At 33.7% G+C, this 57,527-nt stretch overlaps 1 protein-coding gene, 1 long non-coding RNA gene and 1 pseudogene across 2 annotated transcripts; 1 reads left to right on the top strand and 2 right to left on the bottom strand.

Annotated features, from left to right (window-relative positions):
• Positions 1-14,220: 14,220 nt before the first annotated feature.
• LOC133172230 (uncharacterized) lies at positions 14,221-18,301 on the top strand. The gene is made up of 3 exons (XR_009718918.1): positions 14,221-14,325; positions 17,709-17,824; positions 17,975-18,301. It is a non-coding gene; the product is annotated as an uncharacterized LOC133172230 (long non-coding RNA).
• A 7,078-nt stretch (positions 18,302-25,379) lies between these two features.
• Positions 25,380-26,556, bottom strand: LOC133172103 (FMRFamide receptor-like; annotated as a pseudogene).
• A 12,593-nt stretch (positions 26,557-39,149) lies between these two features.
• On the bottom strand, positions 39,150-40,317 carry LOC133206408 (FMRFamide receptor-like). The gene has a single exon (XM_061342378.1). The coding sequence runs from the start codon at positions 40,131-40,133 to the stop codon at positions 39,240-39,242; it is 894 nt and encodes a 297-aa protein (XP_061198362.1). The 5' UTR covers positions 40,134-40,317; the 3' UTR covers positions 39,150-39,239.
• Between the last annotated feature and the right edge of the window lie 17,210 nt (positions 40,318-57,527).

The following is a 57,527-nucleotide window of genomic DNA, read 5'->3' as shown; positions in this document are numbered from 1 at the left end:
TTGCACTTTCACAAAGTAAATTTAATCCATAATACTTAAGAAAAGTAGAAATTTTGTTGTGTATTAATGAAAAATATAAAAACTGTAATCCAGAAAGTTAAGAGTAGAAGTGCCAGAAAGCAAATCCAACTCACCAGTATTGTCAGTCTGTGCTCATTAATGTGTGCAGACAAAACGAATTGAACTTTAGTTATAATGGCCATTATCGTCTATTGTCGGTTAAACATCCAAATATGAAACTGGTGTGGCAGACTCTGTACATAGTGTCTTTGAGTTCACTGGGATATATCGAGTTGAAATATGAATGAATGTAACTATTGTTAATTGATGATTTGTTTGTTGTTTAACGTCCCTCTCGAGAATTTTTCACTCATATGGAGACGCCACCATTTGCCGATGGAGAGCTACATATTTTGACATATACTCGGCACTCAGGGCCATTGAGCAGTGAGGGATCTTTTTCATGCCAGCATCTACTGAGACACGGGACCTCGATTTATACGGTCTCATTTGAAGGACCGGTCTCCACGTCCCACAGTGGGATTCGAACCTTACTCCGCTACTCTGAAGCAGACGCTCTACCACTGCGCCACGCGGGAGACTGTTAATTGATGCAATGCATACAAATCTATTTGTGCTGTAGTAACTAAGAAATGATATTATTTGTAAATAATTTTGACAATAGTACGTACTGACTTTTCGTATAAAATGAAAATCTACATGTAGACTTGATACAGAATACTCTTAACCTGTTTCTGATTTTAGTGACTGGTGTTACTGCACTTATTCAAAGTAGAATTTAATGTTTTATTACATTTTCAATAGTGAAGTACTGTGATTTATTTCTTGAATAAAAATTATATTCCATATCCAAAAACAAAACATTGAATATCCTCTACCTCTGCTACTTCGCGGTTCAAATGAATTTTCAAGAAACAATCATCACCGTCTAAGAATCTTGATTTCATTCTTGTTGCCGAAGAGATTGTAAGTCAGTTTAAAAGAGATATCGTTTGTCCCAAGGTGCCAACGTTATCAATTTTGGCATTATATCTCAAAATACATAAATACCTTTACTTTCAAACTAAGTTCAATCAATAGATCATTTTACCAATACTGCTTTAAAATGATCCCTGAATTAAACTAGTGTATGGACATAGCGGCAATTTTAAAGTATACGGGAATTTAACATGGCTAAAGGTGTTATAACGTATTTCGGTTGTGGTTCACCACCGAATTTTTCCCTCCCAATTCGAGCATTTGTACATGACACTGGAGTTAATTTTCTTTATGAGATGAAAAACTATATGTAAACTTCCAGTTCTTTTTCAGATTCATTCAAAATTTAGGGCTTGCTAATTTTTTTGTGTAATGTAGTTGATCGGGGAGTGATTTAGCCCTAAAACTTGATTTTCATGCACCTTGCGTGCCTTGCTGGATGGTTATGTGTGTTTGTGTGTGTGTGTGTGTGTGGTACTAAAATGTTTATAATGAAATATGAAAAAAAACGAACAAAATTCAATCTCGAAAGTCCAATGAAACGATACAAATTTGGACCAGACAAACACGGACCTCACAATTTAGAGGTGGGATCAGGTGCCATGGAGGAGTGAGCTTCCCCTGCCGACCGGTTACACCCGCCGTGAGCTCCTTGTCATGATCGGAAAAAAAATCCGTAGACAATTCAGTGTATAAATAATGACCTAACGATTAGTATGAAAAACGTCAGTCAGCATTTGACTCAATGATAGGTTGTATGTGCTGACAAGGTCATTGTATCGACCGTAAAACTTGCGAAAAGATGACTTCAAACGAGACTGTTGATATCCCTGCTTCATCAACTTGTTTGTCAGTAACTTGCCTCGTTTTAGAAATTGTTCATACGTAGAGCGTGCTCTTGTGTATCGAATCAACTGAGAGACATAAACCCCATATGCAGGTGATAAGGGTATATTGCTACATAAGTAAGGGAATTTGGCGATTGAAAAGCCGAAGTCTTCACGTTTATCATAAAGCTTGGTTGTTAGATTACCATCAACGTCATTTTCTATTAAAATGTCTAAATATGAAACAGATGTGTCTGAATCTGTGGTATCTTTTATTTCAAGCTCACTGGGATATATCGAGTCGACATATGAATGAAAGTAACTATTGTTAATTGATAATACGTCGTCGATATATCGAAATGTCGAGTTGAAGGCCACAGTCGGATTTTCTTCTTCTCATATAGAAATTTTTGAATAAATTCTGTTTCATATGAATACAAAAATAGGCCTGCTAATGAGGGGCGCAATTGGTACCCATGGGAATTCCAAGAGATTGTTGGAAGACATGATCTCCCAAAACTACATAGATATTGTCAATCAGAAACTCACGCATCTTTTTAATATCAACCTCAGAGTACCTGTGTGTACAATCAGAGTCCTTTTTAATAAAATAATTTTGTAAATGACCAATGACAAGGGAAGTATATTTACGAGTTCCATTTTTATTAAAAAAAACAGCTGTCTATGATGTCAAAAAGCCTGGACTTCAATTTATCGTGGGGAATGGTTGAATAAGTGTTGAAAAGTCATACGTTTTGATGCTATAGATTTTAGTAAAATTTTGGGATTTCAAATTTTCCAAAAGTTCTTTGGAGTTTTTAAGTATCCACATCTGATTTACACCACTTCTCGAATATACTATTGTACAGTGCTCCTGAAGTTTCTCCTTCACTACAGTGAATATTTTAGTGATGAGTAAAGAAAGAGGCTTGGTAGAACATTTACTGAAACCCACTATGTTTCTTTGTAAGGATTTTAATGAAGTTTAGGAATCCAGTAAAGGTATGGTAATTCAAATTCATTTTGATTGTTGGGAATATTAAGAATATCTAATATGGACATATGATTTTGAAGAATTTCCTCCTTAGAAAGGGGACTATGAGTCCACCCGTTGAATTAAATCCTAGTTCCTCTAAAATACAATTCAAATAACGAGCCTTACAAAAAAAGACAATGTTGTTAACAGCTTTGTCAGCTGGAACCAGTACATACTGATCGTGTATCTATCTAATTCTTTTTTTTCACTTCTGAATTATTAAAGACAGAAGGATAAATAGTTTTCATACAGCCCCTCAATCGCTTAATGCGAGATTTCAACATCCATCTGATGCTCTTAATCCATTCTGACAAAGTGTCAAGGTCATCTTTTTCGTGTTTGGCCCATCGCCTTGCGTAATCTTCCACAGAATTCATAATATTTATAAAATTATGACGCCAGTTGAAAGAATGAGGTTCCATAAATTTTGGTCCTTTTAAAATAAGGGATTTAAGGTCCTCATTATTAACTATGTTTACATCACCAGTAATGACGTGTCCAGCAGGACTATAGTTATAGGGTGAAGAAGAATATGGACACGTAGGAGGATTATGTATAAGATGTTCGAATCTGGGCATCGTATAGTGTTTTTTTGTAATTAAAAAGTTTGGAAGCAATAGTCGATGTATATTTAAAAGAAATACAAGGTGTGGACTTCAACTTGAAATATGGTGGAATACAAGACTGGACCCTTTTGTGATTAAGAATATTACTAATATCAATTGCATCGATTCCTTTGTTTGCAAATTGAAGTTTAAGGAACAAACGGGTTGTTTGGGTAGTATTATCTTCCGTAAAACGTGGAGATTTAAAAAGCCTTTGATTTGCAATATCCATAATAACAGATCCAAGCCTGTATTCTGGTGTCGAAGAATCCAAATGGACTTTCCTTGACCTTTTCAAATAAACCATATAGAACTTTCAAAGGGACAGAGTAAAGTTTTGTCCGAATGTGATGGAGACCTAACTGTTTATTTACATAAGGTAGTAGTGAATCAAATGAGACATCGTGTATAATAAGTTCATTGTATGACCAATGACTACGCTTACGTCTCTGAGTATTGTTAAAAAGTCCCATCACATTCACATTGCTACACTGTGGACTTGAAAGATTCCCAATACTATCCAATGGCCAATGCTTCCATATGGAAAGGCTGTGCCTAGTTTCCTAATCTAGTATTCATCTCGTTGTCTACGGAAAGGTGTACTTAATGATGGACTATTAGTATGGTGGTAAATCTTTCTAGAATTGTAACTTTCATTGATAAAATAGAATATGATAAAGTAAATTAAAGTGCTTGAAGAGAAGCTGCTGGCCCCCGTTGTTTATTTGAAATCTTTGACCCGATATTCTTTTATGAAGTGAACCCTTGGTTTCACCTACATAAATAAGCCCACAAAGGTTACATTCTATTCCGTAGACAAGATTTGCAGTTCAGATTTTCCCAAGTTTTGGTATAGAAGCTATGTCTTGTCAAATTGCTCGTAAAAGAACAGTTTGTAATCAAAACATCACATGTTTTACAGTTTTTAGCAGAACATTTGGAAATAGATGCCATTGGATTGGAAAAGGATTCATCAAATATATCATTAAGAGAAACTTTACATTCCTTTTTCAATTCTGTGTACGAACTGTTGTTTTTATACCAAAACTGGGAGTCCGAAGATTGAATATAGTTCAAATGTTTAATATCCCTGAGGATTATCCGAGGGACACCAACTGAACTCTTTGAGTCTGTGTCTGGGCGACGCGTCTGCCAGTATCTTTCCCTTATACTTTGTACTACTCATGAGTGAATAAGTACCGAACGACAGATATCCTCGGGGACAGACTGTCCACCAACAGAGATGCATGTTCGGTGGTTAAAATGAAATATGAAGATAACAAACAGTATTCAATCTCGAAAGTCTAAGGAAACGATACAAATTTATAAAGAATTTCTTTAAAAGAATTGAAAACAAACTTCTCCAAAGATTGTTTTAAATTGAAACTGCCTTCTCAAAGTTGTGCATAGTTTAATACTGTAGCGCAAGCTGCAAATGGCCGGCCTTGGGGAATGGATCGGTCATTATATACAATTTTCCATTGCTTGCCGTAACAGTTTTATTGTGCCTAATTTCGGTTAGTGATGGATGAGCTTTGCGAGAAGTCGGTCATATGATTGTAAACATCTGTATATGGATATACCAAATGGACGGCCGAATGACTACAGTAGGGTCTAGTGGTTATTTAACAAGCATTCAAGCCTTACATTTACAAATACGATGCATACTCCTCCTAGTCACCTGATCCCTGTGCACGATTTTAACTTCGAAATAAACATACTGTCACTCTGCACGTAATATGGTGGCCTTGGTAATTAAATCCTATTAGAAATACGAATGCATACAACGTAGGCGTTTTTAATTATTTTCTATCTACAAAGTGTTTTTACGGTAATTTCAGTCAGAGTCAACTAGTGTTGACAATTTACGTCTACAAACAAGACGTCGTACGTGTTCACTAAATACGATCGTGATCCTTTTTTTCTTTTTTTTTTTTTAAAGTTTTATTTGTTATGGTTTCTTTAAAAGCTGTATTTTTGTGCAAAATAAAATAACATTGAGGAATTTCATTTGGAAATCATATTTCTTATCATATTTCTTTACAATTTAGTATCTATAAAACTTTTATCATGATGCTCTAATGTAAAACTAGTATGTAGCATCGCCTAATCGCATCCTATCCTAATCGAATCCTATAAAATTTACAAACTTTGGACAGGGCGAAAGCATCGTCCCCTGAAAACAGCCAAGACAAGGAGGAATATGCAACCCTTGTCGATTGGTCACTTTTGACATGACCTCTACATTGATCAGGTTCAAGGAGTAATCCTGTATGTATCAGGCGCAGTGGTGTCTTGTATAAGCTCACCTGAGCTAAAAGCTCAAGTGAGCTTTTCTGATCACATTTTGTCTGTAGTCCGACTGTCCGTCTAGCTGTCTGTCTGTCTGTCCGTCTGTAACCTTTTCACAATTTCGACTTCTTCTCAAGAACCACTGGGCCAATTTCAACCAAACTTGCCGCAAAGCAATCTAGGGTTAAAGGAATTCAACTGTGTTCAAATGAAGGGTCACGCTCTTTTCCAAGGGGAGATAATTCAGAAATAGTGAAAATTTGGTGGTATCTTTTAAAAAACTTCTCAAGAACCACTGGGCCAAAAAAGCTGAAACTTAAAGGAAATCTTTATTACATAGTGTAGATTCAAGTTTGTTCAAATGATGACCCCCGGGGTTTGAGTGGGGCCACAATTGGGGATCAAAGGTTTCCATAGGAATAAATCTTGAAAAATCTTCTCAAGAACAGCGAAGCCATGATTAATCATATTAATGTGGACGTATCATCAGGTAGGGTAGATTCAAATTTGTTCAAATGTTGACCCCAGGGGGTAGAGTGGGGCCACAATGGGAGATTGAATTTTTACATAGGATTATATAGGAAAAATCTTTAAAAAGGAATTAATAGGAAAAAATCTTCTCAAGAACAGCAAAGCCATGATTAGTCATATTAACATGGAAGCATCCTCAGGTAGTGTAGATTCAGGTTTGTTTAAATCATGACCCCCAGGGGAAGGGAGGGGCCACAACGGGGGATCAATTTTTTTAACAAAGGAATATATAGGGGAAAAACTTTTAACTTTTAAGAACAGCAAATCCATTACTGATATTGATATGGAAGCATCCTCAAAGTGTTAAATTTAAGTTTGCACCCCTTGCCCCTCAATGTAAACTTTTCAATGTTGAATTGATCTATGCTTTTTCTTAGCCAGTGCGCTCAGGTGAGCGATGTGTGCCCGTGGGCCTCTTGTTTCGAGTTCAAAGGGATTTTCGAATCAACGTTGGAATGAGAATGAATATTGTTAATTGATATAACGTCGTCGATATATCTTAATGTCGAATTGAAGGCCACAGCAAGTTATTTCTTTTCATGTGAAAGGTTTTGAATAAATTCTGTTTTATATGAATAAAAAATAGGTCTGCTTATCAAGGGACGCAATTAGTACTCATGGGAATTCCAACAGATTGTTGCAAAGCTCGATCTTCAAAAACTACATGTACCTAGATATTGTCAATCAGAAACTCAAGCACTTCTTTTAATTTCAACATGTTCCATTTTTGTTGAAAAAGCAGCTATCTATGATGTCTAAAACCTGGACTTTAATTTATGATTGGTAATGGACATTAATATTACTAAGATAAAAAAATTTGAGGAATGAAATATGAAGATAAGAACAGTAATCAAGCTCAAAAGTCCATTGAAACAATACAAATCGGGAGCAGAGAAAACACGGACCTATAATAACATCAGAGGTGGGATCAGGTGACATGGAGACGTAAGCATACCCTGTCTACCACTAACACCCTCCGTGTGCTCCTTGTCATGATCGGGCAAACGGAAAAATCCGTAGACAATTCAGTGTGAGAATAATGGCCTAAAAATTAGTATGAAAGACGTCATTCAGCATTCTACTTAATGATAGATTGCATTTACTGACAAGGACATTGTATCGACCATGGAACTTGCGAAAATGATGACTTTTAATGAAGCTGTTGATATCCCTGTTTCATCAACTTGTTTGTCAATAACTTGCCTCGTTTTAGAAATTTTTCGTACGTAGAGCATAATCTTGCGTATCGAATCAACTGGGAGACATAAACTCCATATGCATGTGATAAGGGCATATTATTACATAAGGACGTACATGTATGTGAAATACTATTGTGAATGTCAAAATATTTTTTTACTCAAGCTACACGCTGAAAAACAGAAAACATGAATGAATGTAAGACAATGGATAAGATTAGTTAAATTAAAATTTAGGATGGAAAGATTTCTTTTTAGTTTTATGCAGACTCTTTCTATTACTATATGTCTTTTCAATGGCTTGATATCATTCATTTAAAATAATATTTAGAAGCTTTTTAGAGTGCAATTAGGAAAATGTTTGAGGATTGTATTCAGATGGGTTATGAATAAAAAATATGTACATAAAACAGAATTGCTAACTACCACCAAAGAAAATTCACTTTTTCCTTTAAAAAATTGTTTCTGATCATATGTGTAAAAATGTTACTAAAGTGCAAAGTTAGTCATTTTAATGTCTAAACTGATAAATAAAAACACTGTCTTCTGAGGCGTAACTATTTCATAGAAAATATGAAGATTTTGCTCACGGTTTTTTGGGGAAATAATTAACTGCTTATAGTAGTATGAGACTCAGGAGAAAAAAAAATTAACAATATTTGCGGGTTTGACCCGAGAAGAACCTGTTAAAGTAGTCAATATCGTATTTGCAGAGTGTTTCATTGGAAAGGTTTATAAAAATTTTAAAAATACAAAGATTTTTTCTTTCCTCTTGTGAAAAACTGCTGCAGATATATTAACAAACATTAAAATGTTTTCTATAGATTGCACAGCATTCAGTTGTCACAACACACCAATGGCAAGATTGTTCCGTAAAACTGGGGCAACTGGATGTGAGGTGGTCGGGATATGGATATCAGGACACTGTGTTATTGTTTATGTGATGTGATAGACAAACCGCCCTATATCATTTGATTTTTGACTTGGAAACTGCTCATGTTGCAACGTCACTAACAATCATTTGTAACCACCAACTTTTTATCAATGCAGAAACAGTGTGCAGTGGACTTCAGGAAATTGGTTTTCGAGTACGAAGGTCATTTGAGGGTCTTGTCATGAAACCAAGGCATCTGCCAATAAGACTACATTGGCCAAAAGAGCATATGAAAATACAAGAGCTGATTAAGCAAGTATTCAATAATAAAATAGAATACTGAATGAAGCGTTAGCAATTTTGTCTAGTGCTTAAAATGGCCTCTTGTCTTCCAAGTTTACCTTAATATCATCTTGACCGCTAGTAAACCATAATTTAGGAGAATTAGAAAAATGTACATGTATATATTTTAGTGTTTTGGTGAGATGTTTGTAGAGATGCATTAAATCAGAATTTGAAGTATTGTAGAAAATCAAGGAAGTCTGAAACAGAGGCAAAAAATAATTCATTTCCTATTAATTCAGAAATGATAATTACACATCGCCGCCATCATGAATTTCTAATATATTCATTTAGATATTTTTGCTGTCAAGGTATCTGACATATTGCGTTCCTTGGAATCACTTAATTTTTGGAATTTTTTAAGCTACTTTCTGATCTTGTTTAGATATACCAATTATGTGCCGAGACTCATAGTCTCAACCATCTAGCATGGTTTTACAAGTAGCTCTTATGCAGTGGTTGGTGTAAACACATGAAAGACCTGCATTTTTGCTGATCCTCTGTATCAGACTTCCTTGTGTGTTCTTCCCATCAACCATGTTGTAATATCATACAGGAAAATGATCAGTTGCGCTTGTCAACGGTCGTTGCCATAGAGAGTCATAATCCCAAGCTTATGACTGGGCAATTTGCATGGCCTATAGGATACCATTATAAACAAATTACAACAATATAAATTTCATATATATGTACTTGAAAAATACATTTTCACTCTGCATTTTTGTAACTTAGTACAGGTTAGATTTAGGATAGAAAATTAAATAAATTTTACAAGAAAATATATCTTTGAATTTTTTTAAATAGGCATGACATATATGTAAAGTATAAAAATATACATAATCTTTGCAAATTAAGAGGCTTATGTTATGTGCTTTCCAGGTTACATCCTTCCACCATCTATGGAATTGAGAATTTAAATGCCCCAGTAGGTGAAGCATCTGAAACAAAGTATTTATATTTGTAGTGTAAGTTGTTGTTAGACTTACATCGATTTTGGAACTGACCTGCTTCGCCGCTTCGGGAAATAGTTTCCTCCTTTAAATTCCTAAATAAATTTGCTTTTTCTAGAGTACCCATTCCATAACTGTATTATTCTTGACCGATGACGTCAGATTACGCTTTAATGAGTTATCTTTCCTGTCGTTTGGTTGAACAAATATGGTTGATGTACGCTTTGGAAAAGTCTCAGAAGAAGAAATTCAGGCTATTTTGGAAAGTAGAAACAGTAAAAACACAAAAATGTAGTTGAAAGTTTAGAAAACATACTAAACGATTATCTTCTGACCTTTGGCCTATCCCTACATCTTCTGAAAGAAAAATCATGCAATTTTCAGAAGTTCTACTTTGCCGCTAGGAAGAAAGACGGTAGCATATGAACTGACCTGCTCTTAGAGCTTATACTTGATCATTCACTTGGTGCATAAATGTCCGATGCTGCGTCTAAAGCATATTTAAGCTTACCTAAGTTGCGTTCTCGTATCTTTGAACTGAAGGTTCTTTAAGAGTGAAGTACATTTGAAACTTATTCTTCTTATCCAGAACAAATAAGGTGCTATGCTGAAAAATGACTTGTTGGGTCCATTTTAAGATTTAAGACTTACGGGTTGTGAGGTGCACTCTTGGGATAACTTGCAACGAGATATTATGCAGCATTTGACTAAAGTTGAAAACGTGATTATGAAAGTTAAATGTTGGGTATTGTTTTTATAGATGTGCTACCTATTTTACGCATGAAATCTCATATAAGAAATGTGGTTTCGAAGTATTTATTTAACTATCATAGTTATGTATCAAATGTTAAAAACATTGATCGACTTTTGCTTGTGATTGAATAAAAATTGACTTGTTATTAATAAAATAGATTCTAAATTAACAGAAAATAAAGACAAATTAATACAAGTACATATTCATTAATCATACATATGAGTAGTCAGTATATTAAACTCAGAACGGTTGTATTAAAACTATATGAAGTAAAATGAAATAACATCGTAAGAATTGTTTAGATTTCATTTCATTTTGAATGTATTACAATATATTTAATTTAAATTGATATGTAAAATATAAAACACAAATGTATATATAAAAGTCAAGTCCCTGCCCCCTTTTAACGGCACTCCGTAAAAACGAGGGAGATTTTAAACAGCTCCTTCCCATATGCATATCAAAATTTTAGTATATGTATAGACTAACATCCCCGGTACAAAATGGGCCCTAAGAGTTTGTCGCTCGCTTTGAACTCTTTATGCCCAAGGGTTCAATACTCGTTCCCAGTGCCGCGTCAAACTCTAAGGCATTTCATTCCGCAAACCTCGGCTGATTCCGTCACCTTCATCAAACCTCGGCTGTACGAGGAAACTTGATATGCGTCTCCGCTTAACGTTTGTGATAAGGCTGCCTGTTTACCACATAGGGAAAACGTAACGCTTTGAAAACGATAAAAAACATGCTTCTGATATACGTTAAAAATTTTCAAAAGCATTTAGGTAACACTAAGAATAACACTTACCAAGAAATATGCACTAAGTATCTTCACATAATTACATATTTGTTAACAGATCGAATTCAGCACACTGTGCACGTGTAATTATTGGGCGCAGCCATACTGCGTATAAAGTAGCTCCGGTTCAATGGAGGTTTACATGATACAGCCGAGGTTAGATGAGGTACGAATCGGCCGAGGTGTGCCGAATGTAAGGCATTTAACGCGGCTAGTGACTGTTCCTTTGCTAAGTCTTCGGCGTTAAAAGTAAAAGTCATGAATCTTTCACCTTAAAAAAAGGAGTTCCCGCTAGTAATGAAACCATGCATAAATCAACATTGTGACACTTCATCTAAAGCGGATAATCTTTTTATCTGGGTGAAAAATTCTGAAATGGCGTAAAGCAACATTCCATTATCAATCACATGTTACCTTAGGTAACTCCTTTCCCCCATGGCATTTACTTTTTTTAAAGACAGAACTACTTTTCTTGTGGCTAATAATGCTACCAAAGATGCGTGCTGCTTCCTGAAATCCAAATAGATTGAGTCCTCTCTCAACACCCAGGTAACAAATTCAAAATACTTGGATCCTATTTCACTCGTACGGAAAAATATGAGGGTCCCTCTGAAAGGTTGAGCCAGAACTCCAATTATGAAACCATCCCATCAGTAATTCCCTATCTTTAAAAGTTAAATGTGTACCTATAGAAAAATATGTCAATAACACAAATAACAAATCTGTATCTGCCCACTACAACAAAGATAGCTTTTGCCATTTCTAGTACTAACAGACATGCGGTACTCCTAAGGAATAAGTACAACAAATATTGCATAAATAAACTAAACTAAAATAATTAAAATTAATTGTAATGAATGTCTGATATCAACACCTTAGTATGTAAAAGGTATTTTCCTCCTTTCTTTCTAGCAGACGGTTCAATGAGAATTGTCTTTACATGTAATTTCATAGATTCAAATCTTTCCAGTCCTTTGATTTAATATTGTTTCGTAAAAAATTGACATTTTTCGAGTAAAAATGCATGGCTTATATAAGTTTTGCTTATCTAACAGAACTAAGTGCTCTAACTGAAAGTTAATAATAAAATTATCTACATAATAAGCTAATAGCCTTTTATTTTCATTTATTATATTTTCCTGCAAATATAGTAAAAATGAAGCGAATAGTTTTTATTTACATGTCATAACCACCTTTAACCAAGTTCATAATTTGGTAGTCACCTTTAATGTTTATAAGAAGTTTACAAGTAAATTTTAGTGTTGGTTAAAGGTGGTTATGACACGAGTCGGAGTTACCAAACACACCCACTCTCTTGAGTTTTTCCATTACTCTAATGCTAAAACGGACCGATAGTACATTTCTTTGTCACCTTATATCATAACAAATACTACTGGTATATCATCGTTAACCAATCAGCATTTGTCATTAAATTGGATCATTAGCCTACTGATTCATGCAGTTTTTGAAGGAAAAAATACTACTTGAAAATTTGAAGTCGTTGTAGGCCAAAAAACTGCCTTATAGAGAATGGTCCTTTGTAATTTTCAAGGTTGTCATAACGTGGCAAAAGGTAAAAAAACATTTAGATGTTTTTTTAATACATAAATACATTAATAAATCTATTTAGAATACGCGATATTACTTTAGAATGCAAACCAGTATGTATAAAAATGAAACACACAAATGTCATGTAGAATTATTACTTTAACTTGAAATATGTCACATCTTTACTAGCCTGTGTTAGGAAGGAACTTGAGTTAGCAACCATAATATCCCGAGATAAAATTATATATGTCTCCAGATTATTTTTAATTAATTAATTTCCTGAAAGCAAGTAAGATATAATATCATCGATTCGAACGTTACATAGATGAATGCAAGAGCCTTGAAACGGTTTACCTTGAATACCATTTCCTTGGTTAGAGTTACAATGGCTATAGAAATCGAATCTAATTAGTTTAGAAGTAAAGTAAATTTAGTCATTTTATTATATTTGAAGCATCCCCTGGCCCATGGTTTAAAGTTTTGATAAGTATGGTTAGTCATGATCCTTTGCAGCTAGGAAGGAGCCTTATATGGGTTCAATTTTTTTTTTCATCGGATTGAAGAGGGAAACAATTCTTAAGTCTATTTCTGAAGAACAGTAGGGCTAAGGTTACACAGGTGAGTGCTGTAATCAATGAGGCTCTAGTTTTACATGAAAAATTATCACAATAAAAAAGTTCATTAAAAAAAAAAAGAAGTAAAAGGTTCTTCTAAGGAGTACATTTCCAATCTTTTATGCTACTTCGTACATGTTGTTTAATTGACCTTATGATGTAAAGAAAAAGTTAAGAAAGTATGGCAAGCCCTTTTACTATTTATTCGTAAAATAAATTTTCACTCAAAATTACAGAGATATCTCTTATTTTAGAGAGATATCTCTTAAAAAACAGAGATATCTCTCAACTTAAAGAGATATCTCTCAATTTAAAGAGATATCTCTCTAAGAAAGAGATATCTCTTTCACTTAGAGAGATATCTCTTACACTAAGAGAGATATCTCTTTCACTTAAAGAGATATCTCTTTCACTTAAAGAGATATCTCTTCCACTTAAAGAGATATCTCTTTTCCTTTGAGAGATATCTCTTTCATTAAGAGAGATATCTCTTAGCGTTAAAGAGATATCTCTTTCACCTAGAGAGATATCTCTTTTACTTTGAGAGATATCTTTCCAAGTTAAAGAGATATCTCTCAATGTAAAAGAGATATCTCTCTTAGTTTATCTTAAAAGATATCTCTCTAAGTGAAAGAGATATCTTTCAAAAGTGTCCAAAAGAGATATCTCTCAAGCAAAAAGAGATATCTCTTTACTGTAAAGAGATATCCCTTTACATTATTTTTATTTAAAAAAGCATTTTAATGACTTGTCCCTTTACCGGAAGTAAGCTTTATATTCACGGAAATGCATTAAATCAAAACGAAAGTAGAGACGAAAAAGTAGAACATGTGGTGTTTTATGGTATTTGTGAGCAAATTACTGACTTGCAGGTGTAACAATGACCCCAAGATACGACACAAAAAGGGAACTGTCCTTCTACAAGTGCTTGATCAACTGATTTAATGGAAATAAGTTCAGAGTAAGAAACTTAGCCGATCATGAAACTTCGTAAACGTATCACAGGCACTTGGGGTCTGGACTCCCCCCCCCCCCCCCTTTCCATTTTTTTTCTTTTTAAATATGGGGTCAAGTCACCTTTTTCCTATTTTTGTATTCTAATATGCACTATATGTTATCAGTAATGTAACTCTTTTGTCTGTATATGCTGTTTTTAAATATACCGTTTTCGACTGATACATAAAAAGAGAGAAGGCTTGCAACTCTTTTCTCGTCGTCTGCCTCACCTCGCTTAAACTTCGCCTGATTATTTATCTAAAGCATAAGAACACATGGAATATGCATACATCAATAAATTTGTTACACATTCTTCTTCCTTTTCGTATTTCCATTTAATTTTTATGTGCCCCCGATTTGTAAATATTTCGATTAAATCAACCGCATCTAGGGTAAATTTTGTTGATGTGCACTAGCTGGGACGGAAGTGCAATAACGGTAACTCTAATTTTACAAATGTTCTGTATTAAATAAAAATTCCAAGCTTTGAAATAAAATATTGAGAAATTTGGTTGTCTAAGTCGTATGCTGAATGTGAATCTTCATCCATTAGAATCTGCTAGTTAGAGCTATCTTATACACAAAACTTACCGTTACATATATTATGAAGAGAAAATTCGGGATATTTTTCCCTCTTTCATTTAATGTTCCGAATGACATTACATTTAATGATGACGCCCGAAAATACCGGACACTTCCGTCCCAGCTAGTGCACATCAACAAAATTTACCCTAGATGCGGTTGATTTAATCGAAATATTTACAAATCGGGGGCACATAAAAATTAAATGGAAATACGAAAAGGAAGAAGAATGTGTAACAAATTTATTGATGTATGCATATTCCATGTGTTCTTATGCTTTAGATAAATAATCAGGCGAAGTTTAAGCGAGGTGAGGCAGACGACGAGAAAAGAGTTGCAAGCCTTCTCTCTTTTTATGTATCAGTCGAAAACGGTATATTTAAAAACAGCATACACAGACAAAAGAGTTACATTACTGATAACATATAGTGCATATTAGAATACAAAAATAGGAAAAAGGTGACTTGACCCCATATTTAAAAAGAAAAAAAATGGAAAAGGGGGGGGGGGGTCCAGACCCCAAGTGCCTGTGGCACTATCAACCAAAAATTCCTTGACAAGCAAAAAAAAAAAAGGTCATTAGACGTTTTTATTGAGGGGGCACAAGCATGTAGTAGCTCTGTTTTCTACAGTAATCTATATATCGGCAAAATTATTGGGGGGCACAGCCCCCCCCCCCCCCCGCTTCCTACGGCCATGACCCGAAAATATAATTAAAAACTTATTTTATCTGGAAATTATTGGAACTACGAATTCCTGGACGCATTTGATTTACACATCCTTGCTCTTTCAAAAATTTTATCTTTATCCCTAACATTTAAGAAAAGAAGCAATTTTGTTGTGTATTAATGAAAAACATTACATCTATAATCCAGAAAATTCAGAGTAGAAATGTGCAAAAGCAAACCCCCTCACTAATATCGTCAGCCCGTGCTCAGTGTTGTGTACAGAGCTTAACAAATTGAATACACCCGTGAAACGTAAACTGTTTTTGTAAACAGGGCACGAGCTCTGTTATTGTTAATGTTTACGATTCACCGGGTGTGTTCAATTGTTAAAGTCTGCACACACCACTGAGCACGGACTGACAATACTGTGAGTGGGTTTTGCTTTCGAACATTTCTACTCTGAATTTTCTGGATTATAGTTTTAATATTTTTCATTAATGCACAACAAAATTGCCACTTTTCTTAAGTATTAAGAATAAAATTAAAATTTGTGAAAGTGCAAGGATGTGTCAATCAAACGCGTTCAGAAATTTGAAGTTTCAATAACTATGAGATGAAATAAGATTTTTATTATATTTTAGTATGAAATGCTATAGCAACATATAAGTCATGAAATTTTACAGAAAATTTGAGAAAATATTAACTTCAAATCTGTGTCCAACCACCTTTAATATACTATCATACTATGGGTTGAAAAAAGTATTACAGAAACAAGTGCCTGTGGAAAGCGAGTAGACCATTTGATTCTGAAAGGGGGAAGTGACTTGCAGATTTTGGAAATAAATAATCTGAACCTCAAAATGTTGAAAACAAATAATTTGTCCTTCTCCCCCCCCCACCCCCCTTTGTTTGTGTGTAGGGGGGGGGGATCTAAAAATGTTATAAGTGAAGAAAAAATATATATTATTTTCTGTATTTATCATCTTGAAAATAGTTAGTTTGTCCTTCACTGGTAGTGGTATGGAAAGAAATAAGCTGACTTGAAAAATAGCCCTCTATCCCCCCTTCTTAGAATGAAATGATTGTCCTCTTAATTTTGAAACATATTTAGCTTTCCTGTGCTAAAGGCTCAATTGAGCTTTGAATTCTGATCTAAATTTGTGGATCAAATGAAGAATATTCAAATTAAAGGTCCCGCTCTCTTTCAATAGGAGATAATAGATAATTAGCTGAAAATTTTATGACATATTTGATAAAATATAAATCTTTCTCAAGAACCACTGGGCCAGGTGAGTTGAAACTTATGTGCAAGCTTTATTTTATAGTGTAGATTCAAGTGTAGATTCACGATCATTCATAGCTTAATTGACCCTCTAGGGTAGTATGGGGCAACAATGGGTGATCAAGTTTTACATTAGAATATGTAGGAATTTTTCATAGAATCTTCTCAATCAAGCTAAGGCATAATTGTTCATACAGTAAAATCTCATTATCTTGAAATCGATTGGACCAAGAAAAAACTCTGAGATATCTGAGGATTCGAGATATCAAGGGTATATTACTTAAACAATAAGCGATTGGGACTTCGACATATCCATGGTATTCGAGATATCAGTGTTCTCGATACTGAAGTTCAACTGTATTTACATGGAAGCATTAGGTTGTGTATTATACGTTCAATCAAATTTGTTCAAATTATGACCCGGGGGGTATGGTGGGGCCATTATGAGCAATTAAAGTTTTACAAAGGAATATATATGGAAACAAATCTTTAAAAATCTCTTCTCAAGAACAATAAAAAGATAAGTAATATTTCTAGGGAAGCTGGGATCCTCATGTCTCAAGGGGCTAGGGTTGAGCCAGAACAGGCAAAACAAGTTTTACTTTGGAAGATATGGGCCGGGGGGGGGGGGGGGGGAGAATCTGCTTATAAAGAACAACATGGCCATAGTGACTAAGGTGATCATTGTAGCCATGGGCCTTTTGATTTCATGTTTTTCTAGTGCAGTTGCAGACCACTGTATTTAATTTAAAAAGATCAGTTACATGTAATGATTAATGAAACATCCCCTACAAATTTTTGGTGTCATTGTTTCAGATATGAAGTGCAACAAGGGTATGTCTAACACACCTTCTGTGACACTTGTCTTTGAATGCGATGGATGTCCAAGATTCCAGTGATTGTAACAAGTCAATATGATTACCTGAAAAAATGTGAGTCAATTTTTACATGTGTATGTATCATTTTATTATAACTTAGAAATATGCTGTTAACAACATTGAAACATGAAATAGATCAATTCAAAAAGACACTATGTTCTCTTAAAGTCTTAAAAGATTTTTCCTTGTGTATGTGTACTATAGGTCACAAGTACAGTCTGCAGAGACAAGCACTTCTATCATTGAGGGAAAGTCTGCATTGTCAAGTTCTTTGCATAGACAAAAAAAGAGATAAGCAATGGGGTGTATGGACCAGACCAGGATTCAAGTCAGGGCCCCCTGAATCAGTAGTCATTTGCTCTACCAATTTAACTATCTGGCCACCAGAAATTGAACCCACCTGAATGCCCTACATGTATATGGATCTGTGGAACTCTGAAATATCCAAGTTTTATCATTAAGAGAGGTTTTACTCCACCTATGTCAAGTGACCATAATCTAACAATTCACTGTATACACTTCAACAAAACTGCAACCCAAGAAGAAATTATTGTTCTATTATTAATCTTCTGGCTACAGAAAAAAAAATTACATGTGATGTTAGTATAGTTTTTTATTATGTTAACTGATACTGTGGACCTTATTTAAACTTGTAGAATGTCAATCTCCTATGCAGAGTTGTCGTTTGTTCCTCTCTCAGACATGTATGGGCCAATGGTAGAAAGTGGTAGAATATTTCACATGTATAATATTTTTACACAATACATTCAAATTAACGGCAGTCAAGTTTATAACTTAGATTTTTGTTTTTTTTTCAAATCTAGCTCCAAATACACAAGTATAAGATTCATTTTTCATTCATCTTTAAGTAATATAAAATTTTTGTCTTTTCTTTCATTTTCTTTTCTTTATGTTGTTCATATTTACCTTACACTTTTTTGAATGAGGGCTAATGAAAAGGCTGACTGTAGCCCAAACCCTGATATCCTATTGAAGAAGCATTGAAAGTTTGTGTGTCATGCATAAATTGAATATATGTGTGATGGCCTTGACCCAAGGTTATTTGATGAAGTTTGAGGTGATTTTTATAAAATAAAAATTTATAAAAATCTATAATTCCTGTTTGACTATATCTTGTAATTGAGAACGTTTAGAGGCTCATACTTATCACAAGTATTGAGCATGACCTGAGGTTATGACTGATCTTAAATCAAGGTCATTTTTAAGCAAGTTCAAGGTAACTGGCAGAAAAAGTGTATTACCTTTGTCAAATGCATAATTTGCAAATGATACTTGACACAAAGATTGCTTATGACTAAATGGTGTTTCATGACCTTATCCAATGTCAAGATTACTGGCAGTAAATGTGTGAAATTTGTTTTCATTTCATTACTCCCTCATGGATAAGTATTGAAACTGGAAACTTCAAAGATTATTTGTAAGCTGAAAGTACATCATAACCTTTACCCATGATATTGTGGCAAGTTCAAGGTCACTGGCAAAAAAAATTGCTCATGTCAGGTCCATAATGTTGTAATGGAGAAAAAGTAAATATCTCCCTTTTATTTAAAGATTTATGATGAATAGAAGATGCATCTTTTCTTTCTTAACCAGTATCATTTTGGCAAGTTCAAGGTCACATTTAGAAAACTGATATTGGCATTTTCAGAAAAAAAAATGTATAGGGGGTATAATGTTGGAGTTTGTTCACAGTTATTGAATTATATAGGCATAGTTCAATTATAGTATACATGCAGGTAGAATCCATGACAATTCAGCCATAACTGGAAGGTATTTTTGAATCCTTAATGATAGAATTTTTGCAGATTTAGATTTTACTGACTTAACTTGGGAAGACCTCTTAAATAAAAAAAGTCACATAAGTATAAGCATCAGGGTGACTACACTTTATGATATTACAATTTTTCGTAGCATGTATTACCAGTACACAAAAAAACAAGAATTGGTATGTACATGTAATAACCTTTTTATCTTGAATTCAAATAAAGATATTGAAAACATTGATACATTGTTTTATTGACTTGGGAATAAATTGCTTTGTCAAACAAGTAAATGTGCAGAGAGTGTAGAAGTCTGCGCATCACTTTTCTTGGCCTGGAATTCTTCAAACAGGACAGGATAGGTATGGTAGGACACCCTCAGATTCTCAACTTTGTTTAGGTAGTTGCTTCTTGTGATTCACCTGTGAAATTATTATTTCAAAAATAAATATAACAAAATGTAGTAATGTAACTGATCATTCAATGTCAAGCTAAGCAAATAAAGGAATAGATAATATAAAATTAAAAACAAGAGGCCCAGGGGCCACATTGCTCACCTGAGCACTATGGCTAGGAAAAAGCAGAAATCAGTTTAGTCTTGAACGGTTTAAAAGTTTAAATACAAGAGGCCCATGGGCCACAATGCTCACCTGAGCACATTGGGTAGGCAAACGTACAAATCATTTCAGTATTGAAAAGATTACCGGGAGGGGGGGGGGGATTTTAAACTATCTGATGATGCTTACATATCAATATAACAAATCAAATGGCTTTCTTGTGCTTGAGAAGATTTTAAAAAAATTTCCCATATATTCCTTTGTAAAAATTTGATCCCCGATTGTGGGGTCCCAGGGGTCATCATTTGAACAAACTTGAATCTACACTTTCTGAGGATACTTCCATATCAATATGACTAAACATAGCTTTTCTTGAGAAGAAATCTTTTTTCCTAATGTTCTTATGTAAAACTTTCGATCCCCCATTGGACCCCATCCTACCCCCGGGGGTTATCATTTGAACAAAATTGAATCTACACGAGCTGAAGATGCTTCCATATCAAAATGACTAATCATGGCTTTGCAGTTCTTCAGAAGAAGAAATTTTCCTATATATTTCTATTTAAGACTTTGATCCTTCATTGTGGCCCCACCCTACCCCCGGGGGTCATGATTTGAACAAACTTGAACGTACACTACCTGAGGATGCTTCCACATAAATATAATCAATAAGGGCTTTGCTGTTCCTGAGAAGAAGATTTTTAAAGATTTTTTCTATATATTTCTATGTAAAACTTTGATCCTCTATTGTGGCCCCGCCCTACCCCCGAATGTCATGATTTGAACAAACTTGAATCTACACTACCTGAGGATGCTTCCACATGAGTTTCATCTTTCCTGGCCCTGTGGTTCTTGAGAAGAAGATTTTTAAAAGATGCTATTAATTTTTCACTAATTCTTCACTATCTCCCCTTGAAAGAGGGTGTGGCCCTTCATTTGAACAATCTTGAATCCCCTTCACCCAAGGATACCTTGTGGCAAGATTGGTTGAAATTGGCCCAGTGGTTCTGGAGAAGTTGAAAATGTTAAAAGTTTACAGACAGACAGACAGCTAGACAGACGGACGGACAGACAGCTAGACAGACAGACAGACGCTGGACAAAAAGTGATCAGAAAAGCTCACTTGAGCCTTTGGCTCAGGTGAGCTAATAAAAGTGGTTCGGGGGGGGGGGGGGGTTGAATTGAACAAATTTGGATCTACATTACCTGAGGATGCTTCCATTTAAATATGACCAATCATGGCTTTGCTGTTCTTGAGTAGAAGATCTTTAAAAAATTTTCCTATGTATTCCTATGTAAAACTTTGATCACCCATTGTGGCCACACCCGACCCCCAGGGGTCATGTTTGAACAAACTTGATTCTACACTAATCTAAGAATGCTTCCATATAAATGTGACCAATCATGGCTTTGCTGTTCTTGAGAAGAAGATCTTTAAAGATTTTTCCTATATATTCCTATGTAAAACTATGATCGTCCATTGCGGCCCCACCCGACCCCGGGGGGTCATGATTTGAACAAACTTGAATGTACACTATCTGAGGATGCTTCCACATAAGTTTCATATTTTCAAGCACAGTGGTTCTTGAGAAGAAGATTTTTTAATGATGCCATTAATTTTTCACGATTTCATAATTATCTCACCTTGGAAGAAAGCGTGGCCCTTCATTTGAACAAATTTGAATCCCCTTTACCCAAGGATATGTTGTGGCAAGTTTGGTTGAAATTGGCCCAGTGGTTCTGGAGAAGAAGTCGAAAATGTGAAAAGTTTACAGACGGACAGACAGACAGACGGATGGACTACAGATAAAATGTGATCAGAAAAGCTCACTTGAGCCTTTGGCTCAGGTGAGCTAAAAATATGAAAGTGAGAGAGGGCCAAACTAAGGGTTTAATTATTAATTCATAATGGAAGTAAACAAGCTTGAAAGACACACAATTCAATCTTAGAACATGTACCTGGTATTTCTTAAATTTTAGGTTCATTTACATTGTATGTAGGTGTCAAGCTTTCATCAACTATTTCTGCATATAATATTGAAGGGTTTTAATTTGTAAGACAGAGTGAATTAAAGTTATACATGTACAGGGTATTTATTTATGTGTATTTAACACATCACCATAAATGTGATGATGCAGAATGGTCTACAAACAAACAAACTTATTTTGTGTGATCTCATAAACTACATGTGTCTTCCTTCTGTGACCAAACATGTATAAAATTTGAAAGCTAAGGACATTATAAAGAAAACTAATATTGTTGATTGAGTTATATCCCATTCCCATATGAATGTTCAATGAAATCGATTCATAGTGATTGGACCCTTACAACTATAGTTGTCCTTCTGTAATGGACAATTCCTATGTGTAACATTTTTTTAAGTAATGAGGTAAATCAAAGATTGTTGAACAGATGGAATTCATTAAGATATGATTAATATATTTTATTAATATTTAGTCGTGCAATCAGTAAGAATAAATACCTGTTGGCTCTCTATTCCCTTAGGAATACACCAGGTCTAGAGCACTGTCCTAAGTTAGCTTAGAGTACATTGATCAATCTCAGCTTTACACTAGCTGGCATTATGACAAAGGAGGGGACACAACTCAGATGTCTCAGCCTGCAACACACAAATTATTTGAAGTGACCTGTTTTACACTATATCAGAGATAAAAAAAAATCTCCCAGTCATGGTTACTTTATGGAAGGTATACTCAATGAATTGTGCCATAGTTACTGAAACTGCTTTCTGTCAATACCAAACAGCCAATTTCTGGCATAAAATTATTGACACCTTTTGCATTTAAATAAAATTAAATAAAAAGTGATTTGGAATATTACTGGTATGTACCCTAAATGACTGCACTGAACCGTAAACTTTGCTTAATTTCAGAAATATTTGATTTCAAAAATATAAAAAAAAAATTCTGAGGAATTGTCAGAGAATGTACAATTGTACCATGATAGATTAATTTTGTTGGGAAATGAAAACAAAGACCAAAGGGCAAGGATTTTATTTTACAAACTATATGTGTGTGATAACACCACAAATGCCCCCGCAGACAGTCAAAATTTCAAATTGCAAATTGCACATTTGTAGCCAAGATAATGATTAGAAATTGAGAATTTTTAAATCTTTTCTAAGTTCAAGGGGGATAACTGTCAATACCATGACCAAATTCAAACTTGACCTGCATATTCCTATGACGTATCCATATATCAAATTTGAGTTGAATGTGTGCAACTGTTGCTGAGATAATAAACGGAAATTCAATGATGACGGAATGACAGAATGACGGAACAGGGTAACACTATATCCCCCCCCCCCCCGTCCATTTTATGGCGGGGGCATAAATAAAAATTCTGAAGATTAAGGGGTACCTATATTCTCCTACATTTCAGATGTTAAGGAAAGTATTTCTATTCTGCTAAGGCAAATTTTCAAACTTCTAAAAAAAAAAAAAACCAAGTTCAAGCTATAGATTTCCATAAAAGAAGTGTTGCAATTATGAGTTGGCAATCCATTATTATCATTTTTATTTCCATTTTACACAATAGAATTTGCATCAAAATCAAAGAATGTCTTGATCCCTTTCCTTTAGTGAGAGCAGAAAAAATTAAAATTAGACCCAACTAGATCGCAATGTGTAGCAATCTTGTTGGAGCGGAATAAAGATCTAATTTTAGTTAGACTGAATTTATTTAAATTTGTTAATTTTTTGTGCGATTTATTGAAGGATAATGACTAGCGCATATTATTGATCTTTGCAATCAATCAGAGTTCAGCTTATTGTATAAAAGACAAGAGACAAAATGTACATAATTAAACCACAGGTGCTTCTAGGGAACAGGAACACAACCCACCCCAACCCTCTAAAATTTTGGGCTTCCCGAGTTATTTTTTGATTAATTTTTTTAAGCATATATGTTGATGTATAATGCACTATAAAAATTCACAATTAATGCATTCATAATATATGCACAGGTGCTTGGGGACAAGAACCCCCCCCCCCCCCGTTGCATATATATCTCTGGATACATATACATGTATAGCTTATTGCATCAACTGTGAATTTTTATAGTGCATTATACATCAACAAATGCTTTAAAAAATCATGAAAAAATAATTCAGAGAGCCATTAATGTTGTTTGGAGAAGTTGCTACCCCCCCCCCCCCACTTTCGCCTTTTGAAATCGTTGCAACGGGGGGGGGGGGGGGTCCTGTCCCCAAGCACCTGTGCATTAAACCATGAGTATCAAAACCTAATGGGGCTAATTGTAGAATTGCTGGTGGTTGGCTGGGAGCAAATCTCCCCACTTTCTTTTTCCACAAAACAACATTAATTACGCCCAATAAAAATATTCAGCAAAAGTTCACTGTTCAACGGAATAGACCCCCACCCGATTTCTCCAACTTGATTTCGACGAGGATGTTAATTAAAGTAGTCTTTAAATTTGACCTATTTTACAATATAACTTAAATGAATATGTCAAGTAATTCAGTGTTGTCTAAATTTAAAATTAGAAACAGCTGATTATTTCAAAAGTTGAGAAAATTCGGTCCATCGCAGTTGAGATTATTGCTAGCCTAGCTACTTTCGTTTTCCTGAATATAAAGACTTCAGCATGTTTATCAACAAAGTAGTCATTATCCTTTTGTTGTTTCAAACAAGGGATTTAGCATTTCTTTCTACATACTTCATTCTGGGATTGGGCATGCTGAATCTATTCCAGAGGCAGAGATCTACCTTATATATGATCATCAAACATTACACTTCCTGCCATGTGGTGTCTAGCCTCGCTTTCGTATTATAAGGGAGGAATAATTATTTCATTTTAAGGATCACTTGAAAAGAGATATCTCTTTCATTAAGAGAGATATCTCTTTAACTTAGAAAGATATCTCTTTTTGAAAATCTAAAGAGATATCTCTCTAACTTAGAAAGATATCTCTTTTAACGTTGTTAAAGAGATATCTCTCTAACTTTAAGAGATATCTCTCTAGCTTAAAAAGATATCTCTCTAAGTAAAAAGATATCTCTCTTACAAAAAGAGATATCTCTTTTGTTTATAGAGATATCTCTGTAGGTTATAAAGATATCTCTCTTAGTCAAAGAGATATCTCTTTTAGTTAAAGAGATATCTCTATAAGCTAAAGAGATATCTCTCTTATTGAAAGAAAAATTATTTTACGAATAAATAGTAAAAGGGCGTGCCATAAGAAAGAGTTTTACAACTTTTATTACTGAAACTCCTCCCTACATCAAAATCTATGTAATATATGCATGAGATAAAAGTCTGATCCCAGCTGTTTCCTTACGGATCAATGGATTAGCAGACTCCTTTCTTTGTTTAAACATAATTCTAACAATCTTGAATATTGCTCGGCGAAATTTCTCACCAAGTGCACAGTAAAACAGAAAGTTAATGGAGTGATTTATATACATTAGCATTTCAGCTATAGTTTTAACTAAATGTAGCTTGGCAAATCCTTCAAAGGTCCGATCAACGGAATTGTTCCAAAAACTGCTAATGATAATTGCTACATTCATTGGCAATGTAGTAAGGAGAAAGGCACACGATAATGCCAACAACATCGCTGTTGTCTTTTTGTTTTCTTTGGAAAATTTTGAAATGGTAGGAGATTCTTCTGGTCGGCGGTTAAAGGACATCATACGTATTCGTCTTTTCTTTGCTTTACAAATAGAATAAACAATAACACTATTTAGCACCACTAAAATTGAGAATGGTAGAAAAGAATACACTACTGCGTCAATCCATGGCCAAATGTCATGCATAATGGCTGAGGAGGAGGGTTTTATTGCGCATTTCGGAACTCCATTTTTGACTTGAATTTCTGCAAGCACTAAAAAGTGTACATTTACGATACAAATGACAGTAAATATAAGGGCACATGTAATTTTTGCTTTGCGAACTCTACATTTCGATAGGTTACGAAATGGATATTTGACTACAATAAATCTCAACTGTCACTGATATAATGATCCAAACCGACTCGTAGCTAAACAAGAGACCAAAGAAGATGGACAACTTGCAAGTTAAGTCCGAAAAATCCTGTATATCTTTCCCTGTTAACTGTTCTCCCCAGATTCTTGTCAGTCCGGTTAGCAAGACACCCAAATCTACGATAGACAAAATGCTTAAGTAAAAGTAGGTCGAAACCTTTTTCCACTGGTTTTGCAAGACAATGAAGGACAAAAGGTTTCCAAAGACTCCAAAGAATAGAATGAAAGGTGAGACATACAGAAGGATGAATTTACTAATGCGGAATGTCGTATACAGCTGTGTATATTGGTCAGATATATTTTGTTGTCCACATGGACTGGTAGCGTCTAACGTTGAAATAAGTAGATCGGTTTCAGTTTTGTTATCTCTTTCGGTGTTTATCCCGTACAGTAACTGTTCATAGAACTTACTGCAGTTCATCTTCCCCCTTTGAGTTGTCCTCCAAAGATTTGTTTTTGATGAGGTAGCGAGAAGATTCTTTAAACAATATTCTATTAGGACTTATTTTTATAAATGAGAAGCATGCGTTTCATTGGCTGTTTAATATTGTGTGAATGAGCTTAAACCTGAAAAGAGCTACATTCAAACAGTTAACCTGTAATGAGAGTCTGTACGTGGTGACAGACATAAAATTAATGGTTTTATCACGATCTCTCGAGATCTTATTATCAAGTGAAAGAAAGAACAGACAGTGGAAATATTCTTAGTTCAGCAAACCTACTAACATTTAAATGTAGAAGTCTCTTACACTGTTGTATAAAGAACATTGAAAAACAAGGGGATGATTCGTTGAAAGAAAGATTTCTTTCCCGATAGAAAAGGGGAAATCTGTGTCAAAAGACTAAACGCTAATCTTGTCTTCGTCAAAAGACTAGAAGTTAACCTTGTCTTCAATGGTTTTATGAACTCGTGTCAGTTGCCTGCGTGGCGCAGTGGTTACAGCGTCTGCTCTAGAGTGGCGAAGTAAGGGGCTGATCCTTACGTTGCGGGTTCGAGTCCACTGTAACCTTTCACGGTAGCCTAGTGGTAGGGCGTTCGTTTCGTGATAGGGAGGCCCGGGTTCGATTCTCGTTCTCCGCGCCGCGTCAAACCTAAGACGTAAACATTGGTAGTGACTGTTCCTTCGCCAAGCGCCCGGCATTAGAAGTGGAAGTCACGGGTGTCTCGGATATGACCTTAAAAACATAGGTCCCGTGCCACGATGGGCGTTGGCACGTTGAAGAACCCTCACTGCTTGCTCAATGGCCCTGAGTGCCGAGTATAGGTCTAAATTTGAAGCCCTTCACCGGCATGCTGTGACGTCTCTATATGAGTGAAAATTCTCGAATGGGACGTTAACCAATAAAAATAAACATGAACTCGTGTCAGATATACCCTGTGACATACTGGTCAACACAATATTGTCACACAGAATTGACATCTCCGTTGACACTTATGCCATGTATATTACATTATTTTATGAAAAATGCAAACATGATTATCATAGTTACAGTTACAATGATAGTTAGTTATCGTGCAGTGCATTTAATTATGCATTTTGAAAATTCACGATTTTCCACCGTTGCATTTCTCTGTTCAAACATACGTAATTCAAAATCATTTACCTTTAACAAAAGCAGTTAAATTGATATAAATACATCGAAATTGATACAGTATATGATTTACATGTATATATAAGTTAAAAGATATGAATATCGTATTAAACGGTTGAAGGGCAATATGCGAACCATCTACCTTTTGTCTTTTGTAATTCAGAAATGACCAATGAATTAGATAGATAACATTATCAATATGTACTGATTACAACTGACAAAGCAGGGAACAACATAGTCTGTGTTAGTGAGGCTCATTATTAGAGGAACTTGGATTTTATTCCAATATTCCTATAAATGGCAGCCCAACTTATAGTACTCTTTCTAGGGAAGATATTCTTCAAAATCATGCCAGTTTTAAATATTTTCAATAGTTCCAAGAACTCAATTGAATTTAAATTACGACACCCATGCTGGATTTCAGAAAACTTCATTAAAAATTTTCATAAACTAAGATACATATCGGGATCTAGTGAAATGTTCTACCAAGCTTCTTTCTTTTCTCCTCTTGAAAACATTAACAGCAGTGAAGGAGAATGCAACGTGCAATACCATATTAAAGAAATGGTGTTAGTCAAATATGGATTCTAAATACTCCAAAGAACTTTTAGAAAATTTGAAATAACAAAGCATTCAAAATCAATTGCCTCAAAACGTACAGAATGACTTTTCAGACTCGCTTATTTCTCGTTTTCCAACAATCTATTGGAATTCTCATGGGTATTAATTTTGCATCTTCATAAGCAGACTTGTTTGTGTATTGTTATGACGCAAAATATTCCCAATAGTTTCTATAAGAAAAGGAGACCCTTACCTTAGCCTTCAATTCGACATTTAGATATATAGATAAACAATATTCATCTTCGTTAGTATAACATGCTTTCGTGTATCGAATTAACCCAGAAGACATTATTAGTCCAGGTCCAATCAGTGCACTGTGATGTCACTTTTTTCAACACATGGCTGAAGTTTTGTGTACGAAAATTTACACCTGGCATCCTAACCAATCAAATCTCGTTTTTAAGTTACATAGGAAATAAAAACACCATATGCAGTGATATTGGTTATTGAATGAGGCACCGTTTTCGTATTTAGTGAAATCACCTATTTGAATAGGTGATATTACTCATTCAAATTGAATAGGTGATAACACCTATTCGAAAAGGTGATATCACTTATTTGAATAGGTGATATCACCTATTTGAATAGGTGATATCACCTTTTCAAATTGGTGATATCACAATTGGAAAAAATAAGTGATGTCATTTATTCGAATTGGTGATATCACATATTCGAATTGGTGATATCACCTATTCGAATTTAATTGATGATATCACCTATTCGAATTGCTGATAATACCTTTTCCTTTTGAATTGGTGATATTACCTTTGGCATTTCTTACAACATTAAATAGTGAATGCTCTCTTCCTCAAGACAATTTAGCTTCAATGCAAAGTAAAGGATGAAATTTTATGAGGCTTTCAAAGAGCAATTTCATTTCCTTAACATTGATTCAAAATTGATGAAATTGATTTCATTACTATTAAACAAACTTTTTAAAAAGACTATAAAAGTGTCTATGGAATTTTTGAACTTAATTTGAGCCATAATCTCTACTATTTCAAATAATTGATCATTTTTTCAGTGTTTCGGGAGGGGCACTGTTACAAAGTTACAATGTATATGCACGCTAAAAAGGTCCTTAGAACAAACAGATCTGCATGTGAAAAACTAGATTTCCATTGACCCTAAGCAAATTCGCGCTGCCCTTTCCCCCCTGTGTTATAGTCATTTTAAAACATCATATGTTATCGATCACTGCTAAGTTATATAGATTTTCCTTGAAGTCTAGTTTGCTATATTTCTTTAAATTTTCTTGTTATTATATTATTTATGTACAAAGAGACTGAAATGATAACTTCCTGTATAGAGAAAATGTATGCAGTGCATGTATAATCTTAAGATCAGTTGTTATTTCATTAAATTTTATAATTTGAAAGGTGATACCACCTGTTCGAATATATATCACATATTCAAAATGAAATCACCTAGCACTGGACTAGTACACATTTGTATTTTATATATAAGTTCTATAATGCATTGCTTCTACCAAATCATTGATAGCAAACCTAAAAAATGAAATTTTCACAGAAATACTAATAACATGTGAAAAAAACCTCCCATATTTAACATATATATCACATGCAAGTACACTTCTGAGATTACATACGATTTTGCCCCCTTGCTGTTCAAAATATGGCACGCTTAGAAATTTAGTCAATATTAGAAGGCATACCGGTATTTTACACATCCCAAGAGATAAACCTAGATCATAATTTATCTAGTCCGTACAAGTATTTACAAACTCAACACTGAAAAATCTGTCAAAAGTTCAGAATGGGAGGGCAAGTTTCGTGGAACTAGAATTGCTATATACAGGCAGTGAATTTTAAATATCCCGAGTTATGAGTTCGATGAATCCCGAAATTGAATTTACTTCAACAAGTCGATCACGAATATATTGAAAACGAATCACGAAAAATCACGAAAACTTGTCATACACGGTTGTAAAACAATTTGAAAACAATGTAGGTAAAACTGGAAATTATTGAATATTCTTGTAAACACGGGAAAAATATAGGGGAAATGTTACATACATTACCTTTATACTTATTTCCTAAGAAAAGTTGAACTAGTCTGTGACACATTTTTGGTGTTGTGTACATTCCTCAGTAGTAAATTCTCATCGCCAGATTGTGACTTTAAAATAAGACAAGAGTTATTTACAATTATCAAAGAATTGCCTAATTACGAGATTTAAATGCCAGAGTTGGAACATTGAAGGAATACATTTCTAATGTATTTATAGCAAGTGTATGAGAATGCTATCTGCAAATAAAAAAAAATATAACTCTATTAAAAAGTTCATACTCCCTTTGACAGAACTGTACAAAATACTACAAACAATAAGTTTGGATATAATTGGATAGAAATTTTTCACAACCTTGACCAATCCTACAAATCCTATTCAAAGACATTAAAGATCCTGAAAAGGGCAAAAACAGGAAACCTCGAACACACTAGAGGTGAGATCAGGTGTCTACCAGAAATGAACATCCCCTGTCGACACCGGTCACACCCACCTTAACACCTTATTTTGTATGATGGCTAGAAAAGAAACTAGAGATCTACACAGTAAAGAGACAGTAGAAGGTTGCTGTCCCTTTTTACCAAACCGAAGCCTGAACAATGCTAATTTTAAATAAAGAACGTTTAATCTGTTATTTATCTGCAATATTCTTTAAATCAAGGTGAGTTTATTTTTTGTTGTTGAATTTTTGTTGTTACCACGAGAACGTAGTTTGCGGCGAGATCCAATTCGCGTTGCATTGTGGGCCAGAGATTACTGCGGAAAAAATCGTTTGTCCGAATTATCTTTTCGCCCAAACGTTGTTGTTAGAGGTCGCTGTGTTCGCTATTATGCAACAAAAGTTGTTTTTATTTTTGGTTTGATATTTTGTAACAAAGGCAACAATCCTATTTATTTTCAGAGGAGTGAAACGAGGGAGAAAATAAATAAAACAAATAATCTTATATTAAAGCCCACCAGTAAATTTTACCTTAAGTGCCATCATAATAATATATTTCTAGGTGTAATGAATATCCATTCAAGTATTCAGCCTACATATTTTGTGCAAATTATTCTCTCAGCGAAAAAAAAAACCCACAAACAATAAAACTAGTAGACTAATTGTTCATAGAACAAATAGAGGTCTTTCCACCTTCTTTGACTCGCTCGCTCCGGGAGGTCGTGAGTTCGAATCTCGGCCGCGACTGACCTAAGTCGATAAAAAATGGGTAGCAATTGTTCCTTCGCCATGAAGTGAAAGTTGTGGGTCCTTCGGATGAGACCTTAAAAATCGAGGCCCCGTGTCACGGCAGGCGTTGGCACGATAAAGATCCCTCACTGCTCAATGGCCCTGAGTGCCGAGTAAAGGTCAAAATTTGAAGCCCTTCACCGGTATATGGTGAGGTCTCTATATGAGTGAAAAGTTCTCCAATAGGACTTAAACAACATACAATCAATCAATCATATTTTAACTCTTTACAATTAAATTGCATGAAAAAGAGACCAGAAATTGCTTTAAAGATTGGAAAAATAAAAAAAATGAAATGACCTTGACCTTTGACCTTGAGCAAATATTCAAGGTCAAAGATCAAGGGTCTTTTTGCAGTTGTCCCAAGTTTCTACGACATTTAGTTTTAAAGTTATAGGATTTAATAGTAAGCGCAAAGACAAAGGGCAGTAACTCATTTAAGGGGTCATCAGATCCTTTCACACAAAAAAGATTGAAGTTGTGTTTAAAGACCCTGAAGACAATAGAAATTTAAATGTTTGGTATCTCTATGGTTTGCGGTTTCCGAGGAGTAGCGATAATAAGGTTTATAGTGAAAGGGGCAATAACTTTTAAAAGGGTCAAGCTTAGGGGACAAGAATGAAATCTTTGAATTAGTTCTAAGAGGCCATACTAAAGCTGAAAAGATATATAGCATATGTTGAATGACAAAAAAGCTATAAAAAGAGCTAAATTTTTTTTATATTTTGAATGACCTTGACCTTTGACCTTGGCCATAATTTCAAGATCTAAGGTCAAAGAATCTAGTGCAGTTGATCCCATGTCCTTGCAACTTGTTATTTAGAAAAATTTTATTTGTAAAAATCAAAAACTTTCAGGGGCAATAACAAATTTTTTTCTCACTGAATAGGTCAGAGCCTTTAGGAAGCTAGTCGAAGGCATTGATGATGGTTTGGTTTCTCTACGGTTTACCATTTTGGAGGAGTAGCGATAACAAGCTTTTATTGCAAAAAAGGGTAATAACTCCTCAAGGGGTCAAAGTTCATATATGCAGGGTCAACCGCAAAATTATTTTAAGGAGTACATTCTCATGAAGTATGAATCTTTTCGATAAATCTTGAAACTCAAAACACACTCGGCGGAAAAATATTAATAATAAATAGAATAATTTCAATAGATCTTTCCACAGAAAGGTGGAAAGACCTAATAATTGAAGGTATAACTGAGTGCAGTTGAGTGAACGTTCTCCTATGATATTATTTTTGCAATCAGTTAATAGGATATTGTTTTTTTAATCAGTTAATGAAATACATCATACCAAGTCATCCTCCCACTAAAGAAATTATCTGATCGCTTGAGAGTGTTTGAAATGAAAAAGGCGAAGATAATGAATACTCAATCTCGTAAATGCTGTAAACGTGAGCAGGGCAAAAACGCAAACCCCTAGAAAACAGGAGGAGTAAACTCCCGTCGACGGTTCACATGCACCCGCCGTAGCTCTCCGTATTGAGCGGGTAAATCGAGTAATCTGTATTCAAAATTAGTATTAAAACATGATCTTCAATTTTTTTTTAAATATATGTAAAAATAAAGCTTGTACGTCATAAACCATTACAAAGATCATTGTATTTGAGAAAAGGTACCCTGTTACTTGCCTACCTTGGTAAAAAAAATTATCGTACTCAGAACATGTTCTTTCAACCGAATCATTTCGGAGACATAAACACCATATGTGGAATATTTCTATATAATTTAATTTTGGTTGTAAAGCGTCACTCGATTGGATAAAAAAATTAGAATGTAGAGTATAACCTGGATTGCCTACGTCACAATGACTTACGTCAAAAACGCATCAATCCGCTTGACGTTACATTTAAAATACGAACTATTTAAAGGCATTTTTGAAGGAGAAATTGTTTTATTTTTTACACTTAATGATGGGAAATTAAATTATAAGGAATGACTTTAATAGCTACCCAAGTTATACTGGAATAACCTGGGTTGGAACAGTTTACGCTTTTTATAAACCGCTTCGCGGTTTATAAAGCTTAAACTGCCCCAACCCAGGTTATACCAGTATAACTTTGGTAGCTATTAGTCATTCCTTAAATAAAAAGGGGAATTTGGCGAACGAAAATCTGAAATCGTCCTGCATATCATATTGTTTAGTTGTTAATTGGCCATTTACATCTACAGCCATATATAAATATATATGAAACATATGTGACATCTTCTGTGGTGTCTTTTATTTTGAGTTCACTAGGATATATCGAATCGATATATGAATAACTATGAAAGGATAAGATAAAGATCAATCTCAAAATTCTTGAAAAATAATGCATGCATGTATTTGTGAATTCCAGAGATGGGATCCGGAGCCTAAAAGGAACAAGCCACCCCTGTCGACCGGCCACACTGAACCCTATGTATTGATTAGGTACACGGATTAATCTGTAGTCAAATTAAGTATAAAATCAATGCCCTAACAATAGGTATGAAACATGTCAGTCAATATACGACCCAACGATATTCTGTATTTGCAAACAAGGTCATAATAACGACCATGGAATTTTCCAAATGCCGAACGAGGTTGTTGAAATCCCCGTAATATCCTTGTTTGTCAGTAGCCTGCCTCTGTTAAATATTCAGATATTTGTTTACAACTTTCTGAACTAACATTATCTCCAGTAGTGAGTGATTTATTGTTCTCCGACCAAGATGTCGTTAATTGTACATCATGGCTCATGGTCCTCTTATCGGTACAGAATCCAAATCCTTCTGTGTAGTTGGTAGTTATTTTTCTCATGATATGGCTAAGATTATTCTCGTATGGCAATATAAATGGATAAGAATGCATTGTGATATCCTTACCCAAACTCTACCCAAGTAAGCTTTGCAGACAAACCTCTTTTCCAGATACTCACTTACTTTATGGTTGTTGTTTCAAAAGTTATTGCATTTTGTTTTAGGAGAATTGGATTCTGTGGTAGTGTAACTAACACTGTTCGAAGTGTTCTGTATGGGATTCAATCAACAGAAATTCAGCAGATTTCCTCGATTATGCTAAGGTTTTTAATATACGCATAGTTTGAATCTCATGTGCAATTGTAACTCTGAATACATGTACATTCAACATTCCACATTCATTCATCAATATATTCACTGCTTTCGGATTTATTTGCACCCGTAGATCATTGAGATTCTTTGTTACTGACTACAAACGATCAGAAAAGTATTATATAATGATCATGGATAATCAAAACATACCTGTTCGGAACGGGGGGGGGGGTGGCTAAGAGGGATCCCCCCACTTTTTTATGCAAAGATAGACATAATATATGCAATGAAGATTGGGGCTTAGTTCCTTAAAATTTTTTTTGTTGGTTTAGCCCCCCTTTCAATTTGCTTCCGACGTCTATGAAATTTTAACAGATTTTTTTTGCAGTATCATTGCACCCTCTATGGTCATCTTCAGAGGAGAAAGAAGAGAATATTTACAAAAGTTCTATTTATGTGAAGTCTTCTCATTAATAACAAGGTAATTAATGTAACTGACCTCTTATATTTGTTATCATATGTTGTTATATTCTCGTACTTTACTTTATATCCAAGGTAAACTTTAATTAGCATCTGCTTTCTCCCATATCGTATAACGAAGGTAATTTCTAACTTTCATCTTTAGCACCGTTTTTTTCTTTAGCTTTGCCAATATCCATCGTTAGGCGTATAAATGTACATTTCATTACGTTTTGATTGTGGCCTAAATTTATGATGAAATTTTCTTTTGTCGTTCATTGTATATATTCACTGCATTTACCCCAATTTTAACTCTTTTCTTCATTTTGATGCATTGTGGAACATCACCATAATTTCAAAGGTCATTGATATATCCATAAACAAAAATTTGTTATTGTAGTGTTAGATAAACATAATAGAGTATCCCTATGATGACTAATATTTTGAGATGCATTTGCGAAGGAAGTGGAATTGCAATAAGAATCCAATCTTCATGAGTAAACAAATAATCTAAAAATGACTTTTATTTTTGAAGAGTTTATACCCCCCCCCATCAATTTTTCATTCCCACATTAAATGATTAAAATCTACTTCACGAACAAATAAATTAAAAATATGTGGGAAGTTCCTTTCCTCAGTTTGGGATACTTTGAAAATATGAATTATTTATTAGTAACAGCGGTGTAACTGTTTAGATGGGGATTGTTTGTGTGACTGTGATATCATACCTGTAGAACACTAAGATAGAAAATCACACTTTTGCCCATAGGCTGCAATTTATGAACTCTACATTTGTTACAAAAAATCTGACACACAGAGAGAGAGAATACTTTTAAATAAAGTGTAAGGAATTTACTTTCTTATTAAAAAAACTTTAAAAAGAAAAACTAAAACAAAAGGCACCTGGACTAAAACGCTTACCCAAGCCACCTTGACTTTGATAATCTCAGAAGATAAAAAAAATATATTTTCTCTCTTTATTCACATGAAAAATCATACCCCATCCTAGCCCCAAGAGGTCATAACGAAACCTAACTTGAATCCACACACCCGGGGATGCTTCAAAATGACTGGTAGAGCCTTGTTATTCTGCAGAAAAGGTAAATATAATTTGGGGAAATTGCTTCCTGATTCAAGTCCTACTCTAACCAACTGATCAATAATTTGAAAATAAAACGTGAATCCAAAGAACTTTGGAATATTTTCATATAAATGGGATAATGTGTGATCCTAGCTGGCGCATAATTATTTTTTGTTTCAAATAATTTGAACAATTAACTTGAATCGGCATTATCTGAGGATGATTTTGTCTTAATATCAGTAATCAAGACCCTACTGCTCTTGAAAAATCAATATATAATCCCCTCTACCCAACTCATGGATGAATTACGGCAAGTTTGATTGAATTTGGCCCTGATTCTGTAGAAGGTGAAAATGTGCAAAGCGACGCACGAAAGACAGACACTCTTTGATAGAAAAGAAACTCACTTGAGCCTTAGGTGAGCTAATAACTCCCTAAAGGGAACACATCCAATTTACATCTCATTCTTCATCGCTGCTTTTTCAGGGTTTTGCCAGTATCCTAGTCTATTTTTATTTATTTTTTTATTTTTTACATCTTCTCTTCGAGTACCAATATTCTTTTGATTAAATTTTTGATTGGTAACAGAGGTAAAAATCCTTTGATATTGTTATCTTGCATCTTTACCTATAGTGGATAAAGTAACGTAAATATGTTCGATAATTGTTTTAATCCATGGCCAGGTAAAATTGGTTTATTTCCACCCTCAGAATTTTTGGCTAAGTGGGAAGACAACGTAAAATTTGCCCTCTGCTGTGGTCAAGGGGAGAGAAAGATTAGGGTGACTCCGACTTTTTTAGTTGATAAAGCATACATGTACAAACATGCAAGAAAACAAGCTAAACGTGTCTTTTTATTATTTTATCTGGTTTATTGAGTTAATGAAATATATATGCCCTCTCGTTTTTTTAAAAAATCTTTTCACTACCCCATCCTTTCATGTTTTGATACCCCATTCCTTTATCTTCTAACACTCTAGCTAAACCATTTCTATTGTTTTCATCTAAGTCCATGTTTTTTTTTTGTTTGTTTTCAATGGAGACAATCAAGGTAAGAGTTCTTTTATTCGTAGCTTTGAAAAAGTCTACTCCTTAGTCCTACAATAATTATCCAAGCATTTTGCGCTTTTGTGTTTTAAATTACATTAGATTCAAATCATGTGACTTTCATACACCGATTTTCATTGTAATCAGTCGACACAGTCCTGAAAAAAGTTTATTTTAAAGCACAATTATCAATTTTTGATTTAATATTAATAGGTATATATCTATAATAAAGCTTATCATTATATTTTTTATCTATACTTCGAAAAAATGGTGTTCAAATGAAACGAAGTATGTGATACTATTTAAACGAACACAAATCTCAATTTTATTAAGAAAGCAAAATAAACATGTCAGGGTTTACTTTAATATTTCAATTGCCTAAATGATAAATTGTTTAGTTATGATAAAAATACATAGCTTCACAAGCAGGCTAAAAATATCAAAGATGCAGAATATGAAGGAAAAAGCTGCACAAAAAGTAAATTTTTAGCATATATTTTCATCCAGAGACATGTACATCATATTCAAGTAAAGAGATTGGAATTCAAAATTCTTCGGGGACCTTTAAGAATTAAAAGTTGATTTCAAAATAAAGAACTCAAATTTAATACATAATGCATATGTATATAATAATTTGATATGGAAAAGTCCCATTTAATTGAATCTTTATTATCATGAAATATGGAGATAACGAACAGTATTCAAGCTCAAAAGTCCATTCAAACAATACAAAGCAGGAGCAGGGCAAACACGAACCTCTAATACATCGGAGGTGGGATCAGGTACCATGGAGGAGTGAGCATCCCCCCGACTGGTCACACCTGGCATGATGAGGAAAAACGAAAAAATCCGTAGAAAAATTCGGCGTGTTGATAATGGCCTAACAATTAGTATGAAAAAGGTCAGTCAGCATTTGACTTAATGATAGACTGTATTTGCTGACAAGATCATTGTATCGATCATAGAACTTGCAAAATGATGACTTTACACGAGACTTTCGATATTCCTCTTTCATCAACTCGTTTGTCAATAGCTTGTCTTGTTTTATAAATTGTTCATGCTCTTGCGTGTCTAATCAACTAAGAGACATTAACCCCATATGCAGGTGATAGGGGTAAATTGCTATATAAGTAAGGGAAGTTGACGTTAGATAAGATGAAGTCATCACTTTTATCATAAAGCTTGGATGTTAGGTTACCATTAACGTCTTTTTCTAGTAAAATATCCAAATATGAAACAACTGTGTCCGACCTAGTGGTATCTTTTAATTCTAGTTCACTGGGATATGTCGTGTCGACATATGAATGGAAGTAACTATTGTTAATAGATAATAAGTCGTCGATATATCTAAATGTCTATTTGAAGACCACAGCTAGTGTTTACTTCTCGTGCATAAATTTTACTTCATATGAATACAAAAAATAGGTCTGCTAATAACGGGGCGCTATTGGTACCCATTGTAATTCCGACAGATTGTTGGAAAACACAAACATCTTGGAAAAATGTGAATATGTAATTGTTCCTATAGTAATGACCGTTCTTCTTTGCGAAGGATTTCAATTTCATAAACATATGAAGACAAAATCACAAAGTCAGTCGGCGAAAAAGAAAAATTCCTCAACCTATCATAGGAAAATTTCATTTTCATTACATGTTGTCCAAATGTCCATTGCTATGTCCAATACTACATATATTTACATGTCTAATCCTATTTCATAACTTCGCATAAAATCCAATTTATTCTTAAATGCAACACTCTGCATATTTTGCTTCTTGATTCCTATGTTCAAGAAAACTCATTCATTCCATAAGTAAAAGGTAATTTAATTTATATACCCGATAACTTGAGCTTTTACAGGGAATATGAAAATGATTGATTTTCTTTAATAATTAAATCAAACTATTCTTTTTCTTTCCTGACATAGGTTCTATTACATGTATATAGAATAAGGATCATCCAAAAAGTGCTTTTATGAAACTGATATGGTAGGAAGTGTTCTTTATATTTTTATCATGGACTATGTGCTTGTTCAATTGATGTAAAAAATGTTCTTTCGTTACCGAAGTTGGCAAAACGTTTTTTGCAGAATAATTTCACGAGTGATCTTCGGAATTTTTGTCCTGTGGCACAGTAAAGGAAAAAGTTAATAGAATGGTTGACATACATGAGCAGTTCCGTGATAGTTTTGATCAGATGAAAAATGGCCGCTCCTTCAACGTCATTATCCGGCTGCTTATTCCAAAACGCTGTGAAAATCAAAGCAATGTTCATGGGAATAGTTGTCAAAAGGAATGTAAAGGAAACCGACAACAGCATGGTCGTCAATTTCTTATTATTATCAGAGGATTTGTAGCGTCTTATAACACGCGCACTTTGATGTTTGACCTGAAGAAAACGTTTTCGTTCTTTCTCTGCTTGTGATATTTTCCGGATTATGAAGCCGTTAAGAACTCCTATAATTACAAAGGGGAGAAAAGAATAAATGACGGCATCGACCCAAGGCCAAACATTGTTAACAAGTAATTCATATGAGGGTCCTGCCGCGCATTCAGCTTTACCCAGCTTTTGTTGGATAGACACAGTGAAGAAGAAATGACAGTTTATGGCACAAATCACTACAATAGGCAAAAGGGACATTTTCCATGCTCTTTCAATTTTACAAAATACCTGCGTTTTCAAAGGATAACAAACTGCTATGTAGCGCTCAGTTGTCACTGTTATTATCAACCATACAGAAGAATCACTACAGACGTAACCAAAAAACTGGACAAGCTTACAGGTCACATCCGAAACGTGTTGTACGTCACTTCCGGTAATCTTGGCAACCCATAAACGTAATAATCCGACTAATAGAACAGATATATCCATTATTGCTAACGCACTTAGATAGGAATATGTTGACATTTTCTTTGACTGTTGATTGAGCACAGCGAAGGAAAGTAGATTACCAATAACTCCAAACACGAGAAGGACAGGAGAGATATATAAAAGCAGCCCTTCCTTTAGTTTATATGCAGTCTGGGAAGTAAGAAGATCCCCCTTCTCTCCTGGTGAGATACACTGCTCATTTATTGCTAGAAGAACCTCGTAGCTACAATTGTTGTTTTGCCCCAAACAGTATTCTATCTGGAGGGAACAGTTCATTCTGATCTGGAAAAAGAAAACAGAAAATAATAGTCAAAAGTAGAATAGAATAATGAAATTCTTCTATAAGACAGTATTACATTACGTTTGTTATATACGCTTCAAGAAGGTGTAGATTTATTCTGCAGAGAATATCATGAATATTTATGTTGATGTAAAAAGAGAACCCAAATCGAGTATTCTTTTATTAATGAATATGGAAGAGTTCCAATTACAGAAATATAATTGATTCCTACGCACTTTGCTATAAATGATGCATCTGCCACGTAATTTCTGAAGTAGGGTCTGATTTTTTACTATGTGAATGTACATCATTGTGTACATCATTTTGAAAGTGAAAAAAGAAAAATAAAAAATATGGTATTTTAATTCTATATTCAATTTATTGCCTCTTTTTCGTATCTGAAAATAATTAATACTCAACAGTTTATGGCGTTTTCAAATATATCAATCAATCTTTTATCATTTAAAAGACAAAATATCTTGCACAAATGCAACAAGTACCGTTTGTTTAAAACTAAACGTATGGTGATTATAATTTTTCATTATTTAGTTTACAGAGACGTGTGAAGAAGGAAATTCTACATTCTAAGTCGTTGAACAGTATTAGATGTAACAGTATTATGTTAAAATCACGCATTAAAAGATTGAGAGGCAATATGAAAACGATCTATCCTTCTGTATTCAATAATCCAGAAGTGAAAAAAAGAATTAGATAGATTACATGATCAGTACGTGCTGGTCCCTGCTGACAAAGCAGGTAACAACATTGTCTTTGTTTGTAAGGCTCATTATATTAAATGTATTTTAGAGGAACTTGGATTTAATTCTACAAGTGGTAATCCAACTTATACTCATAGTTCCCTTTCTAAGGAAGAAATTCTTCAAAATCATATGTCAGTTTTGAATATTTTTAATATTCCAAACAACCAAAATGAATTCGAATTACCATATTTATATTGGATTCCGAAACTTCATAAAAATCCTTACAAACAAAGATACATAGCGGGTTCCAGTAAATGTTCAACCAAGCCTCTATCTTTACTCCTCACTAAGATATTAACAGTGGTGAAGGAGAAACTTCAAGAGTACTGTACAACAATATATTCGAAAAGTGGTGTAAATCAGATGTGGATACTTAAAAATTCCAAGGAACTTTTGGAAAATTTGAAATCACAAGATTTTTCCAAAATCAACAGCTTATAAACTTACGACTTTTCAACTTTATACACAACCATTCCCCACGATAAATTAAAGTCCAGGCTTTTTGATATCATTGACAGCTGCTTTTTCAATAAAAATGGAACTCATAAATATACTTACCTTGTCATTGGTCATTTACAAAATTATTTTGTTAAAAAACATTCTGATTGTACACACAAGTACTCTGAAGTTGACATAAAAAAGATGCTTGAGTTTCTGATTGACAATATCTATGTGGTTTTTGGAGACCAGGTCTTCCAACAATCTATTGGAATTTCTATGGGTACCAATTGCGCCCCGTTATTAGCAGACCTTTTTTTGTATTCATATGAAGCAGAAATTGTCCAAAATCTTGTACGTGAAAAGAAGAAAACACTTGCTGTGGCCTTCAACTCGACATTTAGATATATCGACGACGTACTGTCAATTAACAATGGCTATTTTCATTCTTATGTCGATACGATATATCCTGGTGAACTTGAGATAAAAGATACCACAGAGTCTGACACATCTGTTTCATATTTGGATATTTTACTTGAAAAGACGTTAATGGTAATCGAACAACCAAGCTTTATGATAAACTTGAGGACTTTAACTTTTCAATCGTCAACTTCCCTTACTTATGCAGCAATATACCTTCATCACCTGCATACGGGGTATATATCTCTCAGTTGATTCGATACGCAAGAGCATGCTCCTACGTATGTACAATTTCTAAAACGAGGTAAATTATTGACAAATAAGTTGATGAAACAAGAATATCAGCTGTCTCGTTTAAAGTCATCATTTCGTAAGTTCTATGGTCGATACAATGACCTTGTCAGCAAATATAATTTATCATTAAGTCAAATGCTGACTGACATTTTTCATACTAATTGTTAGGCCATTATTTACACACTGAATTGTCGACGGATTTTTCCGTTATTTCCAGATCATGACAAGGAGCACACGGCGGGTGTGACCGGTCGGCAGGGGATGCTCACTCCTCCATGGCACCTGATCCCACCTCTGATGTTTGGAGGTCCGTGTTTGCTCTGCTCCTATTTTGTATTGTATAATGGACTTTTGAGCTTGAATACTGTTCGTTATCTCCATATATTTCATGTAACAGTATTACATGTAAACAATGCAATAACAAGTTCAGTTAATACTGGGGGAGGGACCTTAATATGGTAAATCTTAAAAATTTCATATTATCTCTTAATGTTCATGGATTTAAAGGGTTATTAAAGTAAACCACTCATGGTAGAGTACTTTTGAATTAGTATATGGACAAAATGTGGTAGATAAGTTATTGAATATGGGTGATGATTTTGTGTTAAAATGTTGAAATGTACAAAAAACAAATTTTTGGGAGATGTTTTAGAGTCTTGGCTATTGGTTATCACTGATTGTTTTGACAAGTCAAATCTTACACATTCTGATGTTTTATCAGCCCCAGTGTGGTTCAACTCTTGTATCAAAGTAAACAAGCATTCTGAGAGTATTGCATTAGCAATACTAGTCCCCTACCGGTAAGTGTAATCTGGTTCCCGTTAAGAATTGAAAATACCATAATTCCGTCAAAAATCAATGAAGCGGGACGAAATGCCAACTTGATCTATAACTAATCAAGGTAAAGTCACATACCAAAAATCAGCTCAATATCTGAAAGCGTTTAGAAGAAAATTGCGGAAAACCCTTAAAAATTGAAAAGGCCGTAATTCCGTCAAAAATCAATGAAGAGGAACGAAATGCAAACTTGATCTGTAAGTCATCAAGATACACCCACATACCAAAAATCAGCTCAATATCTGCAAGCGTTTAGGAAAAAAGTGCGGAAAACCAAGTGGGACAGACTGACAGACAGACAGAGGGACAGACGGACAGACAGACAGACAGACGGACGGACAGACTCAGTGGAAACCTATAGTCCCCTCCGGTTTCACCAGTAGGGGACTAATAAAAATAGTGGTACAAATATGTGCGAAAATTATTGATGATTTTTTAGACATCAATGGATCAATTTTGTCTAGAAAAAGTTTTATGGAAAAATACAAAATCCATTATGTTTTTTTTTTATGCAATAGTCTGATGCAATATTACAGTATTATTAGTGCTATTTCGAATTTTATTTTGAAAGAGACGAAATTATCCAGGGAAAATTTTTATAAAGCTAAAACGTCTTTTTGTACCATTGTTATCTAAAAAAATTGATTTTTACTGATGAATGTACAAAACATATCTATAAAAGTATTAATACAAAAATTGTAAAGCCTACTGCGTTTTCAAAATAGAATTCAGAAATGCTTTTGATGGGCTTTCAAGAAATGGAATTGAAAGATATCTTTAAAGTGTGCTTTAAGGTTCACTGTATCTTCAAACTCTGTTGTCCAATGGTTACAGTTTAGAATTTTACATAGAATACTACCTGTAAATCACTATCTTAAAAAATTAAAAGAAAAGAAAATGATATTCGTATTTTCGTATTTTCTGTAGTAATGAATGCGAAACCATTCTGCATGTATTTTTTATGGGTAAAGATGTATTACATATACAGTCTATAAATTTATAATTATACATCAAAACATATAGGTTTTAATGTTCAAAATGTAATTTTTGGAGAGTTGCCTCTTTCAAACTCAAACTATGTTATAAATTTTATAATTTTATATGCTAAACAGTATATTTTTCATTGTTTAAAAAATGCTAAAATGCCAAATTTAACTGGACTTGTAGCCTATTTAAAAGTATACTATAATGTGGAAAAATACATATCTGTTAAAAATTCAACTCCTGATAAATTTGAGTCTGTTTGAACACAGTGGAAGCATATGTTGGAAACTATTTGTTAAGAAAAAAAAAAAGATGAATATTAAGAAATAAAGGCTGTATATAATTTGTTTATCTATATATAGCTTGTAAATATGGCTAAAATATTAAATATTGTTTATGTAAGTATGAGTGAAGAGTGGAAGTGGGTGTGTGTATTAAAATTTTCTTTGCAATTTATTTATATATGTATTAACTGTGTTAAGTACACAGAAATAAAGCATTTAAAAAAGTTCAGTTAATACTTTAAAAAAAGATTGAAATACTGTATCTACTCTTGGTTGCCAAATTTCATTAAAATATCGAAATTACTACTAGAACAAGATTGAATCATGTGACCGTGTTTATTAGTTCATGACACCTGATCCCACCTCTGTTTTCAGAGGTCTGCATTGGCTCTACTCACAATTTGTATTGTTTAAATGGACTTTTGAGCATGATCACTGTTAGATATCTTTACAATTTATTCATAATTACTCTAAACGAGGCCTAAAACGTCTACGCATAAAGAAAAGAGTGCAAAAGTTGTCCTTATCAAAGGAAAAATGTTTTACCAAAAAAAAAAAAAAAAAAAAAAAAAAAAAAAAAAAGATAGTAATCATTATGAGGAATGATTTGTATACAACTAAAATAATGGAAGTGCAAATTGAAAATTGTGTGCTTTTGAAAAATCATTACACGTTTACAAATTTCTCGCGTAAGTTTTTCATCTGGTCCTGTCTATTTATTCCAGAGATTGAATAAATGACCCTGTTTAATTCGGAACATGGGAGGTTAAAGGTCCCAATATTATAAATTTGAGAGTTTTTTTTTACAGTGTTATATTTTAAATTTCATTTTAATTTTCAATTTTTGACATTGCAATGATTTATTTACCTCATCAGAGCCGAAGGCTAAAGTAAGCTTTTCTGTTTGAAATATTTTTCCGTCATCTCGTCAACGTCGTTGTAAACTTCTCACATTTTCATTTTCCTCTCTAGAACAGCTGGGTTAATTTCAACAAAATTTGCAACAAAGCATTCTTGGGTGAAGGGGATTCAAATTTGTTCAAATGAAGTTTGTTTAAATGAAGGGTCACGCCCTCTTTCCAGTGAAATATGTAGATAGCAAACAGTAATGAAGCTCAAAAGTCCATTAAAAGAAAAAAAAAATGAAGCGAGTAAACACGGACCTCTTAAAACATCAGAGGTCGGATCAGGTGCCATGGAGGAGATAGCATCTTCTTTCGACCGGTCACATGCTCGGTATGCTTCTTGTCATGACCAGGTAATAGACGGGAAAATCTGTAGACAATTCAGTGGTAAAATAATGGTCTACCAATTTGTATAAAAAACACCTGTGAACATTCCATTTAGTAGATTGTATTTATTGACTGGGTCATTGTATCGACCATAGAATTTGCTAAATGCTGACTTAAAATGAGACTGTTGATATCATTGTTCCATTAACATATCATTTGTCAAAATCTTGCCTTGTTTTAGAAATTGTTTGTATATAGAGTATGCTCTTCAGGATGGAATCAACTGGGAGACATAAACATCACCATATGCAGTTGACAATGTTATATTGCTACATAAATAAAGGAAGTTGACAACAGAAAAGTTGCATTCATCAGGTTTATCATAAAGCTTTTTTGGTATGTTACCACTAACTTATTTTTCTGGTGAAATAACCAAATATAAAACAAACGTGTCAGATTCTGTGTATCTTTTTTGAGTTCAAAGGGATATATCTAATCAAGGTAGGAACGTACGGAAAAATCCGTAGAAAAAATCGGCGTGTTGATAATGGCCTAACAATTAGTATGAAAAACGTCAGTCGGCATTTGACTTAATGACAGGTTGTATTTACTGACAAGGTCATGGTATCGACCATAAAACTTGCAAAATGATGACTTCAATCGAGAATGTTGATATCTTTGTTTCATCAACTTGTTTGTCAATAGCTTGCCTCGTTTTAGATATTGTTGTACATAGAGCATGCTCTTGCGTATCGAATCAGCTGGGAGACAAAAACCCCATATGCTGGTGATAAGGGTAAATTGCTACATAAGTAAATGAAGGTGACAATTGAAAAATTGAACTTATCACGTTTTTAATAAAGCTTTGGTGTTAGGTTACCTTTTAAGTCTTTTTCTAGTAAAGTATCGAAATATGATTTGAAAGACTACTGATATATCTAAACGTTGAATTGAAGGCCACAGCAAGAGACTTCTTTCATGTAGACGTTTTGAATGAATTCCGTTTCATATGAATACAAAAATAGGTCTGCTAATGAAGGGGCAGAATTGGTACCGATGGGAACCCCCACAGATTGCTGGAAAACTTGATCTCAAAAAACTACAAAATATTGTCAATCAAAAACTCAAGCATCTTTTAAATATCAACTTCAGAGTACTTTTGTACAATCAGAATGTTTCTTTAACAAAATAATTTTGCAAATGACCAATGACAAGGTAACGAAAGTTTTTTTTTAAGAGAGACAACCGTTTTTGTCTAATTCATTTTGTTATATCGAAAATATAATGGTCGCAACCAGAATCGATATTAGGTTCTATGGTCACTTTCAGATAAGTTTCAGTTCTTTTTGAAATCTGCATTCTTTACGTGAAATTCAAAACAAAATCTTTACGGAGGTTAATTGATTTTCAGGGACATAGTATGATTTCGTATGAAATAAGATCCATGCATTTTTTTGCGAGAAGTGGTTTGATTTCATTTTATGTAAGAACAAACCTTTTTTATCATTTATTACAAATTATTCGGAACGGGTTTAAGGCAGAAAAATTTCCCCTTGAAATTTGTAAATGAATGAAGCGACATTAAGATTTGCAACTGACTACGTTTTTCAACATTACATTGTGTTCATTCCAAAACTTTGACTGCATATATATATATATATATATATATATATATATATATATATATATATATATATATATATATATATATATATATATATATATAATGACAGAAAATGACACTGAAAAAGAGATATTAACACGGGGATTAAAATTTACACCAACACCAAACAGGGACGAAGTGGACTTAATTGCTGATACGGACGAGTTTTGTCGCAAATTACGTTTAAGAGAATATTTTCAAAATTCTTCTTATGACGATGAATCACTTGTTAGAAACAAAAAAGGAATTAGACCACCAATAAACAGAGACAAACATTTAGAAGAATTTATAACATGCCTTAAGTCCTCCGCTCACTCTAACAAAGTAGAAACAAGGACAAAAAGTAATATATCTAAATCCCAACAAAATGCTATAAAGAATTTACGGAATGATTCATCTATAATTATAAAAGAAGCCGATAAAGGAGGCGCTGTTGTTATTATGGACAAACTCCATTACAAGGAAATGGTGTTAAACGAGCTTCAAAACTGTCGGTTTTATAGGAAATTAACCACTAACGAGGATCGTCACACAATGCTCAAAGTTGAGAAATTAACTAAAAAATATGCCGACAACTTAACAAAAGATGAAATTGATTTCTTAACACATTTTGAGTTGAAGTCTAGTAATTTCTACGGATTACCAAAAGTCCACAAATCTAAGGAAATCCAAGAAGCAGTGAAAAATTGCGATAACGCATATATTAAAATACCTCAACCAGCTGACCTTAAAATACGTCCAATCATCGCCGGACCTGCATCAAGCACTCATAGACTGAGTAATTTATTGGACATATTATTGAAACCTCTATGCAAACTAATACCTAGCTTCGTAAGAGATGATATGGATTTCCTTAATTTTATTCCTCAAAATGTAGACCCAAACACCATTCTCGTCAGCTTTGATGTAACAAGTTTGTACACAAATATCCCACATGCTTTAGGACTGGAAGCAGTAAGTTACTGGATAGACAAACATCCGGATATTATAAATGAACGATTCTCAAAGGAATTCATTTTAGAAGGACTTAAGTTAGGTCTAGAAAATAATCATTTCCACTTCAACAATGAGTTCTATCTACAAATAAAAGGAACAGCTATGGGGACAAAAGTTGCTCCTTCATATGCAACCTTGGTGATGGGATACTTAGAGGATCAATTATATGGGAAAATACCGGAACTCTTTGATGACGACTTTGGTAACTATATTAGAAATAATTGGAAACGTTACCTAGACGACTGCTTCATATTTTAGACCAAGAGTGAAGAAGACTTAAATAAATTCCATTCACTTCTTAATAACCTCCATGATTCTATACAATTTACAATAGAAAAAAGTCGTGCGGAACTTCCATTTTTAGATCTTCTTATTATAAAGAATGGATCCTGTATAACTACAGACTTATACTGTAAACCTACGGACACGCATCAGTATTTGGATTTTAGATCGTGCCATCCATCCCACACAAAACGTAATATCCCGTTTAATTTAGCACGAAGAATTTGTACAATTATTACAGATAGAACCCTGCGTTCTAGACGTTTGGAGGAATTAAAAATATATCTACGACGACAAAACTATCCAATTGATTTAATCAACGCTGGAATAGACAAGGCGTCCAAAATTCCAATAGAGAACCTTAGAAATCCACGTCGTGTAGATGACACCACCGATGACGGGAAAATAGCCTTTGTTGTGACCCATAACCCACGAAACAGAAATATCCTTATGGACGCTAAAAGATTCTACCCAATTTTAGAACAATCGCAAAATATGAAAAGTTTAATACAACCAAATGATATTATCAATAGTCGACGACAGGCACCAGTCTTAAAAAATTGTTAACCAAGGCCCGTTTTACTACACAGGAGGAAATTCCAACCATTAAAAAATGCGGAGATCCAAGATGCGGAACGTGTACATATTTAGAAGAGGGAAATAGAATCCAACTTAAATCAGGAATGGAAATTAGAACCAATTCACCAATGAACTGTAAATCCGAAAACGTTATCTACTGTGCAATCTGTCCGACATGCAAAGAATTCTATATTGGACAAACGGGGAAACTAAATGTCCGGGTTCGTGTACACAAGCAACAAATTAAAGACCCTAGTGTGCGTAATACACCATGTTGTGAACATTTTGCAAAATGCGGCAAAGGAATATTTAAGATTTTCCCTTTTTATAAACTTCCCAATGAAAATGAAAATCTACGTTTGGCAAAAGAGGACTACTTTATCAAACTCTTTAAACCAAAGCTTAATCGAAAATGATACATTATTATATAACATATTGTAAGATTTTATGCATATTATGTGTTCAAGTTAATGCAATATTTGTACATTATCTAATACGGCAACTTTACGCTACCTTGATCTATTATGACGTCACAATGAACTTTTGCTTTTGGACGTTACCAGGTAACCTACCTGACATTTGTATAACTGCCTGAAGAGCCTAACATGGCGAAAGCGCTTGCAGAAAATATTTTGTGATTTTTTGGATTTTTATTTTTAATACACCCAGCAAAACTGTACCGGTTCTTCATTTTGTTTTTGAAATTATATATATATATATTTATCCCATGTTTACCCCTTTATCCCGTGGATATGACTCATTGAATAAATTTTTCATAATCCACAGTTGTGACGTCACAATGGTTTTCGTTAGCGCGATGAAGTAAAATAAAGTGGAGTCCTATATAAAACAGTGTAAAACATTGGTTGTGAAGTATTAAACATGGGATAAAAAGAATCTCCCATGATTTGTAGTTGGATATGACTTTTATCCAACTCGCTGTGTGTTTTTATCCCCTCGCCAAGGCTCGGGGATAAAAAAAACACACAACTCGTTGGATAAAAATCAATTCCAACTACAAATCATGGGAGATCCTATATATATATATATATATATATATATATATATATATATATATATATATATATATATATATATATATATATATATATATATAGAAAACCATTATATTAAGTCTTAGAGTTGAAATCGACCTTTTAATTCTTAATTGGGCATGTTTTCTAAACACTGCTGTCCGATTTGAAAATACATTTTCAATTTCAAATTAATATTAGTCTTCAAACTATTTTTCCCTCACATCTTTTTAGGTTCGGTGTTCGGTAACATTTCATCATATAGATTCTCTAATATGATACAAAACAAACAAATCTAGAGAGGATTATATTTTATTATTCTTTCGTCATTTTGTTTTCAAAAGTTAATGAAAGGTTATTCAGAGATGGATTGTCTGAAAGACCTGTAAACAATCTGTAGGAATAACATCCAAATAACTTTCTCGGTAATGACTCAGGTTTTACTTTGTCACCATAACGTCATTCAGACGGACTTCCATTTTTGTCTTCTATTAGTAAACACTTTTAGAAGTCTCTGTTGGCATATTAGCCATATTTTCGTATTTCTAGTTATTACTGTGTCTAAGAATTAGTGTGAAATCATATTCTTAGCTTGATCGCTTTGCTTGATTATACTCACATAAACAAATTATATCAAAAATCTAAAATACAGGCGTTGATGTTTTAACAAATTATATCAAAAATCTAAAATACAGGCGTTGATGTTTTAACACCACATAAAATAATTTCAGAATGCCCGTTGTAAGACTTGTAAATATTTGACAAAGTGAAATTTTTACTATGATTACTTTTCTTGAAATGAACAATCTTGATTTATTTCGAAATCGTTGAAAAACATTTTGTTTACTGGACTCTAAATGAAACAGGAACCAATTTACCTACCCGGCACGTGTAGATATATTATTTGTTATTACAATCAGAGAAATCCTGACTTCCGTCTCTGTACATGACATTCAGAGACATTTCACGATAAACTGTCAAGAAAATATCTGCCCTTTACTCTCCGCTGAAAAGCACTGTGTCGTAACAATAGCTCATGACTTAATTTTCCCTCGATCATATTGAAGGACTGGACAATCTGGATTTATTTATTTGTATTGTGATTCTTGACATAATAATAGGCAACATTTTTCAAATATTACCACACTCTGAAAATTTACAAAATGGTCAAAAAGTAGTGTTAAATAAACTATTTTTTTAAAACTTGATATGTCATTAAGATTTGAATTTTGGAAGATCTGAAATCAACTCAAGCAAGCACGGTTATCTGCGAGTAAGCTTTAGCTAGTGAAGCAAGTGTAAAGAAACTTCAAAACAGGAAAGCAAATTGTCCTAATCGGAATGCATTGGGTTTTTGGCGTAGTTAATTCATTTTTTATCATAAGAGTTATCCTTAAGATATGGATTCTATCTTTATCTCTGATGTATTTCATCCTATTTGCTAGGTCTTTGCTTTTATAATAGTATTAGATTTGACTTCGGAGTGCTCCATCTACTTGATCAATTAAAAGGGCTAACGGCGGATGTGACCGGTCGACAAGGGAGGTTTATGCCTCCTAGGCACCTGATCCCACTTCTGCAGTTTCCAGGGGTCCGTGCTTTTTTCCTGTACAGGATTCGTTTTCTTTACTGAATTTATGAGATTGGTCAATATTCGTTATCTTAACCTTTTAGATGTTAATGATTTTGTCCAAGGCTTCGCTAGCATGCTGCGCAGATGAGAATAATTCAAAAATGAGGTATCATATAAACTAAACGTTACAAATCAGTGAAATTCACTTTTTTTATAAAGAAAATTGAAAACTCATACCCCCCATCTGTTGTGCTCTTTCAAATATATACAGCTGACTTTTTTGTACTATTAAACCTGTTTAACTTTCAATTCTCTTTTCAAAGAGCTTAAAACATTTTAAAGTATTAATGTATCGTGTTTCATTACATTTACCGTATGATCAACGTTTATCCTGCCATTATCTCATTCTAGTTTGTACCAATGAAATATCGATATAACGAACAGTAGTCAAGCTCCAAAGTCCATTGAAACAAAAAAAATCAGGAACAGAAATCCAAAGAATGAAGCAACAAATGATATTAAAATCGAAACTAAAAAATCAGTGGCCATTTTCTTAAATCTTACGACTAAGATTAGAATTTGAAAACTTTTGTAATTTCTTTGTTTATCAAAGTGAAATGTATGGAGATAACGATCAGTATTCAAGCTCAAAAGTCCATTAAACAATACAAATTTTGGAGCAGAACAAACACGGACCTCTAAAACATCAGAGGTGGGATCAGGTGCCATGGAGGAGTGAGCATCCCCTGCCGACCGGTCACACCCGTCGTGTGCTCCTTGTATGATCGGGAAAAAACGGAAAAACCGTCGTCAATTGAACATTTATTTTCTTTCGGAACATATATACTAATTTGATCGGAATAAAACTTTTTTTTACATACACTATCTTAGAAACTTTTTGGAAAATTTGAAAATTTTTGTCATGGTTGTATATATATATATATATATATATATATATATATATATATATATATATATATATATATATATATATATATATATATATATTGTAAAAAAAAAAAAAAAAAAAAAAAGATCCACTGGATATTTGTGTGATACAAAAATATTTAAATTTGTTATCAATACTTTCCTTTTCTTTCCTACAATTGTTTAAGACAATATTTTCAAAATATCGAAAATAAGATATTCATTTAAATTGCAACATTGAAGTAACTAAAAAAAATTAAGCGATTAAAGTATAAAATTTTTTCCCCTTTCCCTGTAAAAGTTGTGCAAACAAATTCTATGACCGAATGAAAAACAACTGCTGGGAGAGAATCACAGTTACTCTCAAATGTTCAAATCTAGCTGTATTCTTAATAGTATCTGTACAATATGGAATTCGAAATTACGTGTATTCGTTTGATATTTGAAATATCTTTGTTAAAGACAATGTGTTTAATAATATAATTAATACATAAACACATTTTACGAGTTATGCCATTAAGCTTCATCCTACATCAATTTTTCAATCACTGCTTTACATTTAAATCATATTGATATCCAATCCGGAATTTTTTTTTTTTGCTGTTTTGTGTTTAATACAGGACTCGAAAAATCAAAGTATATTCTTCAAATTAATTTCCTTTGTACTATGTATCAATTTCCTGGTGTGTTTGAAATATTTCTCGACAGTTAATTAAAATATACCAATGTTTCATACCGTCAAAACACTAAAGAGTTAGGTTCACTTTATCACAAGATGACCCTGTCCATAAACCAATTAACAGACCAAGACCCAATGTCCTATTTCAAGCATCAGTATAAAGTAAAGACTTTGTGCTTTCATTTCCTATAAAAAAGTTTCTCTGAGAGTTCAGGTATTAAAAAAGGCTTTGTGAAATTGCAATATTCTTGAATTTTGTAGAAAACGGGTGTTTTTGAGTACCTTCAACAAATAATTAAAATATGAGCCCACCCCTCGATTAAAAAAAACCAACATGTTTTTTATAATCTTCAGAAACGGTTCATTCTTGATATACATGTATAATTAGATTTTGGATCAGAGGTTGGGCTCTATACAAAATATTGAAAACAACGTAAACTTTCGGCCGTTTTTGAAGAAATTTTCAGGATTTAAGGATAATGACGCATTTCATGGCGTCATATTACGCCACTTTAATAGATATACAGTCACCAACGGTCCAAGTGAAATTTAATGTATTGTCAGCTAAAACTGAGCAATTTAGATTTTTCAGAAATTCACAGGGCCAAAAAGGTCCTTAGTGGTCCTTGTTCTTTCGTCCAAAATAACAATTTTAAAGTAATTTGGTCCGTTAGTTTTATATATAAATTGCGAGAATGGTGCCATACTTTACAAAAGTGTTGTTGTCCAGCATGTTTCGTTTAAGGACATCTGAATTCTTTCAATAATTACTTTTGAGGTCTTTGCTTGTCAACAAATATATCCTATCATCGTATTTTGGCTTATGAGTTGTTTTTATTCTGAATTTGACTACAGAATTTTCAGTCTACCTGATCAATACATAGGGCTCACTGCAGGTATGACCGGTCAGCAGAGGATGCTTTCTCCGTCTAGGCACCAGATCCCACACTAGAATTTCTGGGGGACCACTGTTTTATGACCTGTTCACAGATTTGTATTGTTTGTGGGTTTGTTGAGATCGATCATTATTCGTTATCTTTGCCTTTTTCACTTAGAACACACACGTAAATACATGATATATAAATGTACGTGACGAGATTTATAACTCATTGTAGTATTTTATTTTTAAAACACACATTAATCATATTTCTGACTAACAACATCGTCAGAAATATGCAATATTACAGGCGAAATAACTTTAAGTGTAATAGAGTATAATATATCAAATAAACTGAAAAAGAAATTGTGGTTAATGATTTTAAATAGGCATACAATAAATATTTTCCTTTATTTTATTTCTAATAGAATATTCCCATCATATAGTCACCAATCACCATACAGATTAACGGTAGGACATCATTCATGTTAGCAATTTCCAGATAGATAGATTAATGACAGTTTGCTAATGCCCCTTTCTGATTTGGACAAGTTCAATTCTAGCCTAAGTGTTGCAGATGCAATGAAACCCAGACTCAGTCGTATTTACCATGCTTATTCGAGCATTGAATCATCAATAATTTGTTTCGATGCCATTAAACCTTACCAGTAAATAACTTATGTCCCCTCTGGACGAAACTATGTGTCTTTCTTCAAAGTTCTCTTTACATAAAACAGTCTCAACCAAAGCTTAATACTATTTCTAGTACTTATTTCTATAAATAATTCCTATAATTTTTTATAAACTGTATATATGAAGTACAAGCACCCTTGTATGTTTTATTGTAATGAATAATAAGTTTTTATTGAATTTCGAGGTGGTCAATTTATTTAACATGGCAATTTTTTTAATGCTTAAAGCTGTTTTTTTAAACTATGCTATCCAATCATATCAAATCAAATTTAGGTTTGATATGTTAAGTTGATAAGGAAAATCTGAATTTGTATTGCATTTTTTAAATTGAATTTAGAGTTCATTAATTCATTTAACATGGCCTTAAATGCCTAAGGCTTTTTTTTTTAATTATACTGTCCAATCATATCAAATAGAAAGGAAAAAAAATCACATATCTTTTTATCCATATGTTTAGTTGATACGGAAACTTTGAAAATACAATTTTCAAAGTTCAGGTTGAAATCTGCACATTGTTCAAAAATGATGAATTTTATAAGTCCACGTAAAAAAAATTCCAAGATCTCCAATTCTCAATGATCCTTTGCGGTGAATAGCAACATGGTGGCTCAGGCATAGCAACAACTTACTTGAAAAATTACAAATAAGGATTTAATGCAATTTCCAGACCAAAAAAACTATTGTTTGCATTCTCAATAAACTCGACTTTTTCGTATATCGAAGACATTTTATCAATTAAAAATAGCCATGTCCATTCATATTGCGACTAGTTATTATTTAGTGAATTCCAAATTAAAGACTCTACAGAGTCTGCAACCTCTGTTTCATATGTGTATGTTTTACTAACTATAGATGATAGATGACCATAGTAACAAAACTGTGTGACAAACGGTATGACTTCAGCTTTCCCATCGTCAACTTCCCTTATTTATGTAGTAATATTCCAACATCAGCTGCATATGGTGTTAATATCTCCCCGTCTGATTTAATATGCAAAGACACGCTCTCAGTGCGATCAAATTTTGAATTGTTGAACCGAGGCAAGCTACTGACTAATAAGTTTATGTTATAGGGATTTCAACAATCCTTTTTAAGGAAGATTTTCGCAGATTTTACGGTCGTTATAATGACCTTGTTTGTAAACACAGCCTATTATTGGGTCGTATTTTGTCCGACATTTATATATAATTAATTGTAAGGTCATTGTTTTATACTAAATTTTACTACGGAGTACTTCGTATAATTGATCAATACATACGGCTCACGGAGGGTGTAACCGATCAACAGGGGATGCTTACTCCTCCTAGGCACCTGATCCCACCTCTGGTGTTTCCAGGGGTCTGTTTTTGCCCTGACCACGATTCGTGTTGCTTACTGGATTTATGAGATCGATCACTGTTATCTTCACATTCTGACAGACCTTTTTCCATCTTATATATGCAGTACTAAATATTCATTTAAAATGAACCTTTCTGTAGAACATTTTCATTTAGGGTAAACATGGTACTCTTCAAGTAAAATTTAATTTCCCTTACTGGAAAAAAATCTAAATCTTATCGACCAGCGTAAAAATATCTATTTTGTACAAGAATAATAGGAGAACAGAGTCTAGAGAAGAATAAAAGTTTCGATTTTTTCCCCATAAGGAAAAGAGGATTGGCTTCCAAACAAACTGGTAGACTAACTGAAATCCGAGGAAAATTAAATCTGAATAACTCATGACTACGACCATCGGCCCAGATTAGAAAATATCTCAAGCAAATTTTGATCTTTAATGTTACACTGAGTGTTGTTAATAGTAATATTTTTCTTTATGATTGAATTAAAATGTCTCAATGCAAACATTTCTACCATAGCGATCAATTTTAAGTAAGAGTCGCAAATGTGCTTCGTCACTTTCAAAATGTTTGCACTAGCAACTGCAAAGTGGTTCAGCGCCTCCCTCGATAGCAATTTTTCATTTAAACGAAAGTTTTAAGTTGTATAAAATAATGCATAATGTGCAATGGTGAAACATTAACAATTGTTTGGGAAAAACAAAATGTACTCAGTATCTTATAGTCGAACAAGATGAATGTTCATCTTTTATTGTATACTGATTTTCCGCTCTAGGAAACATGCGCACTTCCATCCTGTAGCAAAATTCAAAAATAATATTCTCTTTGCAATTTTTTTTACAATCTGTATGGTAAGAAAGTCACTTAGCACCAATAGCTTACTTGCCTGACTTTCCCAACGAACATTATATTCTCAGAATAAGGCTGCTAATTTGTGTCTCCTCATAAATGTGGTGGATTTGTAAGGATTCAAAAAGATTTGATCACTGATTCAAAAACAGTCTCAGAAGGGAATCTAGATTCCCGAATATCGTGTGTATAAGATCAAATGACATTGACACGATCAATAGGAATTCTAGCGTCCCATTTCTAGTTCAGTGAAAAGTTAGAGTAAACTTTCAGATTTCAACAATATGTAAAGAACCATGTGATATTGTCCTTTCATGGATGATTTCTATCTATATAAACTGTGATAGGATTGTAAAGTAAAAATATGAAAACTTTCTCTGCTTTTTAGACTGACTTTGTGCTGGATAATAT

The sequence above is a fragment of the Saccostrea echinata genome, unplaced genomic scaffold (genome assembly GCF_033153115.1).
Source record: "Saccostrea echinata isolate AGI-Se365-2 ecotype Australia unplaced genomic scaffold, CSIRO_AGI_Sech_v1 ptg000054l, whole genome shotgun sequence".
Classification (NCBI taxonomy): Eukaryota; Metazoa; Mollusca; class Bivalvia; order Ostreida; family Ostreidae; genus Saccostrea; species Saccostrea echinata.
The sequence above is the reverse complement of the archived record's forward strand: the minus strand, read 5'-3'. Positions and strand labels throughout refer to the sequence as shown.

Bases quoted from the DNA above. Each gene is read 5' to 3' on its own strand.
- LOC133206408 (XM_061342378.1), bottom strand. From the start codon at position 40,133: ATGTCAACATATTCCTATCTAAGTGCGTTAGCAATAATGGATATATCT.